Source organism: Salvelinus sp. IW2-2015, linkage group LG37 (genome assembly GCF_002910315.2).
Source record: "Salvelinus sp. IW2-2015 linkage group LG37, ASM291031v2, whole genome shotgun sequence".
In the NCBI taxonomy this organism is placed as follows: domain Eukaryota; kingdom Metazoa; phylum Chordata; class Actinopteri; order Salmoniformes; family Salmonidae; genus Salvelinus; species Salvelinus sp. IW2-2015.
In genome coordinates, this window is record NC_036876.1 from 1,248,426 (window position 1) to 1,302,413 (window position 53,988).

At 39.2% G+C, this 53,988-nt stretch overlaps 1 protein-coding gene across 2 annotated transcripts; it reads right to left on the reverse strand.

The window, feature by feature from the left end:
• Positions 1 to 6,075: 6,075 nt before the first annotated feature.
• LOC111960035 (sterile alpha motif domain-containing protein 9-like) lies at positions 6,076 to 45,061 on the reverse strand. Of its 2 annotated transcripts, XM_024134940.2 has the most exons (10): positions 44,879 to 45,061; positions 39,175 to 42,013; positions 38,613 to 38,650; positions 35,031 to 35,092; positions 34,481 to 34,692; positions 34,115 to 34,365; positions 29,544 to 29,672; positions 29,291 to 29,426; positions 29,149 to 29,184; positions 6,076 to 6,918 (listed from the first exon to the last, which is right to left on the reverse strand). In XM_024134940.2, exons 2-10 carry the CDS (start codon positions 41,939 to 41,941, stop codon positions 6,656 to 6,658), a joined length of 3,894 nt encoding a protein of 1,297 aa, XP_023990708.1. In that variant the 5' UTR covers positions 41,942 to 42,013; positions 44,879 to 45,061; the 3' UTR covers positions 6,076 to 6,655. The 2 variants fall into 2 exon arrangements, with proteins under 2 accessions (XP_023990708.1, XP_070293926.1); XM_070437825.1 differs by lacking the exon at positions 29,149 to 29,184.
• Positions 45,062 to 53,988: the final 8,927 nt, after the last annotated feature.

Consider the following 53,988-nt stretch of genomic DNA (forward strand, 5'->3'; position numbering starts at 1 on the left):
TGAGTCACTCAGCTTTCTGTAGATGCCGAGGCTATATGACTGAGTCACTCAGCTTTATGGAGTGCCGAGGCTATATTGAGTGAGTCACTCAGCTTTATGGAGTGCCGAGGCTATATGAGTGAGTCACTCAGCTTTATGGAGGTGCCGAGGCTATATGAGTGAGTCACTCAGCTTTATGGAGGTGCGAGGCTATATGAGTGAGTCACTCAGCTTTAGGAGGTGCCGAGGCTATATGACTGAGCACTCAGCTTTATGGAGGTGCCGAGGCTATATTGACTGAGTCACTCAGCTTTATGAGGTGCCGAGGCTATATGACTGAGTCACCAGCTTTCTGTAGATGCCGAGGCTATATGACTGAGTCACTCAGCTTTATGTAGGTGCCGAGGCTATATGACTGAGTCACTCAGCTTTCTGTAGATGCCGAGGCTATATGACTGAGTCACTCAGCTTTAGGAGTGCGCGAGGCTATATGAGTGAGTCACTCAGCTTTATGGAGGTGCCGAGGCTATATGAGTGAGTCACTCAGCTTTATGGAGGTGCCGAGGCTATATGAGTGAGTCACTCAGCTTTATGGAGGTGCCGAGGCTATATGATGAGTCACTCAGCTTTATGGAGGTGCCGAGGCTATATGACTGAGTCACTCAGCTTTATGGAGGTGCCGAGCTATATGACTGAGTCACTCAGCTTTATGTAGGTGCCGGCTATATGATTGAGTCACTCAGCTTTATGAGGTGCCGAGGCTATATGACTGAGTCACTCAGCTTTATGGAGGTGCCGAGGCTATATGACTGAGTCACTCAGCTTTATGAGGTGCCGAGCTATATGACTGAGTCACTCAGCTTTATGGAGGTGCGAGGCTATATGACTGAGTCACTCAGCTTTTAGTAGGTGCCGAGGCTATATGACTGAGTCACTCAGCTTTATGGAGGTGCCGAGGCTATATGACTGAGTCACTCAGCTTTATGTAGGTGCCGAGGCTATATGACTGCGCCATCAACTTGATTATTTAGCAGACACCACTTGCTTTTAAATTCAGTCAACACATATATCTTAAGAAATCATGGAATATAATTGAAAATTTTAATTTCTCTTTGAATAAAAACCTTACTGTCACAACAGTTTTAGTAAGTAATACCGATGAGTAGAAACAAAAAAATAAGTGTATATTTCAGGGTGTGCTTGAGCTGAATAGCAATTCTTACACTATTGTTCTAAATTCAATCACCTTCTTCATCCCCATCATTCAGTTAATTGAAATTCATTTTTGAAGTTGTGCACAATTATTTGGTTTATGTTGCACATTCATTGTCAGTTAGAGACACAGTAGCGCCTTGGGACCCAAAAGCATAATCAGTGCTCTAACTCCCCCTTGTGCTGGTCTGGAGTGATGAAGCAGTGACGCAGGGTACCGTACTAAACCACAAATTACCTCCCGCAGCATAATCTCAAAACTTTTAGTTGAGGAACCACTGTATGATGTTGACATGATCAGTCCATGTCATCTGCATACTACAGTAGATATAACATGATTTGATGTCCATTTATCTGTGGTCAATGTCCTTGAGCCTTCTTAGATGGGAACTTCTAATGTAAGTCTAAGGCAGCACCCAAGGGGCTTGCATTTTTGAGCTCTACCTGTAGATTTTGCGGTGACGTAGTGTCCCCATGAGTGACAGAACACTGAGCCAATCACGGCGCAACTAGAGAACATTACCAACACCTACACTCCGTATTTTCTGCTGGCTTAACCACCAACACAGAAAGCACTGAGCTAGGCAGAAACACCTGCATTTTGAAGCTGCCTTAGTCAAGAAATCAAAAAAGAGACCATGTTTGTATGCGGCTTTAAAATATATCTATATATTTTTTTACATTGTTTGCAAACTGATATATGACACATATTAATGCCAAAATAACATGCAAAACAGGCAAAAACAAACAAAAACATAGTTTTTTTTTATACACAGGTTCTGCCCCGCATGCCTTGAATGGCGTGTCGCCAATGCTGGTTTCACATGAACTAAAACAATTTCTATGTGTATTTACAAGTCCTTCTCCAAACGGATTACTCATTTACCTAGCTATTATCAATAGCTCTTATCCATTTATAATTTACAGTTCATGGAGGATGGTGTTATTTCTTTAGTGAAAAAGGGAATAACGTTCCATTTACGCACGTTTAACTTGGGTCGGAATCAGGGGCTTGTTGAATAGCTGCTTAAAGAGTTATGGGATATTAGAATTGTCTTGTCCTAACCTGTATATTTTGAACCAAGTCATGTGGGTAAGAAGGAAACCTGACCTTTGACCTGCATTTGTCGAATGGTTTGTGTTAAAGTAATTTAATTCCTATGTTTATCAACCAATTAAAACACTCTGCCCATACATAAGAATTTGTAAGATACTTATCAGCATAAAATGGACAGAAACCAGTCTTAAAATCAATCAATCAATAGCGTTTATTCTCGAGAGTACTGATCATATTATAATTTACATCAGGTTATATAATAAAGATGATGTCATAGGTTTTAATGTCCATCCTCCTCTCGGATACAATGGCAGTACAGTTCACAGCCTCATTACGTTGTCTGCCACCTGTTAAACAATCTGCAACCAGCCCAAGGTCTCTCCCCTCCCTGGGTAGAGACAGAATGTCCTGTAAGGAACACAGCATTCCAGCCTGTCTGAAGATAACTCCATTCTTTCTAATAAGGAACACATTATATTCAGCATTATGATTATAATAAGATTCATTCATCCATACAGTAACATAGTAGTATTCTGTTTAGTTATAATTCTAAGTCAAATGTATACATATTTTAGTCATTAAACACAAAAATCCCGTAACAGTTTGTTACCATGGAAATGTGTTGTGGTTTACGCAAGGTACCACATGTTGGCAAAATTTTGGACTTTGGACACCTATTATATTGTGGCTCAATAAAGTCAGTCTCAGTCTGGGATATAATATTGAAACAGTATATTCAAAACAGACAGAAAATATATGCAACTTCCATGTGTAGCTGCATTACAAAGCAGTTCAATGCTTATGTGTGGTATACAGTGCCTTCGGAAAGTTTTCAGACCCCTTCACCTTTTCCACATTTTGTTACGTTACAGCCTTATTCTAAAATGGATAAAATAAAATAAAATATTCAGCAATCTACACACAATACCCCATAATGAAAAAGCGAAAACAGGTTTTTAGAAATCTTTGCACATTTATAAAAAATAATATAATTTACTTATTTACATTAAGTATTAAGACCCTTTGCTATGAGACTCGAAATTGAGCTCAGGTGCATCCTGTTTCCATTGATTATTCTTGAGATGTTTCTACAACTTGATTGGAGTCCACCTGTGGTAAATTCAATTGAATGGACATGATTTGGAAAGGCACACACCTGTCTATATAAGGTCCTACAGTTGACAGTGCATATCAGAGCAAAAACCAAGCCATGAGGTCGAAGGAATTGTCCATAGAGCTCCGAGACAGGATTGTGTCGAGGCACAGATCTGGGGAAGGGTACCAAAAAAATTCTGCAATATTGAAGGTCCCCAAGAACACAGTGGCCTCCATTATTCTTAAATGGAAGATGTTTGGAAGCACCAAGACTCCTACTAGAGATGGCCACCGGCCAAACAGAGCAATCAGGGGAGAAGGGTCTTGGTCAGGGAGGTGACCAAGAACCCGATGGTCACTCTGACAGAACTCTAGTGGATATGAGAGAACCTTCCAGAAGGACAACCATCTCTGCAGCACTCCACCAATAGGGCCTTTATGGTAGAGTGGCCAGATGAAAGCCATTCCTCAGTAAAAGGCACATGACAGCCGGCTTGGAGTTTGCCAAAAGCCACCTAAACAGTCTCAGACCATGAGAAACAAGGTTCTCTGGTCTGATGAAACCAAGATTGAACTCTTTGGCCTGAATGACAAGCGTCATGTCTGGAGGAAACCTGGCACAATCCCTACGTGAAGCATGGTGGTGACAGCATCATGCTGTGGGATGTTTTTCAGCGGCAGGGACTGGGAGACTAGTCAGCATCAATGCTAGATGAACGGTGCAAAGTACAGAGAGATCCTTGATGAAAACCTGATCCAGAGTGCTCAGGACCTCAGACTGGGGCGAAGGTCCACCTTCCAACAGGACAACAACCCTAAGCACACAGCCAAGACAACACAGGAGTGGCTTCGGGACAAGTCTCTGAATGTCCTTGAGTGGCTCAGCCAGAGCCCAGACTTGAACCTGATTTAACATCTCTGGAGAGACCTGAAAATACCAGTGTAGCAATGATCCCCATCCAACCTGACAGAGCTTGAGAGGATCTGCAAAGAAGAATGTGAGAAAGTCCCCAAATGCAGGTGTGCCAAGCTTGTAGCATCACACCCAAGAAGACTCAAGGCTGTAATCGCTGCCAAAGGTGCTTCAACAAAGTACTGAGTAAAGGGTCTGAATAGTTATGTAAATGTGATAGCTCAGTTTTTTTTTTCATTACATTTGTAAAAATGTATATAAACCTGTTTTTCTTTGTCATTATGGGGTATTGTGTGTAGATTGATGAGGAGGGGGAAATATTTAATACATTTTAGTGTAAGGCTGTAACGTAAGAAAATGTAGACGTCTGAATACTTTCCAAATGCGCTGTATGTATAAAGGTATGTGGACACCCCTTCAAATTAGGGGATTTTGTTATTTCAGCCACACCCATAGCTGGATTATATAAAATGGAGCACAATGCCGTGCAATCTCCATAGGAAACATTGGCGGTAGAATGGCCTTATTGAAACGCTCAGTGACTTTCAACGTGGCACCGTCAGTTTGTAAAATTTATGTAGTGCTAGCGCTGCCCCGGTCAACTGTAAGTGCTGTTATTGTGAAGTGGAAACATAGGAGCAACAACGGATCAGCCGCGAAGTGGTAGGCCACACAAGCTCACAGAATGGAAAGTCAGCACAAGAACTGTTCTTCGGGAGCTTCATGAAATGGGTTTCCATGGCCGAGCAACAGTACACAAGCCAAAGATCACCATGTGCAATGCCAAGCGTTGGCTGGAGTGGTTTAAAGCTCATCGCCATTGGACTCTGGAGCAGTGGAAACGCATTCTCTGGAGTGAACGCTTCTCCATCTAACCATCTGGCAGTCCGTCGAACGAATCTGGGTTTGACGGATGCCAGGAAAATGCTACCTGCCCCAATGCATAGTGCCAACTGTATAGTTCCGTGGAGGATGAATAATGGTCTAGGGCTGTTTTTCATGGTTCTGGCTAGTTCCCTTAGTACCATTGAAAGGACATCTTAACGCTACAGCATACAATAACATTCTTGATGATTCTGTGCTTACAACTCTGTGGCAACAGTTTGGGGAAGGCCCTTTCCTGGTTCAGTATGACAATTCCCCTGTGCACAAAGTGAAGTCCATACAGAAATAGTTTGTCAAGATCAGTGTGGAAGAACTTGACTGGCCTGCACATAGCCCTGACCTGAACCCCATCGAACACCTTAGGGATAATTTGGGACGCCGACTGCAAGCCAGGCCTAATCACCCAACATCATAGCCGACCTCACTAATGCTCTTGTGGCTGAATGGAAGCAAGTCCCAGCAGTAATGTTCCAACCTCTAGTAGAAAGCCTTCCCAGAAGAGTGGAGGCTGTTATAGCAGCAAAGGGGGGACCAACTCCATATTAATGCCCATGATTTTGGAATGAGATGGTTGACGAGCAGGTGTCCACATACATGTAGTGTATATCTTATTGAGAAGTAACAGGTTTTTATCTGTATTGGATGCTTGACATTTTTGCCGATCACTCAAAACATTGAATACTTTAGCAAATATAAATATTTACATTTTAATCATTAAGCAGACACTCTTATCCAGAGTGACTCACAGTGAGTGCACAACCTTTTTGTACTTAATGCTTTTTTTGTACTGTTCCCCTGTAGGAATTGAACCCACGAGCTTGCTGTTGCAAGCACCATGCTCTACCAACTGAGCCACATGGGCTAGAATTTATATTTATTTTAGCACAATGACAAAATCATTTAAATCAGTACAAAATACACATCTGTTGGTAGGTATTTATTCCAATACATATTCTAATACTCGTGTTGTGAAAATGATGTCACAAATCATTCATCACTAAAATGTTTCATTAGGCAGGTACATTAAGCTTTACGAAGTTTTATCTTCATATATTTATTTACATCACTGGTATTCCTTACCCTCACTAACTTGTCATTTATAAAATAGCCCAAATGAAATAATTTCATTGTTTGCATCATCGTTATATTATATATTTTTCTATGTTCATAATATATTTCCTTAATATATTTTCTTGTCTGTAAGTAATCCAGAGCGTCTAGGTGAACCGGTTGAGCAAATGTTATATTTTCAGAGGAAATTCAATTCCAACCCAACTGTTATCAAATGTTATATCTTTGACAAAGCCTCTAGGCTAAAACACTGCATTACTGTTCTGCTGGCTACTAATATTTACATGTAGAAAAATAAGAATGATAAAAGAATGATGCTATACTCCTCTTATGTTGTGTTTTCTTGTAAACACAAAGTAATAAAACAAAGCATAACTGCCATCATTTATGCCCTTTTCCCCTAAAACAAACTTAAAATGCCCCCCATTCACCATTCTAGCTCCTTATTCACCCTCCAGCTCTTTGATTAGCAGTGGCTCCAGCTCCTTCAGGATCTCATAGAAAATATGTTTTGCTCTGATGCCACTTGCCCTCAGAGGTCCCATGTACAGTTCCCTCATCTGGTCCTGTGTGGTGCGTTTGGCCATTACTGTACTGTAGCCCTCATCAMTGATAACTCTRTTGMCCAGGATTTMATCCAATATGGGCTTCACCAGGCACACTCTCTGGATAAGGTCTGTCCGGTGGAGGTCCACAAAGTGCAGGTCTGAGGCAAAGATTGGTTGCAGGACAATTGCATTTAAACACAATGAAATTCACACATGTAATACACTAAAATCGAAATTAAAACCATGATAAATTGTGCTGAAGCTTGGATGCTACGGAAGATTATTAGAGCCATTTCAAGAGAAAAAAATAAATGGCAAACGGTGGTGGTACTTGTATTTTAGATTTTTCTTGCATGATGGTACTTTAAAAAAGTGGCAATATTTAGAGAATAAACTAGACATTTTATTTCGAGAATAAAGTCAACATTTTGAATATAAAGTCACACTTAGTATTTCAAGATTAAACTAGTGTATCTGGTTAACCGCARGTCTCTCTGGCTCCCTGTTGCTGTCCACGCCACCYTTGAAATGRATGCAGTTTGATGACCTGGTGAAACTATACTTGACAATTGGCTTCAGTAACAAGGAAATACTTTCTCTTTTAGCACATAATAACCAAATGATTATGATTATTAGAACCTGGAAAATGTTGTCCAACAGATTATTTTTMGGGGGTTGGTAGATCAGCTTTTTATGTTGCAGATAGATTGRAGTCAATGTAATTGTCTGCATCATTTTCAATCKCCCACATATATTTTTTGTAAATATATTCWCATACAGTACCGGTCAAAGTTTGGACAAAACTACTCATTACAGGGTTTTTCTTTAGTTTMACTATTTTCTACATTGTAGAATAACAGTGAAGACATTGAAACTATGAAATAACACARATGGAAACATATAGTAACCAAAAAGTGTAAAAACAAATCAAAATATATTTCTTATTGTTCAAAGTAGCRACCCTTTGCCTTGATAACAGCTTTGCACACTTTTGGCATTCTCTCAACCATCTTCATGAGGTACTGTAGTCACCTGGAATGCATATCAATTAACAGGTGTACCTTCAGTTGTGTTGTGACAAGATAGGGGTGGTATACAAAAGATAGCCCTATTTGGTAAAAGACGAAGTCTGTATTATGCAAGAACAGCACAAATAAACAAATAGAAACGACAGTCCATCAATACTTTAAGACATATAGGTCAGTCAATCCGGAAAATTTCAGGAACTTTGAAAGTTTCTTCAAGTGCCGTCGCAAAAACCATCAAGCACTATGATGAAACTGGCTCTCATGAGGACCGCCACAGGAAAGGAAAACCCAGAGTTACCTCTGCTGCACAGGATAAGTTAATMAGAGGTAACTGCACCTCAGATTGCAGCCCAAATAAATGCTTCACAGAGTTCAACAGACACATCTCAACAACAACTGTTCAGAGGAGACTGCMTGAATCAGGCCTTCGTGGTTGAATTGCTGCGAAGAAACCACTACTAAATGACACCAATAAGAAGAGGAGACTTGCTTGGGCCATGAAACACGAGCAATGGACATTAGACCGGTGGAAATCTGTCCTTTGGTCTGATGTCCAAATCTGATGAATGTGTGATGTCTGCATGTGCGGTTCCCACTGTGAAGCATGGAGGAGGTGTGATGGTGTGGGGGTGCTTTGCTGGTGACACTGTCAGTGATTTATTTACGAGAGTGATAGAGTGCTGCATCAGATGACCTGGCCTCCACAATCACCCAACCTCAGCCCAAACTAGATGGTTTGGGAGTTGGACCGCAGAGTGAAAGAAAAGCAGCCAACAAGTGCTCAGCACATGTGGGAACTCCTTCAAGACTGTTGGAAAATTATTCAAGGTGAAGATGGTTGAGAGAATGCCAAGAGTGTGAAAAGCTTTCATCGAGGCAAAGGGTGGCTACTTTGATGAATTTGTTTCACACTTTTTTGTGTACTACATGATTCCATATGTGTTATTTCATAGTTTAGATGTCTTCACTATTATTCTACAGTGTAGCAAATTGTAAAAATCAAGAAAAAAAACTTGAATTAGTAGGTGTGTCCAAACTTTTGACTGGTACTGTATATATTATCTTAATTACCACAATTAACAAATACAATTCCTAATAATGTAGGCAGTTCATGCAAGGGATTGTTACCTCTAACCAGGATTGCCATTTACAAAAATTTAATTTTTGCAAGCAATTATTATTATAGCAAACAATTATTGTGATTCATCCTATATTGTCCCAAACATCTTTAGTCCCTTGCAACAGTTGTGGGATGTATACACACACACAGACAGACAACTCATACACACTCAACCCCTTTCCCCCACAAACAATCATAAACTCAGATGCTCAACAGTTATTCCATCCCAGAGCCCAACTCAAGAAAGGGCTTGATTTTTGAATGCATATACAGTTGCAGCTGTTTGAGAAGGTAAGCAACATTTAGCAAAAACAGGCATCTGATCTCCTAGGTGATGGAGATCATACTCACCCCCTTCCCCTGAAACACAAACATGCTGGTCCCCGTTGTGACCATTTCCCCAAGCATCTCTGTGCAGTCAGARCTTTGATTATTTTGTGCCACCAGGGCCACAATAATATTCCCCCTCTCTGAATGTCAGAGTGTGACCCCCGCCCCATGGGTTACTGCAGCCAGCACTGCCACTGCCTGGGTGGGGGCACCCCTCGGAACCCCACCGGTTAGGTGCACGGTATGGCCCAAGTTCTCATTAAGTAGCTTTAGAATGTCCTTTATATTATGCTCTCCCATTTTGTATTGTATTTATTTATGGATTCCATACTCTTCCTGGGTCCAGCAAATTAAGGCAGTTTATACAATTTTTAAAAACATTACAATACATTCACAACCACTCTGTGTGCCCTCAGGCCCCTACTCCACCACCACATATCTGCAGTACTAAATCCATGTGTATGTATAGTGCTATGTTTATCGTGTGTGTGTGTGTGTGTGTGTGTGTGTGTGTGTGTGTGTGTGTGTGTGTGTGTGTGTGTGTGTGTGTGTGTGTGTGTGTGTGTGTGTGTGTGTGTGTGTTGTGTGTGTGTGTGTGTGTGTGTTGTGTGTGTGTCTGTGCCAATGTTTGTGTTGTGCTTCACAGTCCCCGCTGTTCCATCAGGTGTTTTTTATCTGTTTTTTAAAAACTAACTTTACTGCTGGCGTCAGTTACTTGAATGTGGAATAGAGTTCCATGTAGTCATGGCTCTATGTAGTACTGTGTGCCTCTCATAGTATGTTCTTTACTTGTGGACTGTGAAGACCTCTCTGTGGCATTTCTAGTGGGATATGCATGGGTGTTGAGCTGTGTGCCAGTAGTTTAGAAAAGACAGCTTGGTGAATTGAACATGTCAATACTCTCATAAATAAAAGTAGTGATGAAGTCAATCTCTCCTCCACTTTAGCCAGGGAGATATGACATATTATATATAGCTCCTTGTTACATCCAAGGGCCAGCCTGTGCTGCCCTGTTCTGAGCCAATTGCAATTTTCCTAAAGTCCTTTTGTTGACACCAGCCACACGACTGACTGAACAGTAGTCAAGGTGCGACAAACTAGGGCCTGTAGGACCTGCCTTGCATATATTTCTATCTTCATTAATTAATTTATATTTACTTGTTGTATGGCGCATGTGAACAAATAAAGTTTGATTTGGATATTATGTGAATAGTTTTCTTAAGAAGGCAGAGCGTTGCTTTATTATAAGACAGATCTTCTCCCCATCTTAGCACTACTCTGCATCAATATGTTTTGACCATGACAGTTTACAATCTATGGTTACTCCAAGCAGTTTAGTCATCCAATATCCAACTTGCTCAATCCACCTTCCTTTATTACATTATTTAGATGTTTGAGGTTCTTAGCGTTTAGTGAAATGTTCTTGTTCCAAATACAATGCTTTTAGTTTTTAGAAATATTTAGGGCTAACTTATTCCTTGCCACCTACTCTGAAACTGACTGCAGTGCTTTGTTGAGTGTTGCAGTCATTTCAGTTGCTGTAGTAGCTGACGTGTATAGTGTTGAGTCATCCGCATACATCGACTCTCTGGCTTTACTCAAAGTCAGTGGCATGTTGTTAGTAAAAATGTTAAAACACATACGTTTTTCCAGCAGCAGACTATTATCGATAATGTCAGAAGCTGCACTGAAGTCTAACAAAACAGCCCCCACAATCATTGTATCATCAATTTCTCTCAGCCAATCATCGGTCATTTGTGTAAGTGCTGTGCTTGTTGAGTGTCCTTCCCTATAAGCATGCTGAAATTCTGTTATCAATTTGTTTACTGTGAAATAGCATTTTKTCTGGTCAAACACCATTTTTRCCAGAAGTTTACTAAGGGTTGGTAACAGGCTGATTGGTCAGCTATTTGAGCCAMTYAAGGGGGCTTTACTATTCTTGGGTAGCGGAATGACTTTAGCTMCCCTCCAGGCCTGAGGGCACACGCTCTCTYGTAGGCTTAAATTGAAGATGTGGCAYATAGGAGTGGCAATATCGTCGGCTATTYTACTGATAAAGGAATTTATATGTTTAAAGTAATGATTAAAGTATTCCACCCTGAAATCATATAATTGTGTGAAATGTATTAGAATTATAAGACTATAATTCCATAATGTGTGTGTAAGACAAGTTAACCTCTCCCACCTCTTCAACAGCCAGTAAAACTGCTGGGCGKCAAATTCAAATACAGAAATACTCATTATAAAAATTCAGAAAACAAAACATATTTTACATAGGTTTAAAGATTAACTTCTTGTGAATCCAACCACGGTGTCAGATTTAAAAAATGCTTTACGGCGAAAGCATACCTTACAATTATTTGAGAACATAGCCCACTAGACAAATCATTACAAACAATAACCAGCCAAGTAGAACAGAGTCAGAGTCAGAAATAGAGATAAAATGAATCCCTTACCTTTGATGATCTTCATATGGTTGCACTCAGCAGACATTCATTTACTCAATAAATGTTCCTTTTGTTCGATAAAGTCTCTTTATATACAAAAACCTCCATTTTGTTTGCGCGTTTTCTTCAGTAATCCCAAAAAATCCAAATTGTATCCGTAAAGTTCATAGAAACATGTCAAACGATGTTTATATTCAATCCTCAGGTCGTTTTTAGCCTAAATAATCGATAATATTTCAACCGAACAATAACGTCGTCAATTTAAAAGGTAAACAAGAATTGCTATCTCTCTGTTGTGCGCATGAAAAAGCTCTGCGACACTTTAGGGTCCAGTCATTCCGAAAGCTCTTATTCCCTCATTTTTCAGAATACAAGCCTGAAACTATTTCTAAAGACTGTTGACATCTAGTGGAAGGCATAGGAACTGCAATTTGAGTCCTAAGTCAATGGATACTGTAATGGCATTGAATAGAAAACTACAAAACCAACAAAAAAACTACTTCCTGAATGGATTTCCCCAGGTTTTCGCCTGCCAAATCAGTTCTGTTATACTCACAGACACTATTTTAACAGTTTTGGAAACTTTAGAGTGTTTTCTATCCAAACCTACCAGTTATATTGCATATCATGTTCTTCTGGGCCCGAGAAGCAGGCAGTTTAATTTGGGCATGCATTTCATCCAAAATTCAGAATGCTGCCCCCTACCCTAGTGAAGTTAAGACTAGATCATTGTGTTAATATTTCGCAACATGAGCTGGGTAGAGTTGAGACTTTCAAGGCCAACTGAACTGTCGACATGTGATAACTCCGAAACAAAATAACAGGAAAGAGGACTCCCCAACTCAGGTAGGGGGAGTAACTGTTAGGAATGGCTAGGCTTGTAGAAGATAATGAGAGATTATGTGTTAGTATTGTGGAAAATACAGCCCACCTAAAGAGAGGTGGAGTTTCTACTGGTGTGTGTGGTGTGTGTGTGTGTGTGTGTGTGTGTGTGTGTGTTTGTGTGTGTGTTGTGTGTGTGTGTGTGTGTGGTGGTGTTGTGTGTGTGTGTGTGTGTGTGTGTGTTGTGTGTGGTGTGTGTGTGTGTGTGTGTGTGTGTGTGTGTGTGTGTGTGTGTGTGTGTGTGTGTGTGGTGTGGGAATTATAAAATGGGAATTATAAAATGTTCTCATTTTTGACTTCAGAACGTTCTCTGAATAAAGTATTGATCTATTGCAGACTAGACTTTGTCTAAATTCTTCTATTAACTCGAGCTTTACAACCTCGGGGGAATTGGTCAAAGCTTAAGTGATGTGTTGAGTTGACATCATTGGGATTGAAAATTCTCTTGACATATACTCAGTAATTTTCCATCCAGATTGTCAGACCCCAGTGGCTTGTCATTGTTGATAGACAACAATAATTTTATCACCTTTTCCACACTGACTTTACGGAATTCAAAACTACAATTCTTGTCTTTCATAATTTGGTCCGATATACTTGGATGTGTAGTGTCAGAGTTTGTTGCAGTTATGTCATCCCTAGGTTTTCTTATCTTATCAATGAAAAGTCATTAACTTCACTAGGGTAGGGGGCAGCATTCGGATTTTTGGATAAAAGCGTGCCCAAATTAAACTTCTTGCTACTCAGCCATAAAAGCTAGAATATGTGTCAGATTTTAAAAAAACTTTACGGAAAAAGCACACCATGCATAATCTGAGTACAGCGCTCGAACACAAAACCAAGCCATACAGATATCCTCCATGTTTTGGAGTCAACAGAAGTCAGAAATAGCATTGTAAATATTCACTTACCTTTGATGATCTTCATCAGAATGCACTCCCAGGAACCCAGTTCCACAATAAATGTTTGATTTGTTCGATAAAGTTCATAATTTATGTCCAAACACCTCCTTTTTGTTAGCGCTTTAGCCCAGTATTCCAAATTCATGACGCGGGTCACAGGAGCAGACGAAAAGTCAAAAAGTTACGTTACAGTCCTTGGAAACATGTCAAACAAAGTATAGAATCACTTTAGGATGTTTTTAACATAAATCTTCAATAATGTTCCAACCGGAGAATTCCTTTGTCTTCAGAAATGCAATGGAACTCAAGCTAACTCTCACATGAACGCGCATGGTCAGCTCGTGGCACTCTGGGAGAGACCTTACTCAACTCCTCTCATTTGCCCCCACTTCACAGTAGAAGCATCAAACAAGGTTCTAAAGACTGTTGACGTTAGTGAAGCCTTAGGAAATGCAATATGAACCCATAACAACTGTGTATTCGATAGGCCAAGAGTTGAAAAACACAAACCTCAGATTTCCCACTTCCTGGTGCATTTTTCTCAGGTTTTGCCTGCCATATGAGTTATGTTATATCTGAGACATCATTCAAACAGTTTTAGAAACTTCGAGTGTTTTCTATCCAAATCTACTAATAATATGCATTATTTTAGCAACTGGCCTGAGTAGCAGGCAGTTTATATCTGGGCAGCTTTCATCCAAATCGAATGCTGCCCCCTACCCAGAAGTTAAGAACTAGATCATTGTGTTAATATTTCGCAACATGAGCTGGGTAGAGTTTGAGACTTTCAAGGCCAACTGAACTGTCGACATGTGATAACTCTCGAAACAAAAATAATAGGAAAAGAGGACTCCCCAACTCAGGTATGGGAGTAAACTGTTAGGAATGGCTAGGCTTGTAGAAAGATAATGAGAGATTATGTGTTAGTATTGTGGAAAAATACAGCCCACCTAAAGAGAGTGGAGTGTCTACGGTGTTGGTGTGTGTGTGTGTGTGTGTGTGTGGGTTTTGTGTGTGTGTGTGTGTGTGTGTGTGGTGTGTGTGTGTTGTGTGTGTGTGGTGTGTGTGTGTGTGGGTGTGTGTGTGTGTGTGTGTGTGGGTGTGTGTGTGTGTGTGTGTGGGTGGATGTGGGAATTATTAAAATGGGAATTATAAAATGTTCTCATTTTTGACTTCAGAACGTTTCTCTGAATAAAGTATTGATCTATTGCAGACTAAGACTTTGTCTAAATTTTCTATTAACTCGAGCTTTACAACCTTGGGGAATTGGTCAAGCTTAAGTGCTGGTTGAGTTGACATTCATTGGATTGAAAATTCTCTTGACATATACTCAGTAATTTTCCATCCAGATTGTCAGACCCAGTGGCTTGTCATTGTTGATAAGACAACAATAATTTGAATCACCTTTTCCACACTGACTTTTACGGAATCAAAACTACAATTCTTGTCTTTCATAAATTTGGTCCGATATACTCTGATGTGTAGTGTCAGGTTTGTTGCAGTTATGTCATCCCTAGGTTTTCTTATCTTACAATGAAAGTCATTAACTTCACTAGGGTAGGGGGCAGCATTCAGATTTTTGGATGAAAAGCTGCCCAAATTAAACTTCTTGCTACTCAGCATAAAGCTAGAATATGTGTCAGATTTTTTTTTAACTTTCCGGGAAAAAGCACACCAATGCAAATAAATCTGAGTACAGCGCTCAGACCCAAAACCAAGCCATACAGATATTCCTCCACATGTTTGAGTCAACAGAAGTCAGAAATAGCATTGTAATATTCACTACCTTTGATGTCTTCATTCAGAATGCACTCCCAGGAAGCCCAGTTCCACCAATAATGGTTTGATTTGTGTTCGATAAAGTTAATAATTTATGTCCAAACCACCTCCTTTTTGTTAGCGCGTTTAGCCCCAGTATCCTAAATTCATGACGCGTGGTCACTAGGAGAGACGAAAAGTCAAAAAGTTACGTTACAGTTCCTTTGGAAACATGTTCAACACGAAGTATAGAATCCTTCTTTAGGATGTTTTTAACATAAATCTTCAATAATGTTCCAACCGAGGAATTCCTTTGTCTTCAGAAATGCAATGGGAACTTCAAGCTAACTCTCCATGAACGCACATGGTCAAGCTTGTGGCAACCTCCTTGGAGAGACCTTACTCAATCCCCTCTTCATTTGCCCCCAGCTTCACGTAGAAGCATCAAACAGGTCTTAAAGACTGTTGTACGTTAGTGGGAGCCTTTATGGGAAGTGCAATATGACCCCATAGACACTGTGTATTTCGCATAGGCCAAGAGTATGAAAAAACGACACCTCACCGATTCCCACTTCCTGGTGCATTTTTCTTCAGGTTTCGCCTGCCACATGAGTTTGTTATACTCACAGACGACTATATTAACAGTTTTGAAAACTTGAGTGTTTCTATCAAATCTACTAATATATGCATACTTTTTAGCAACTGGGCCGAGAGCAGGCAGTTTTAATTTGGGCATGCATTTCATCCAAAATCCGAATGCTGCCCCCTACCCTAGTGAAGTTAAGACTAGATCATTGTGTTATATTCCAACATGAGCTGGGTAGAGTTGAGACTTTCAAGGCCAACTGAACTGTCGACATGTGATAACTCCGAAACAAAATAAAGGAAAGAGGACTCCCCAACTCAGTAGGGAGTAACTGTTAGGAATGGCTAGGCTTGTAGAAGATAAGAGAGAGATTATGTGTTAGTATTGTGGAAAAATACAGCCCACCTAAAGAGAGGTGGAGTTTCTTACGGTGTGTGTGTGTGTGTGTGTGTGTGTGTGTGTGTGTGTGTGTGTGTGTGTGTGTGTGTGTGGTGTGTGTGTGTGTGTGTTGTGTGTGTGTGTGTGTGTGTGTGTGTGTGTGGGGTGTGTTGTGTGTGTGTGTGTGGTGTGTGTGTGTGTGTGTGGTGTGGGTGGGTGGTGTGGGAATTATAAAATGGGAATTATAAAATGTTCTCATTTTTGACTTCAGAACGTTCTCTGGAATAAAGTATTGATCTATTGCAGACTAAGACTTTGTCTAAATTCTTCTATTAACTCGGAGCTTTACAACCTTGGGGAATTGGTCAAAGCTTAATGATTGTTGAGTTGACATCATTGGGATTGAAAATTCTTTGACATATACTCAGTAATTTTCCATCCAGATTGTCAGACCCAGTGGCTTGTCATTGTTGAAGACAACAATAATTTATCACCTTTTCCACACTGACTTTACGGAATTCAAAACTACAATTCTTGGTCTTTCATAATTTGGTCCGATATACTTGGATGTGTAGTGTCAGAGTTTGTTGCAGTTATGTCATCCCTAGGTTTTCTTATCTTATCAATGAAAAGTCATTAACTTCACTAGGGTAGGGGGCAGCATTCGGATTTTTGGATAAAAAGCGTGCCCAAATTAAACTTCTTGCTACTCAGCCATAAAGCTAGAATATGTGTCAGATTTTTTTAAACTTTTACCGAAAAAGCACACCATGCAATAATCTGAGTACAGCGCTCGACAAACAAAACCAAGCCATACAGATATCCTCCATGTTTGGAGTCAACAGAAGTCAGAAATAGCATTGTAAATATTCACTTACCTTTATGATCTTCATCAGAATGCACTCCAGGAACCCAGTTCCACAATAAATGTTTGATTTGTTCGATAAAGTTATAATTTATGTCCAAAACACCTCCTTTTTGTTAGCGCGTTTTAGCCCATATTCCAAATTCATGACGCGGGTCACGAGGAGCAGACGAAAAAGTCAAAAAGTTACGTTACAGTCCTTGGAAACATGTTCAAAACGAATATAGAATCACTCTTGTAGATGTTTTTAACATAAATCTTCAATAATGTTCCAACCGGAGAATCCTTTGTCTTCAGAAATGCAATGGAACTCCAAGCTAAACTCTCACATGAACGCGACCATGGTCAGCTTGTGGCACTCTGGGAGAGACCTTACTCAATCATCTCATTTGCCCCCACTTCACAGTAGAAGCATCAAACAAGGTTCTAAAGACTGTTGACGTCTAGTGGAAGCCTTAGGAAGTGCAATATGACCCCATAAACACTGTGTATTCGATAGGCAAGAGTTGAAAAAAACACAAACCTCAGATTTCCCACTTCCTGGTGCATTTTTCTCAGGTTTTGCCTGCCATATGAGTTAGTTATATCTGAGACATCATTCAAACAGTTTTAGAAACTTCGAGTGTTTTGCTATCCAAATCTACTAATAATATGCATATATTAGCAACTGGGCCTGAGTAGCAGGCAGTTTAATTTGGGCAGCATTTCATCCAAAATGAAAATGCTGCCCCCTTCCCAAAGTTAAGACTAGATTCATGTGTGTTAATATTTCGCAACATTGAGCTGGCTAGAGTTTGAGACTTTCAAGGCCAACTTGAACTGTCGACATGTTGATAACTCCGAAACAAAATAAAGGAAAGAGGACTCCCAACTCAGTAGTGGTGGCAGTAACTTGTTAGGAATGGCTAGGCTATGTAGAAGTTAATTGAGAGATTAAATGTGTTAGTATTGTTGGAAAAATTACAGCCCACCTAAAGAGAGGTGGAGTTTCTCGTGTTGTGGTGTGTGTACCGCTTCGTGTGTGTGTGTGTGTGTGGTGTGTGCGTGGCTTGTGTGGTGTGTGTCGTGTGTGTGCACTCGTGTGTGTTGGTGTGTGTGTGGTGTTGTGTGTGTGTGTGTGTGTGTGTGTCGTGTGTGTGGTGTGTGTGTGTGTGTGTGTGTGTGTGTGTTGTGTGTGTGTGTGTGTGTGTGTGTGGGTGGGTGGGTGGGTGTGGAATTATAAAATGGGGAATTATAAAATGTTCTCATTTTTGACTTAGAACGTTCTCTGAATAAGTATTGATCTATTGCAGACTAAGACTTTGTCTAAATTCTTCTATTAACTCGAGCTTTACAACCTGGGGTAATGGTCAAAGCTTAAGTGCTGGGTTGAGTTGACATCATTGGGATTGAAATCTCTTGACATATACTCAGTATTTCAGCCAGATTTCAGACCCCAGTGGTTGTCATTGTTGATAGACAACAATAATTTGATCACCTTTTCCACACTGACTTTACGGAATTCAAAACTACAATTCTTGTCTTTCTATAATTTGGTCCTGGTTATACTTGGTGCTGTGTGTCAGAGTTTGTTGCAGTGTGTTGTCATCCCTAGGTTGTTTATTATCTTATCAATGAAAGTCATTAACTTCACTAGGGTAGGGGCAGCATTCGATTTTTGGATTGAAAAGCGTGCCCAAATTAAACTTCTTGCTACTTCAGCCATAAAAGCTAGAAATATGTGTCAGATTTTTTTTAAACTTTACGGAAAAAGCACACCATGTCAATAATCTGAGTACAAGCGCTCAGACACAAAACCCAAGCCATACAGATATCCTCCATGTTTGGAGTCAACAGAAGTTCAGAAATAGCATTGTAAATTATTCACCCTTTGATGATCTTCATCAGAAATGCACTCCCAGGAATCCCAGTTCCCACCAATAAATGTTTGATTTGTTCGATAAGTTATAATTTATGTCCAACACCTCCATTTTTGTTAGCGCGTTTAGCCCAGTATTCCCAAATTCATGACGCGTGTCACTAGGAGCAGACGAAAAGTCAAAAAGTTACGTTACAGTCCTTGGAAACATGTCAAACGAAGTATAGATCACTCTTTAGGATGTTTTAACATAATCTTCAAATTAATGTTCCAACCGGAGAATTCCTTTGTCTTCAGAACATGCAATGGAACTCAAGCTAACTCTCACATGAACGCCACATGGTCAGTTGTGGCACTTGGGGAGAGACCTACTCAATCCCCTTCATTTGCCCACCTTACTAGTAGAGCATCAAAACAAGGTTCTTAAAGCTGTTGACGTCTAGTGGAAGCCTTGGGAAGTGCGATATGCCCCATGACTGTGATTTCGTTATAGGCAAGAGTATTGAAAAGACTAACTCAGATTTCCATTCTGGTGCATTTTCTCAGGATTTTTCGCTGCCAATGGAGTTATTTTAGGTACTCTAGAGATCATTTCAAAAGTTTTTGAAAACGGTCCGGTGTTTTCTAGTCCAATTAGCTAATAATATTGATTATTTTCAGCAATGGGGCCTGGAGTAGCAGGCAGTTAATTTGGGCATGCATTTCGATCCCAAAATCCCGAATGCTTGCCCCCTACCCTAGTGAAGTTAAACTAGATTCATTCTGTGTTAATATTTCGCCAACATGATGCTGGGTAGATTGAGACTTCAAGGCCCCAACTGAACTGTCGACATGTGTAACTCGAAACAAAATAATAGGAAAGAGGACTCCCCAACTCAGGATGGGAGTAACTGTTCGGAATGGCTAGGGCTTGTAGAAGATAATGAGAGATTATGTAGTATGGTGGAAAAATACAGCCACCTAAAGAGAGGTGGAGTTTATACGTGTGTGTGATTGTGTGTGGTTGTGTGATGTAGTGTGTGTGTGTGTGTCGTGTTGTGTGTGGGTGTGTGTGTGTGTGTGTGTGTGTGTGTGTGTGTGTGTGTGTGTGTGTGTGATGTGTGTGTGTGTGTGTGGGTGTGGGAATTATAAAATGGGAATTATAAAATGTTCTCATTTTTGACTTCAGAACGTTCTCTGAATAAAGTATTGATCTATTGCAGACTAAGACTTTRTCTAAATTCTTCTATTAACTCGAGCTTTACAACCTTGGGGGAATTGGTCAAAGCTTAAGTGCTGGTTGAGTTGACATCATTGGGATTGAAAATTCTCTTGACATATACTCAGTAATTTTCCATCCAGATTGTCAGACCCCAGTGGCTTGTCATTGTTGATAGACAACAATAATTTGATCACCTTTTCCACACTGACTTTACGGAATTCAAAACTACAATTCTTGTCTTTCATAATTTGGTCCGATATACTYGGATGTGTAGTGTCAGAGTTTGTTGCAGTTATGTCATCCCTAGGTTTTCTTATCTTATCAATGAAAGTCATTAACTTCACTAGGGTAGGGGGCAGCATTCAGATTTTTGGATGAAAAGCGTGCCCAAATTAAACTTCTTGCTACTCAGCCATAAAAGCTAGAATATGTGTCAGATTTTTTTTWAACTTTACGGAAAAAGCACACCATGCAATAATCTGAGTACAGCGCTCAGACACAAAACCAAGCCATACAGATATCCTCCATGTTTGGAGTCAACAGAAGTCAGAAATAGCATTGTAAATATTCACTTACCTTTGATGATCTTCATCAGAATGCACTCCCAGGAAGCCCAGTTCCACAATAAATGTTTGATTTGTTCGATAAAGTTAATAATTTATGTCCAAACACCTCCTTTTTGTTAGCGCGTTTAGCCCAGTATTCCAAATTCATGACGCGTGGTCACTAGGAGCAGACGAAAAGTCAAAAAGTTACGTTACAGTCCTTGGAAACATGTCAAACGAAGTATAGAATCACTCTTTAGGATGTTTTTAACATAAATCTTCAATAATGTTCCAACCGGAGAATTCCTTTGTCTTCAGAAATGCAATGGAACTCAAGCTAACTCTCACATGAACGCACATGGTCAGCTTGTGGCACTCTGGGAGAGACCTTACTCAATCCCCTCTCATTTGCCCCCACTTCACAGTAGAAGCATCAAACAAGGTTCTAAAGACTGTTGACGTCTAGTGGAAGCCTTAGGAAGTGCAATATGACCCCATAGACACTGTGTATTCGATAGGCCAAGAGTTGAAAAACNAGGTTCTAAAGACTGTTGACGTCTAGTGGAAGCCTTAGGAAGTGCAATATGACCCCATAGACACTGTGTATTCGATAGGCCAAGAGTTGAAAAACKACAAACCTCAGATTTCCCACTTCCTGGTGCATTTTTCTCAGGTTTTTGCCTGCCATATGAGTTATTTTATACTCTGAGACATCATTCAAACAGTTTTAGAAACTTCCGAGTGTTTTCTATCCAAATCTACTAATAATATGCATATTTTAGCAACTGGGCCTGAGTAGCAGGCAGTTTACTCTGGGCACGCTTTTCATCCAAACGTGAAAATGCTGCCCCCTATCCCAAACAAGTTAAGGAGAAGTSGATCTAAAATTCCATGCWTCACAGTTGTATCTTTTAGCAATGTTTATTATGAGTATTTCTGTAAATTGATGTGGCTCTCTTCAAAATCACCGGATGTTTTGGAACTACTGAACATAACGCGCCAATGTAAACTGAGATTTTAGGATATAATTATGAACTTTAACGAACAAAACATACATGTATTGTGTAACATGAAGTCRTMTGWGTGTCATCTGAYGAAGATCATCAAAGGTTAGTGATTAATTTTATCTCTATTTCTGCTTTTATTGTGACTCCTCTCTTTGGCTGRAAAAATGGCTGTGTTTTTCTGTGACTTGGCTCTGACCTAACATAATCGTTTGGTGTGCTTTCGTTGTAAAGCCTTTTTGAAATCGGACACTGTGGCTGGATTTACAACAAGWGTATCTTTAAAATGGTGTAAAATACTTGTATGTTTGAGGATTTTTAATTATGGGATTTCTGTTGCTTTGAATTTGGCGCCCWGCAGTTTCACTGGCTGTTGACGCTAGCGTCACACATACCCTAGTGAAGTTAAAGTAGTTTGCAATATCAGTGGGCTTTGTGATGAATGAGCCATCTGATTCAATGAAWGAAGGAGCTAAGTTGTTTTTTYCCCCCACAATTTAATTGAAGGTGCCMCAAWGSTTTTTACTATAATTTTTATATAATTTATCTTTGTTTCATAGTGTAGTTTATTTTTATTTTGTTTAGTCACATGATTTCTTAATTTACAGTACATTTGCCAATCAGTTGGKCTGMCAGACTTAATTGCCATACCTTTTGCCTCATCCCTCTCAACCATACAATTTTTCAATTYCTCATCAATCCAAGGGGATTTAACAGTTTTTCCAGTCATTTTCTTAATGGGTGCGTGCTTATTAATAACTGGAATAAGTAGTTTCATAAATGCATCAAGTGCAGCGTCTGGTTGCTCCTCATTACACATCACAGACCAGCAAATATTATTTTCATCATCAACATATAAAACACTACAAAACTTATTGTATGACCTATTATACACTATATTAGACCCAGCCTTTAGAACGTTGGTTTTCCTAGATATTTAACATTTACATTTAAGTCATTTAGCAGACGCTCTTATCCAGAGCGACTTACAAATTGGAAAGTTCATACATATTCATCCTGGTCCCCCCGTGGGGAATGAACCCACAACCCTGGCGTTGCAAGCGCCATGCTCTACCAACTGAGCCACACGGGACCTTATGGTTTCTATATTGTGAACACTACATCCTATGGATCTGGATACTGCTTTAAAGCAAACATCTGCAGCATTAGTAAAGATGTGATCAATACATGTTGATGACTTAATTCCTGTGCTGTTTGTAACTACCCTGGYAGGTTGACTGACAACCTGATCCAGGTTGCAGGCACTGGTTACAGTTTGAAGTTATCTCCTGAGTGGACAACTTGATGATAGCCATTCAATATTTAAATCACCCATAAAATGTACTTCTCTGTTGATATCACATACATTATCAAGCATTTCACACATGTTATCCAGATACTGACTGTTAGCACTTGGTGGTCTATAGCAGCTTCCCACAATATTGGGCTTTAGGTGAGGCAGATGAACCTGTAACCATATTATTTCAACAGTATTTAACATTAGATCGTCTCTAAGCTTTACAGGAATGTGGTTCTGAATATGGACCGCAAAACCACCTCCGTTGGCATTTCTGTCTTTTCGGTAGATGTTATAACCATGTGTTGCTACCACTGTATCATCAAAGGTTTTATCTAAGTGAGTTTCAGAGATAGTCAGAATATGAATGKCATCTGTTACAAGCAAGTTATTGACTTCATGGACCTTGTTTCTTAGGCTACATATGTTAATATGGGCTATTTTTAGCACTTTCCTGGATTGCTTGATTGTTTTTYATGTTTTACTGRGAAGCTTATCAGAGGAAGACTTACTCATGTTATTTACATTGGAGCTGATAGTGCAGGGTGAGCTGCATAAAGTGGTCTTCCTACAATTGCACACCGCCTCAGTGCTAACATTGTAACTCTGGTTTACAGGCTCATGAGTTACTGCTTACATTAGCTGTAGGATAAACAGATGTATTCGGTGCAATGGGGTACATCAATTAACTCTTGCAACTATAGTTCCGCATTAGCATTTTTTGGTCTCCAAATTAAACTGCCTCGTGCTCAATTCTTGATCGTACAATATGCATATTATTGTTATATTGGATAGAAAACACTTTCTAGTTTCTATAGCCGTTGGAAATTTTGTCTCTGAGTGGTACAGAACTACTTCTACATCACTTTTCCTGACAGGGAGTCAGATTTCAGAAATTTTTACCCCTGATCTGGGATCGGTTTAAGGTGCCAGTAGATGCTATGGAGAAACCGACACTGCCTACGTCTTCCTCTGGGGTCAGTACCGTCATCACGTTTTGAATGGAGTCGATTGGCGCAATCAGAGCCACTATAAAACACGAAAACGTAGAAGTACCGCTCTCTTCCTGCATGCGTCTTGCGCAAAATGGACATCAGACCTGCGCTCCTTCCAAATGGTTGTTTAGAGAGTGATATTTCTCCGGTCATGTTTAGTCGTTATAGTTGTAAAACATCATAATGTAGTTAATTTGAACCGTTTTATAGCAATTTATATCCGTTTAGTGCGATTTTGAGGAATTTCTTTGTCGTGCACTCTGAAACTTTGGGCACGTTTCGGGGTCCCGTTCGATCGTTAGTGGATATTTCGAAGGACAAGGACATCTATCGACCAAAAGAAGATTAGACCCAAGAAAGGATACATTGCCCAAGAATCTGATGGAAAAAATCCCCATGTAGGAATATTTAATATGATAAATCGTTGTTCTGTCGAAATATTTTTAAACGCATATTACGCCATTTGTTTGTTATAGCTTCTCTTGGCGAACGCTGTATAAGAAAGTAAGGATAATTTTAGAAATGTAAATCAGCGATTGCATTAAGAACTAATTTGTCTTTCGATTCCTGTCAACCCTGTATTTTAGTCAAGTATATGATTAGCTTTCATTAAACTAGATCACTCTGAAAGATGACGTCAGACATTTTGAGGCTTGATTTCCTAGTATTTTCATTGTGTAACCACGGTTTTGTATGGCTAAAATATGCACATTTTCGAACAAACTGTATATGTATGTTGTAAAATGATGTACAGGAGTGTCATCGGAAAATTCTTGAGAAGGTTAGTGAAAAAATTAATATATTTTGCGATGATTACGTTATAGCTCTCTTTGGCTTGAATCGATGCTCTGGTAACGTTTTCACATGTGGTTATGCTAACTTATCGATTTATTGTGTTTTCGCTGTAAAAACGCTTAGAAAATCTGAAATATTGTCTGGAATCACAAGATCTGGGTCTTTCCATTGCTATGCTTTGTCTATTCTTATGAAATGTTTTATTAGAGTAAATTGGTCATACACGTTGCTCTCTATAGTAATTCTAGTCGTCTTGGTGATGGTCGGTGCAATTGTAAACTGTGATTTCTACCTGAAATATGCACTTTTTTCTAACAAAACCTATCCTATACCATAAATATGTTATCAGACTGTCATCTGATGAGTGTTTTTATAGGTTATTGGCTATCAATATCTTAGTTTAGCCGAATTGGTGATAGCTACTGGTGAGAGAAAAAAATGGTGGACAAAGAAATTGTGTATTTTGCTAACGTGTTTAGCTAATAGCATATAACATATTTTGTCTTCCCTGTAAAACATTTTAAAAATCTGAAATGGTGGCTTTATTCACAAGATCTGTATCTTTCATCTGGTGTCTTGGACTTGTGATTTAATGATATTTAGATTGCTACTATCTACTTGTGAAGCTATGCTAGCTATGCTAATCAGTGTGTGGGGGGTGGGGGGTGATCCCGGACCCGGGGTAGAGGCCGTTAGAGGTAAATTACATATATTGTGTTTGCCAATGCCCTTAAGATCAAGTACATTTGATGCAGCATTATGATGATCATTGTCACAATGGTAGGGATTAACTGAGCTGTCTTGGAAATCATTAAATGCATGGACAGAGTCCAGGAGCCAAGATGATTTGGATGGACTTCCTCATTCCTGTAGAGTATCTTCTGTTTCCAGAAGGTGTAAAATGTATCAATAAAAGTGACTCCAGCAGAGCATCAGTAGTCTTTTAGCCAGATGTGTAATGCCAGCAGTCTGCTGAATCTTTCACAACAGCGGCCCAACGATGGTCCTGGACCTGAAATTGTTGGCCATTTTTTGGAGTCTTTTAATGCTAAAATCAGTTCTTTAAAATCTACTTTCAAATGTTCCGAGCTAGCCCTCCGGTTCTGGTGAGGCTGGGAGCTCCGAGGATCTGAACTTGAGGTAGAAGCCACCGGAGTGGGAGACAGAACCGAGGACGAAGACGGAGGTACCTCCAGATCCGATCTTGATTAGGAAGCCACCAAGGATGAAGGAGCCGGAACCTCTGGATCCAGGGCGACAAAGCTGTTTCTGGTCTATGTCAGTTCCGGGCTCAACATCTCCATGGAGACCCCCGTTGCCAGAGGRCGCCTTCTTCGACTTCCATGGCGAGTGACATACCTCCATGGCTGGTTGGTTGGGTTGAGAACAGCTCCTTTCTCCAGGGAAGGGGGAGACCTCTTCGGGGATGGGACCCTGCCKAACACCGKCCAGTCGGCTGTGGAGGGCCRAYACGGCAGCGAAAYTTCCACCAGACCAGAGTGGCGTCCGGCTACTGGAGTGGAAGAAAAAGACGTGGGTTCCCCAGCAGCGTATGCAGGTTTGCTACTTGCTTGCTTAGAGTAGCTACTTCGCTCCTGTAGTCCTCCGCAAGCAATTCAGTTGCTACATTGAAAGTCAACACGGTCCACATTGTCCCGGAACAAAGCAAAGTAAACACAGCTCCTGCAACTCTAGAAACGTTCAATAGCGGCCTCCATTTGAGACCGCCGAGCCAGCAAAGCTAGCTGTGCTTTAGCATCACTCCCCCTATACGGAATCTGGCAGGATCCCGGGACAGATAGCAGCGCTCACAGCAATAGCCCAACAGAGCCGCAGGATTCAAAATAAAATAAAAGTATATAAAAACACTGTCGGCTTTTAAACCGAGGGCTTTAGTTCAGGTTTCGGCGTTTGACAGCGTTTAACAACAACAAACATATGTCGCGCTCTGATGACGTTGATTAGGGCTTTGGCTTGTTTTTAAAATTGTTAAATGTAATGTTAAGTAGTTAAATCAGTTAAGAACAAATTCTTATTTACAATGACGGCCTACACCGGCCAAACCCTAATTAGGACAACGCTGGGCCAACATTAGGACAGCGCTGGGTTGTGATACAGCCCGAGATCGAACCACGGTCTGTGGTGACGCCTCTAGCACTGCGATGCAGTGCCTTTGGCCGCTGCGCCACTCAAGAGCCCCCTGGCAGGGTAGGACCAACCCGGCCAGACAGGCTCAGAATCTTGAGGGGTTGGTGCTTCTTTAGTACGTCTCTGACCGCATTCATCTTTCTGATTTGGCTGCTTACAGACTACTTACATTAGCCCCATTAAACAGATCACTCAGGTCACTCAGGTGGGTGTCTAGGGTATAGGTTTGGGGACAATTCCATCATGATAGGACAATAAATAAATAAACTATATTTATAATTCATTTAAAATGTATATCCCATATCTGCACAAAATTGAAAGCTCTCTCACAACCCCTTCTCACAAACACACATTGGCTCTGGGATTTGCAACCCTTATCCTTTTTCACTCACACTTTTCGAAACACAAAAACACACACCCCACCTTCCATCACAACACATCCGTACATACCCACATACAGTGCCTTCTATGTCCTCTGTGTTTTATCTCTACCATGTTGATTGAATACTTTTGTGTTCCAGTTCCTTATATTTGAAGATGTATTATTTAGCTAATTATCTTTTCTTCTAATTTATGAAATACTATAAATGGAAAGTCTAATACTAATTATTTTCCAACATGGTAAAATCTATCCCTTTTTATATTTAGTGGTTTGTGTCTCATTCCATGTTTTTAATTTATTTGTAGATCACTCATTCACTTAACACTTATAGTGTAGTTGTAATATATATTTTTTAACAATTGTTGTATTTTATAGCTTTTTTATATGGTTAGTATTGAGTGTTCCATTATTTGACTGCTCTATGGGAACTTTGTAATATTTAAAGTAACCATCGAGTAGTCTTTGTGTCTCTGAACATTTGGTTATCAATATACAGTTTATCGACTACGAGAGCTACACGTTTCACTTTTAATCTATTCTCCTTAAAGATTGGGTACAGAACTTTGCGCAGTTCTTCAATTTCCTTCGGGAACTGATCATTCATGCCTATTTTAGTGTCTGCAAGTCCTTTACCCAGGCTTTTAAAAATGATTTTATCTTTAAAGAAAGCAAATTTGGCAACGATTGGGTGCTTATATCTCTGTACTCTCTGTCCAAAATGGTGTACACGTTTGAGTTGGATTTTGTGCGCGCTGTAAGGAGGAACTCCCTCACTACACCCTCAGGAACTTCTCCTTCTTTCTCTTGGATACCAGTAAGTACCAGATTTACTCTCGTATATCTAGTCTCTAGGCTTTTCTCCGAAAGATGTTCTCCTTTTTAAGTTCAATAACGTCGGTTTCAATCCGTTTCAAAGTCCCTTTTAGCTTGTTTGTTTCTTTCTCCATTGTCGCAGGTTTTTCATCACTCATCTCGAGACTCGCCTTCAGCTCCTTTATATCTTTATTGACTAATTCAAGTATGCCCAGTTTGTCATTTATCGATTTTAACAGATCGGTTTCCACCCTTGCCATTCCCAGTGGTGAAAAGCTTTAATCGTCTGTGTCCGTCGAGGAGTCGCGTTTTCTTTTGGAGATTGGTTCTCCTTGTTTTACTCTCCATCATGTTTGGGCGTTACTTGTTTTCATAATGTTTGTTGATACATTTCTCTAGCCTTATGATTTGTTTTGTGTTGTTATCCAGATGGAAGTTTTTTACCCACCAGTATGTGAAGTGTTAATATTTAGTCTAACTTACATATATTGAATATTATGTTTTGATTTTGAGGTGATCTGCACTGCTGTGTTCAGTCCACCATCTTCTTTCCTTGGACCATTTCAGGAGGAGGAACTGTGGTTACATACATAGGGTTGTATGTGTATGCAGATGTGTATGCAGCCAAATGGCCATCAATCTAATGATCTAATACATTTGTTCAAACAGGCATCACTGCACACTCACGCTTATCAATCTAATGATCTAATAAATCGCACGCACACACACACCAAGTGTGTCGAAATATTGCCACTTTATTTCCGAAATATTGCCTTTTGTATTCTCTAAATATTGCCACTTTATTCACAAAATGTAATTTTGACTATATTATTCTGGATATCTTGCCACTTTCTTCTCCAGATATTTCCACTTATTTTTTAAGGAGTATTATGCAAAAAACAATCATCCAAGTACCACCCATCACTGTTTATTTTTTTATTGTCTTCACTTGTCCCTAATAGGCATCCATAGAATGCAGATGGGAATCCAAGCTGAATGAAAAATCATTTAGTTTAGGATCTTCTAATGTTTACAGGAATGTTACAGCACTTACTTTGTGAATTCTGAGTGGTTTTGTGTCTGTAGTCAGCTGGGGGAAAAACACACACAAAATTAAATTATTATTATAATCTTTGACTTTAACTGACATGGTGCCTGTTGAGACACTGATCTTTTTTGCATAATCTTTTTCTGACCTTTTCGTATTGTGTGATCCCAGACGATTTCCCCCTCCACATCACTGATTAGCTTCATACCGAAGTCAACATCTGCATCTTCCATGAACACCTCAAAGAAGTTTGGTGTAGTGTTGTCATATCTCAGCTTCATTTTCTGTGGAGGCAGTAGGTGAGAGAGGTTGTTTTTTGTGTGTTTTTGTTTTATTTAGGATATTAAAATTGCTATTGCTTTTTGRATTAGATTGATATTCTGTGGGAGCTCAAACCATACAGGAGGTTTAACTTCAGCAGAGGGAGACGACGTTGTGAGGCTGAACCAATCCTTCATCCGAAGGGACTTCACTGGTTGTGGTTTTCTGATACTCCTGTATCCATAAGACTGCTCCTTTTTCTTCATTGCCTGAAGAAGCATAAGCCAACATGTCCTTATCAAAACCATTCACACATGACATTTTGTTGGATTGTGTGGTGTGAAACTGATTTCAATGAATGAACTATATAATATATTCTAAACCGGAAACCCTGAGAAAACTGCCACGAGATGTTTTGACAGAGTAACACCATATCTGACTTTTCTTTACGGCCCGTCCCTCTTTGGAGGACAAAAATAAACTTTGTTTTATAGCTTTTTCTTTTGTTGTTACATGTACTTTCTACACACATTTGACATATATGTCACATATTTTTACTTTTTACTTTTTCTTCAGTAGTTACATAGCAAGAATAAATTAATTTGATATACATTACGTCTAGATATACATGTCAATTAGTTTATTTGAATTTAACCATATTATATTAGTATTTTTATTTTAGTGAGAGGTTTAATGCTTTAATATTTAATAATTTTAGCCCCCGAACTCATATTCATTATATAAATAAGCATGTTTGTGTCACGTTCCTGACCTGTTTTCCTTTGTTTTGTATTTATTTTAGTTGGTCAGGGCGTGAGTTGGGTGGGTTGTCTATGGTGGATTTTCTATGTTGGGATTTTGTGTTCGGCCTGGTATGATTCTCAATCAGAGACAGCTGTCAATCGTTGTCCCTGATTGAGAATCATACTTAGGCAGCCAGGGTTTCACGTGTGTGTTGTGGGTGTTTGTTCCTGTGTCTGTGTTTGGGCCACACAGGACTGTTTCGGGTTTGTCACGTTTGTTTGTTCATTTGTAGTTTGAAGTGTTTTGTTGACTTTCATTAAATATGGAAATTAACTACTCCGCATCTTGGTCCGATCCATGCTCCTCCTCGTCTGAGGACGAGAACGACTACGACAGCCGTTACAGTTTGTCTGGCTTGCCATTACAAATAAAGTGAAATATGTTCTGCTCAAATCATTTAAAAGACAAATATTTTGGTCTAAGCAGGGCCATAAGTAAAGAGGTAAACTGGGATATGACTAAATAATTAATCAGGGTGATTTTTTTCACAGATAGACAGGTATTTACCTTTCCATGGTAGCAAGATCTTATATATTTTTGTAGTAAAAATTTGTTGTAGTAAGTTCCTTTATTTCTTTAGGGTTATGAATACTACCGGTCCACTTCACCATCGGACCATTTTATTGGAAAATTAGACCTTAATGTAAAAGTTTAAAAAAAATGTTTTATCCAATATACCTCATTATGGTACACTTCTCATAGTTTGGTTGTAACCCAGAGAGGTTAGAAAAATTATCTAGATACTCTATGAGGCTGTGCAGGGACCCAGATTGCGGATTTAAGAGAAAATTTGAATCGTCAGAGTACAATGACACCTTTGTTTTTAAGGATTTCTAGCCCCTCTATATTATTGTTGGATCTAATTTTATTCCTTAAAATTTTGATTGTCATAATAAATAGATATACCGACAGTGGATAACCTTGTTTTACTCCTCTTGACAGTTTACAGTAATACTTTCTGAGAAGGTAACATTATTTACTATTTTACACTTAGGGTTACTATACATAACTTTTACCCATTGTATAAGAGATTCTCCAAAATTAAAATAGTCCAGGCATCTATATGTAAATTCCAGTTGTACTTTATGAAAAGCATTTTCAAAATCTGCTATGAATAACATAGATTCCTAGATTTTTCATAGTGTTCTATTGTTTCAAGTACTTGTCTTATGTTATCTCCAATGTATCTTCCATGTAAAAAAAACTGTCTCATCAAGATGAATTATATCTGACAACACCTTTTTAATTCTATGTGCTATTAATTTTGCTAGGATTTTTACATCACAACACAGGTGTAATGGGCTTCCTATTTGTTTCAATGAACTGGATCTTTATACTTACCACCTGTATCCTGTTTCAGTAAAAGTGACATCAGACTTTCTTGCTGAGTACCTGATAGTTTACAATTTTTATTGGAGTGGTTAAAACATACTAATAGCAGATCTTTAGTAGATCAAAAAAGGTTTCATATGGACTGCATTCGGGAAAGTTTTCAAAATTGATCAATTTTTCTCCACCTCATCAATCTACACACAGTACCCCATAATGACAAAGCAAAACAAGTTTTTAGAAATTTTGCAAATGTGTATATATATATATATATACTTATGTAAATATAATATTTCATTTTTATATATATATATATATATATATATATATATATAAAAATGAAATATTATATTTACATAAGTATTCAGACCCTTTACTCAGTATTTTGTTGAAGCAGCTTTGGCAGTGATTACATTCTCGAGTCTTCTTGGGTATGATGCTACAAGCTTGGCACATCAGTATTTGGGGAGTTTCTCCCATTCTTCTCTACAGATCCTCTTAGCTCTGTCAGGTTGGATGGGGAGCGTAGCTGCCCAGCTATTTTCAGGTCTCTCCAGAGATGTTTGATTTGGTTCAAGTCCGGGCTCTGGCTGGGCCACACAAGGACATTCATAGAGTTGTCCCAAAGCCACTCCTGTGTTGTCTTGGCTGTGTGCTTAGGGTCATTGTCCTTAAACCCATTCATAGGTCCTGAGCACTCTGGAGCAGGTTGTCATCAAAGATCTCTCTGTACTTTGGTCAATTCATTTTCCCTCGATCCTGACTAGTCTCCCAGTCCCTGTCGCTGAAAATCATCCCCACAGAATGATGCTACCACCACTATGCTTCACCGTAGGGATGGTGTCAGGTTTCTTCCAGATGGGATGCTTGACATTCAGGCCAATCTTGGTTTCCTCAGACCAGATAATCTTGTTCCTCGTGGTCAGAGTCGTTTAGCTGCCTTTTGGCAAACTCCAAGCAGGCTGTCAAGTACCTTTTACTGAGGAGTGGCTTCCATCTGGCCACTACCATAACAGCCCGATTGGTAGAGTGCTGCAGTTGTCAAGTTGTAGAAACATCTCAAGGATGATCAATGGAAACAGGATGCACCTGAGCTCAATTTTGAGTCTCATAGTAAAGGGTCTGAAAACTTATGTAAATAAGGTATTTCTGTTTTCATTTTTAACACATTTGCTAAAATTGCTTTGTCAATATGGGGTATTGTGTGTAGATTGATGAGGATTTTTTTTATTTAATCCATTTTAGAATAAGGCTTTAACGTAACAAAATGTGGAGAAAGGGAAGGGGTCTGAATACTTTCCAAATGCACTGTACCAGTTTGTGTCAAGAACTGCAACGCTGCTGGGTTCCCTGACCTAAAGGTTTTAATTGCATCAAGAATTTCATCCTCTGCAATTTGACCCTCACACAAGTCTTTATGTACAGCTGTTAATTCTTTTATTTTTTATCTCTTTCAAAATATAATTTGGTGAATCCTGGATTTCTATGTTGAAGATTCCAAAAGAATTTGGTGTATTTTTCAAAATGTTCCATACAATTCATTAAATTTTTTATAATACATTATAGTTGATGATTCTCAAATAAGTTCCTCCATGTATTTGTGTTTTTCCTCTAACTTATTCTGTGCCTCTATGGTACAGTTTTAATTGTTATCCATCTGTACTGCTATTCCTTCTATTTCCTTTGTTAATGTGAACTCTTTTGACAGAAATTGTTTTTGTTATAAAGATGAGTATTGAATTGCATGACCTCTGAAGACACATTTAAAAGTGTCCCGTACAATAAGTGGATCTGCTGTACCTATGCTATGTAGGAAAAAGTCATTTACAAAATCCTTTGTCTTGGTTAAAAACAGATTGTCATACAATAGGCTTTTATTCAATTTCCAATATCCTCGCCCACTTGGACATTCTGTAAGAGTAATGTGGATGCCAATTATTTGATGGTCTGACTGCATTCTGCCCCCTATCAACACCATTTGGTTTCAGCACAAAGGGTACATGAAAATAATCATGACGGCTAGCTTGATTAAACCTCCTTCATGTATAACTCACTGAGTCTGGATTTTTAAGCCTCGTATATCCTCTAGTTCTAATGTGTCCATGATATTTGTAATTTCCCTCAGTGCATGAGGGTGATAGTTTGTAGTGTGATTTCCTTTCTGATTTATGGTCCATTGAGGTACTTAAAACTGTATTATATTCTCCCACCATAATAATCAGACTCTTCCCCCACAGTTTCCCAACAACAGAAGTCCACCAAATTCCCCTGGTTTTGGATGGAAAACAAACAGCTGTTTTTCAGTCTGTAGGAACCGTATTTACTCATTTTGGGTACCGGTACTGTTTATATTTAGGTGCAGGAGCTCCACAATACTTTTGAGCTAATATTCTATATGAGGAACAGGATCTCAAGCAGTGAGCTCCTGCCCAAGTCAAGCACTGAATTGGAGCATGGCAATGTCTAGACAATTATATACTGTATATTAAATGTCTTATTTTTTACCCACTGGTATTATCTGCATTGATAACATTGAGAGATGATTTAACCACAGAGGAGAACAATAAGTGGAAATAACCTGTTCTACAGAAGAATCACAGGGCACCAGATATGCATGTAGCGTGAGGAATGCTGYCTTGGCCTKGTASAGCWGCAAGTCACAGTGGGCTTTCAGCGGAAAGCCAGATCTCACGAGAACTCCTTTTGGAGAGAAGGWTGGATGGASGATCTTGACGTGGAAGCGGGTGACTTCATCCACTTGTTCTAYGGACACACCACAGTCTTCTACATGTAGAACTCTCACTTTCTCTTTAAAGGAGGGATCATCGCCTGCAGAGRYAAAAACAGGTACATTTGCATAAACATCAGGTTGACATCAACAACAAGGCTTTTTAAAAGTAGTTTGCATCAGTTATATTTTAATTATAAACATATACGCCCATACCAAAACAGGCAAAATGTGGCAGCTGCACTTCTTCCAGTTCTCCTGAAATGACTGTGACATCCAATAGGGGGCCACCTTGCTTGTACCCCAAGCTTTTCATCATTGCCCTGTGAGGCTCCCAGGAGCTGAATTGATACTGTAGACTGACATGGTCTTTACACACCCACCGGAGCCCTGATACTCTGCACTCGTAGCGCCCTGGGGGAGAAGTGCTACGGATGGCATGAAAAGAAGAAGGAATGGGTTTAGAGTAAGTAAGTCATGTATTTAATCAGCAGTTGACCAACATAATAATGGTTACTTTACTTTGTTAAACCTTTCTTTAAATCCTCACATAGACTCTATTTCTTCTTATTATTCTTTTTTTTATTTTTACAATTAATTAAACACAGGCTATGAAGTCAGACTGTCTTCTTTAAATACGTTTTAGCAGGTATATTCAATCTAGTCATTATTATTAGTATCTTAAAACAGAATTGTTGGATAACAAAACTTAAAGTTTTTAATCGTCTGTATTATGGCGAGGGACTAATACATTCCAGAACTGTACCTGAACATTGGGGCTTCTTTAGTGATGGCCACAGGTTCAACCTGAACCCAGTTGGTAGACTCCTGAAGAAGAGAACATTGATCTCTGATTTTCACAGATACACTAAATTTATTAGATAAATATAGCCACCTGGCTAACGTTAGCCACAACAATTTGGAATTCCTAATATATCATATGGAATGCAAATTCATAACATATCATACAAATTGCAATTCATAACATATCATGCACATTTTCATTCGTAACATATCATTTGAAATGGATGATGGACATCAACAAATGAATAGACATCATACGAAACGTAACATATCATACTAAATGGAGGGACTGAGATTTACGTACAAAATAATACAAAATGTTCTGAGACCAGGTTGGTAAAGGTTGTACTTTGTACTTTAAAGGCTAACTTGCCTTTGAATGTTGTCAAACCTGCTTATTCTATACCTTTATTTACAAATTACTGAAGAATGGTATCTGTGATTCTTAGAAAAAAAGGTGTTATGTAGAATCATATAGGGATTTTTGTTTTGTCCCCATAGGGGAACCCTTTTTGGTGCTAGGTAGAATACTTTCTAGAGGGTTCTGCCTAGAACTCTCTATATATGGTTCTTCATAGAATCATTTTATATTTGAAGGGTTCATCCTAGAACCCCCTATGAATGGTTCTACTAAGAACTCTTTGATTTTTGAGGAGTTTTCCCTAGAGCCCTCTATGAATGGTTCCACCAGCCTTATTAGCCTTTAAAATTAAACTCTTTATGACAATAGATGACATACTGTACATCATAAGCCATTTCTTTAAAGGCTTAGTTATACCCTAAAACGGTGGTTTTAGGAAACTCCTGCTTTACCGGCCACATCAGGTCTGCAAGTCACATTCTGCTCGCCTGCACTTAAAATCGTGATGTTAAAGTTTAAACACTGAGGTAAACACAAAAGCCCAAGCACTATGTAAAATAATGAAATTACAATAAATAAACTTATTCAGATTCTGAAGGGTTCTTCCCCCCAAAATTCTTAGCATGTTAAAGGTTCTAGGGAGAACCATTTGCCTTACAAAGAACCATTGTCTCCCAAAGAGGGTTCTTCAGATGAAAACGGTTCTTGGTAGAACCCTATCCCTCTGCTAAGAACCCTTTTATAATATTTTTTTCCAGTGCTTAATTTCAGCCGGATCCTGCCGGAACAGGATCCTGCAACTTTCAGTTTTGCACTGTTTCGTTCTGTAACCTATTTGCCAGGATCCGGTACCTCTGGTGGCATGAACACTTATTTTCACTGTTTGCAATGTAAACATAATAATAAAATCTGAGTCAATACAAGTTGCCTCCTCTGTAATACTCCTGCCCCTTAAAAAATAAATGTAAAAACGTGCCTGATATTCTAAGAATTGATTTGTGTTGGGCCGGCCTGGGTTCATGGTTTGCGTAACATTGAAGCCTATAGACCAACGCGTGGCCATTGCTGTGGTGAGACAGAGAAGGGCGCTTGTATCTCTCTCACAGAACTAGATTGAGATTAACTTTCTATTATCTGCCATCCTCTCTCTGCTCTGATAGACATGAGCCTGCAACTAATCTCTCCAACGTTGCATTTCATAATTTATTTCCTTACAGAGTCATAGGGTGCTGGAGGTGTCGCAGCACCCCTGATAAATTGAAATACAGTTGCCAAAGTTATAGAATTACTGCTGTCTATTCAGAAATAAATGTAATAATTCAGAATACTACACCAGGAGTAGGCCTATAATTCAGCCACAAAGGATCAATAATAAATACATAGCCTCGCTGGGATTGTGTGTAGCCCAATCACAAGGCATGTCTACAGTCGGGAAGTGCGGCAAATCTGTCAGTGAACAGCATGTAGCCAAAACAGGCATGTCGCTATATTTCTAATAAACTTAACAAAAATATAAACTATATGTAAAGTGTTGGTCCCATGTTTCATGAGCAGAAATTGAAGATCCCAGACATTTAGCAGTAAGCCCAATCAGCTTCACAACCGCAGTCCACCTGTAAGGCGAGCGGTTTGCTGATGTCAACTTTGTGAACAGAGTGCCGCATGGTGGCGGTGGGGTTATGGTAGGGGCACACGCAATCTACAGAAAACGAACACAATTGCATTTTGTTGATGGCAATTTGAATGCACAGAGATACTGTGAAGAGATCCTGAGGCCCATTGTCATGCCAGTCATCCGCCTCCATCACCTCATGTTTCAGCATTATAATGCACTACCCGATGTTGCAAGGATCTGTACACAATTCCTGGAAGCTGAAAATGTCCCAGTTCTTCCAATGGACTGCATACTCACCAGATATGACACCCATTGAGCATGTTTGGGATGCTCTGGATCGATGTGTATGAAACCATGTACCAGTTCAATATCTAGCAAATTTGAACAGCCATTGAAAAGAAGTGGGACAAAATTCCACAGGCCACAATCAACAGGCTGATCAACTCTATGCGAAGGAGATGTGTTGGCTGCATGAGGGAAATGGTGGTCACACCAGATACTGACTGGTTTTCAGATCCACACCCCTACCTTTTTTTTAAGGTCTCTGTGACCACAGATGCATATCTGTATACCCAGTTATGTGAAATCCATAGATTAGGGTGAAATTATTGTATTTAAATTGACTGATTTCCTTACACGTACGAACTGTAACTCAGTTAAACCTTTGAAGTTGTTGCATGTTTCATTTATATTTTCGTTCAGTATACAATCGGGGGAAAGCACCGGTTGGAAAGCAAATGATTCTACTGAAAAGAGAAGACTAATCTACCAAAGACTTCCAAATAGGCCTATTGAGCAAACAGCATTGTTTTACAAGGTAAAACAAGAAAGAGATCTTTAACAACGGGCGCATCGGCCTTCGCAGGTGAGTGAACTGAGCATCATTGGGTGAGTGACTGAAACTGGAAAGCTTTTTTAGGACTATAATTTCCTCCTTATATTGTACAATATGTGTGTGTCCACACACCTAGGCCTAATCTATTGCTGGATTCAGGACAGGGTCGTTTTAATTGATCTCAGATTCTGAGTTTGTCATGGTCAAAGTAGCCTGTCATTTCGATCATTTGTGAGTTACTAAAAAAGATTCTGCTCAAGTCTCCAGTCATCTAAAATGATGTGAAATTGCATGAAATGCGTTTATAAAAGGCCTCATTTTTCCTGAACCCGTTTTTGTTTCTCCCTTCTTCAAGAATCTCTACTCTACTGCTGTATGCCAGAATGCAAATACGATGATAATGCATGCAATGGTTTATTATGAAGGGGATTTTTTAAATGCGTTCTGGTACCTGAGAGCAACCCAAGTCACCCCCATCTCACGCTCTCACTTTTTGTTCCGGCACCTCCGAATTTACAAATGAAGCACTGTTTTCTTCTAAGAGTGCATCTGCCAGCTGTGTGAAACTGGAGCAAAATGTAGGATTTCCACAACATATTTTAGATTTTCATGAAAATAAAAAGATATTCATGAATACAGAGCACAGTCAACATAGGTGGTGGTCAAACATTTGACAAAAATGTTTCGACTACTACTGTACACTCCATGAATACAGTAACAAACATTAACTCACCATCACATTAGCACAGGTTGTGCAACTTCTCACAGGCCCTGGGGAAAGACACATCAATGAGAAAATCAACCACACCAAACATTAACCTCAGTGATAATACAGTGGTCTTAATTTCCTGGTACACAAAGCATTTTAAAATCACAAATACAATAACAATGATATTTAGTGCTAACAATGATCTCTATGAGATGAGTCACAAATGCTCCCAGCGTCACTGTCTCCCCTGTGTAGATTGGTGGGTTTGGACGTCCCGTGTCATTATATTGTGTATTAGCACATTAAAATATCAAGAACTTGAACATGAGTGAGAGAATATAGAGATACAAATGAGAAAATTAGGATTAGAATGGTTTTACCGTTTTTTATCGATTTGATGTCAGTTACTTCCAAAAATGTACGACATATGTATCATCATACCTGAATAGAAGACATATGTATCATCATACCTGAATAGAAGACATATGTATCATCATACCTGAATAGAAGACATATGTATCATCATACCTGAATAGAAGACATATGTATCATCATACCTGAATAGAAGACATATGTATCATCATACCTGAATAGAAGACATATCTGTGATGGGATGGGTACTGTATGCCATAGGCCACAGGACCTCTAATGGTGAAGCCAAGGTAGAAGCAGACGTCTTCGGACTTCCAAACTTTTCTTCGTTGTTCAGCACAAACTTCAATCTCCTTGCCATCAACGCGCGCAAACACCCTGCGCTGTCTAACCACTCCATTGACTGGAAGAAGAAGATCCTGGACACTTGGTTCACTCCACACCTCACCACTGCTCCACTTTTGATCTATAAAGTCTGGCCCTGCCATTGGATTCTCCCTTGCCAATAGTTTCTCTATTTTTGATCTATGAACCAATCTGCTCAAACCCTCACCCTTTCCCAGGAAAATAAGGGGGCGAAGGTACCTTGAGCGAAGATGCTTCTTGTATGTGTTTTTGTAGGACTCTTGCATCTCTTGAACACATTTGTTGAGGTCAACATTGAATCCCATTTTCTTATACTCCTCGGGCCAGAACAGCAAAAGGACTAAGAAGTAAAACTCTGGGGTTTGGTTACCGAAATTGGCCAATAGGTGTCTTTCCAGAATGCTTCTTAGGATTGGCAAAGGGGTAAGCATTGGAGATGCTGCTTCCACTTTGCTTAAGATGATGTTGGCAAGGATGAAGTTTTGGGCAGCTTTGTTCTCACCACCACCATCTTTCTTTTTTTCCCATTCTTTTTTTATTTCCTCCCACAAAATTGTTATTCGGCGCAAGTGAGTTTTATCATAGCCCTTATCAAGACAGGAAAGCAGTCCAGGGAAAGCAATGGCCATTTCCTCTTTGAGCTTCTGGAGTGGTACACCTATTGAAGACTCTGAGTGTATAGGTGTGCATGTCCCCACATATTTGCAGTAGCAGTTCTTGACATCAGTCTGAAAGTAATGTGGTTCATCTTTCTCTATGCTGGGCTTGGAGTACGTCAGGTAACCATCAAAAAACTCACATTTCCTCTCCACCTCATCCCTGAGGCTGATGATGAGTGGCTTGTACTTGAAGAGCTTTTTTTGTCTGATTGATACGAAGAAGGTGTCAGCTGATATTTCCATGGTAAGGACCTTTTGCCAGTTATTGTCAAGAGAGACAAGCGAGTCAAAAACAATGTTGGCAACCTGTAGATATCCAAATAGTCCTCTGTTGTTAAAGATCTGTGAGACTTTGGTCATACCATCGTCTTGCATGTCTGCTCCCTGCTCATTTTCAGCAGCCCTTTCCTCATCTCTGAAAGCATCAAAGGCCTTTTTTGACAGTTGCAAAATTTCTTGTGCAAAGATGGAAGGATCATGGACCCTGCTCTTCAATTGGTTCTTGTATACTTGCCCCAGTGTATCAGCAACAAATGAACTGTTAGGATCTCTGTCTTTTGCTATTTTTGCCCACTTCTCCGCTTTAAAATAGGCCCTTCTCTCAATGTAAAGAAAACGAGCAAGATTTTGAGGAAGAAATGGGTTTTGCTTGAATATCTCTGAAGCTAATTGTAAAACAGATACAACATTGCTTTTGGATTCTTCGCCTTCAATGTCTTGAATCAACCTGGAAAACGTGTCTTTTCTCTCTTCTCCCATTTCCCTTTTCGTTAACATGTCTTGAACTAAAAATTGTTGTACCTCTTCTCTACAAAATTCAGTCAGAAAGTTTCTTGCTGTATCACTCCTGGTCACACCTGCCGTAGCCAGTACCTTAACACACTGCTGTGCAATCAGTGAGTGAGCCATGCAGACATGTTTGTCTTGTCCCTGTCGTGCAGGGAATGTCACTATCAGATGAGTGAAAGGCTCCATTCGCTGCTCAAAGGAAGGACCTCCATAAATGGGATCTGGAGGACCAAGGAATGCCTGACATTGAGACTGCAGAAGGTGGGATCCAKGGACGTAGGCATTCACCAGTGATAAGAATGCAAGAAGCTGGGAATTTTTAGGTCTTCCTTTTTTCCTGACATTTAAAAAGGCACACGTTTCTTTAACATAATCTCCACTGAAATTWTCTCGCATTATGTTAAAGCCATGAAACTGTTTGTGTTCATTGCTGTAGCTTCGACTGATCTCAATCTGTTTCTCCTCAAACTGTTGTTTCTCTGCTTCAGAAAGTTCCGTCCTGAGAAAAACATTTCTTGAGTTGTTATGGTCCTCTTGTTTGATAACTGGCTTTCGCACACAGTTTAAAATGATGACCACAGGCATGTGGGTCGTGATGTTTCTCTCTGCAATCTCTTTGATGATGGCATCCTGCAGATTCTCCAGAATACGCTCATCTTCCAGCATTAAGAGCACAGTGTTCTGCTGGCCTTGACCGCCTGCAGTGAAAAGGTGAATCACCTGCTTGGCGATAGCGGTGATGTCTGAGGTAGCACCTGTTAGAACAGCACATCTCAGTGTTTTCCTCATATCCCAGAGCACCTGCTTGGCCAGAGTGGTTCCCCCACTGCCTGGCTGATGCAGCAGATTCATGGTAGAAGTCAGGTCACCCTTACACTGTTTCTTAATATTTTGTATCAGCTCAGTGTACCCGTCTCTTTTGATAAAGGGGGTTGTTTTATCAGCTGAAGTTGCCCTTTCAGTCCAGTAGAAGTTAAGCCATTGAGGTGGGGCTCCTCTGTAAAAATCTACCTCGGTCTTCTTAGCTACTGCGGAGTCTATGTCCTCTTCTTCAAATGCATTTGAGTACAAAACATCCAGAAGTGAAATGGAATCCCTGATTTGACTTCCAACAAAACTTTCACGACCACGGGCATTGGACAGGGATGACCCCTTGTTGTGTGCCATCTTTGTTGTCTCCGGTCCCAAGCTTAACCAGTGTTCTGAATATTAGTTGTACTTCATGTGGTGGTATGGACTCTGAAAAAGGAGACAATAATGTTTAAGTAAGAATGTCGAAGGGCATTAATGGTTATAAACAAAAGGCTGTATACAGTAAAAGTCTGTATCTTTGACTTAGTTGGATTTATGTACTGACATTGCATGCCGCTGATCATTTAAGACTGTGTGTGTTTTGCTTCTTGTTGCTACCAACTCTTATACGTTTTTTCAATAACTTTGGTGCAATTTTTACAAGTACCGTGCCATCAGAAAGTATTCATACCCCTTGACTTATTCCACATGTTACAGCCTGAATTCAAAATGGATTAAATATATATTTTTCTCCTCAACCATATACACACAATAGCCCATAATGACAAAGTGAAAACATGTTTTTAGAAATGTTTGCAAATGTATTGAAAATGAAAAACAGAAATATCTAATTCACGTAAGTATGCACACCCCTGAATCCAAACTTTGTAGAAGCACCTTTGGCAGTGACTACAGCTGTGAGTCTCTAAGAGCTTTCCACACCTGGATTGTGCAACATTTGCCCATTATTCTTTGAAATATTCTTTAAGCTCTGTCAAATTGCTTGTTGGTCATTGCTAGACAGTCATTTTCAGGTGTTGCCATAGATTTTCATGTAGATTTAAGTCAAAACTGTAACTCGGCCACTCAGGAACATTCACTGTCTTCTTGGTAAGCAACTCCAGTGTAGATTTGGCCTTGTTTTTTAGTTTATTGTCCTGCTCAAAGGCGAATTCTTCTCCCAGCCTCTGGTGGAAAGCAGACTGAAGTAGGTTTTTAGCTTTTCCTCTAGGATTTTGTCTGTGCTTAGCTGCCTTTCGTAAATTTTTTATGCTGAAATACTCCCCAGTCCTTAACGATTACAAGCATACCCATAACATGATCCAACCCCCACTATGCTTGAAAATATGGAGAGTGGTACTGCGTTGTATTGTATTTGCCCCAAACATAACACTTTGTATTCAGGACAAAAAAGTTATTTGCTTTGCCACATTTTTTGCAGTATTACTTTAGTGCCTTGTTGCAAACAAGATGCATGTTTTGGAATATTTAATTTTCACTCTGTCAATTGGGTTAGTATTGTGAAGTAACGACAATGTTGTTGATCCATCCTCAGATTTGTCCTATCACAGCCATTGAACTGTAACTGTTTTAAAGCCACCATTGAAATCCCTGAGCAGTTTCCTTCCTCTCCGGCAACTAAGTTAGGAAGGACGCCTGTTTCTTTTTAGTGATTGAGTGTATTGATACACCATTATACGTGTAATTAATAACTTCACCTTGGCTCACAGAGATTTTAAATGTATGCTTTTTCCCCCCCCCATCTGCTAATAGGTGCCCTTCTTTGCGAGGCATTGGAAACCCTCCCTGGTTTTTGTAGTTGAATCTGTGTTTGAAATTCACTGCTCAACTGGGTGACCTTACAGATAATTGTATGTGTGGGGTACAGAGATGAGGTAGTCATTCAAAAATCTGGTTAAACTCTATCATTGCACACAGAGTTAGTCCATGCAACTTATGTGACTTGTTAAGCAAAGTTTTACTCTTGAACGTATTTAGGCTTGCCATAACAAAGGGGTTGAATTATTGACTCAAGACTTTTCAGCTTTTCAAATGTAATACATTTGCTTTTCAAATGTAATTAATATGTTCAAATTTCTAAAAACATATTTCCACTCTGACGTCATGGAGTATTTTGTGTAGGCCAGTGGCAAAAATCTACATTTAATCAAAATGTGGAAAAAGTTAAGGTTTGTGAATACTTTGAAAAAATGTCCAACGCTCTAACCACTATTTCACACTGTTTGCCTGCCTACTTTAAATCTAACAGTCCGCTTGATCAATAGTTATTGCACTAGTATCTATTGTGCTTCTGATGTCAATGACAGTGCCTTGTAAAAGTACTCATACCCCGTGGATTTCTTCACATTTCATTACATGTTAGAAACACCTTTGGGAGGGTTTAAGGCTGTGAGTCTTCATGGGAAAGTCTCTACGAGCTTTACACACCTGGATTGTGCAATATTAGCCCGTTATTCTTTTCATAATTACTCAAACTCTGTCAAGATGTTGGGGATAATGGCTAGACAAAAATATGCAAGTCTTGCTATAGATTTTCAAGCAGATTTAAGTCAAAACTAACTTGGCTACTATGGTTGACAAAAAACTGTAAATGGGAATACATCCTTGACTGACAATATCTGAGTTTGCATGAAATCCAGACCTGTTTTGTGCTGGTATTCTACTCCTTGTAGTTTGTGACATATGCCAAACTTGTCATGACAAGGAGCAGCAGAGTGGAATGTTAGCACAAACATACTGGTACCTGTTTTTTTAACCTTTATTTAACTAGGTAAGTCAGTTAAGAACACATTCTTATTTTCAATGACAGCCTTGGAACAGATGGTTAACTGCCTTGTTCAGGGGCATAACAACAGATTTTTACCTTGTTGGCTCAGGGATTCAATCTTGCAACCTTTCAGTTACTAGTCCAACTCTCTAACCACTAGGCTACCTGCCACCCTGTTAGTGATAAGAGGGGAATCCAGTGTGAGGAATATTTTAACCCTGGGCTCGTTTATTTGCATTCTGTCTCGTAGGCTAATTTTACATGGTATTTCCTGTTTCTCTCGCCCTTAGCCAATAACTCTTGTGTACTCTTAAAGGGACAAACACCTATTTAACATGAACATAACAGTAACCAGCCTAGAAAACTTACACAGTTTAAAATTAATAATGTAGGCGTCATGTGTAAACAAAACAAAAAAAACTACTACTGACACATTTAAATACGTTTAACATGATTGATGTTAGCCTACTCACTGCAGGGAACAGAGACATTGTTTTCACAAAATATTAGGTTACAGTACTCACAGTGTCTTCATCCTACTTCCCTCCATGGTGTCTCCCCATATCCATAATGTATTGCTAATATGATGTACAGACCAGATAATCAAGCAAATAATCTAGACCATCAAAAGACATATTGTCGAGTGTAGACAAGCAAACTGGAAAGTTTTAGCTCAGCTCAGTCTCCTCCCAGAAGGGCACGGCCGTATTGTATTATGGGTGTTTGTGGGAGTTACTCAATCTCATATTTCCTGACCACCTTTGATATATACAGTACCGTAAGTTTGGATTGAGTGGGTATGTCCAAACCTTTGACTGGTACTGTGTATATATATATATATATATATATATATATATATATATATATATATATATATATATATATATACTAGCTCAACACTGGGAAAAAATAGAATTTGTTCTGTCAAACAGTAGTTACCTTGCCAGCTAGATCAGTAGCCAGTTTCTGCTCTCCTTGCTGGCCCTATACACCAGCCTTTCAGAAGCTTTGCCTTCACACAGCCAAACCGGAAAACAGCTTACCCAAATGCTGTGAGGTGTCCACATGGTCTTAACGTACACCAGAGCCTTGTTTTGCATCTCAGTGCAACGATAAAACAGGGGGACGACGACAAAAAAGCAACTTCAGATTGTGCGGGGGTCATGTCCCCCTGTCCCCAGTGAAGGTTGCGCCCCTGCAGTGCACTCCTTTTGACCAGAGCCCTATGCTCTATATGAGGAATAGGACACATACTGGATGTTAATGTGGCAGGACAAAGATCATCTTTACTCACATCAGTGTTTACTTGTACCTGTATCCCTGGTGTGGATGATAGTAATGGTGAATGATGAAACCATATTCTGCCTCCAAAATGGCTCCCTGTTCCCTATATAGTACACTAATTTTGACCAGAGCCCAGGGAATTAGGGTTAAATGATCACATGATACAGCTCTCAGTAGGTTAGCAAATATATTTTAATATATAATATAATATTTATATTCATTTTAGCACAATGACAAAATGGCATCATTTCAGTTTAGTCTCATTTAAATCAGGACAAAAAGCCACATCTATAGGTATGTACTTATTTAAATACATATTCTAATACCTTGTCTTTTATTTATTTATTTGTTGCTGTCGTTGGAAAATAAATAATTTGAATTTTCATTTGGTCCTGTAAAAGAAAAATCCTAATCCAATCTAACAGCATATAGCCTACGGCATCCAGTGGGCGATATGATAACAATAAAACATGTTGTAGTGGTTGTGGTAGTTTTCCAGGCTGACTACATTGCAGACGCATGCCAGATCGCACAATGCATGGATAAGTGTTTAACATTTAAGCTAACCCCATCAAATGATATAGCAATCTGATGCCCAACTTCACAGTCCATGACGTGGCACGCAACCATTGGTAAATGCAGCGCAACGTCTGCAATGTGGTTAGCCTGGAACATGACCAATCTTTTATCACATGGTTAAAACAGAGTTTCAAGACGAGCAACACAGGAGATGCTATACGGACACGCCTGACGCCCAAATTGATTACGTATGTCGCAAATTGAGAGTCAAGTGGAGATGAACGTATTCGGTTAAGTCAGTTCATTTAGTCAGTCGTCCTGATGAGCCCTTCCCAGCTAGCTTACCGTATAGCCTCTCCCAAGCAACATCTCTCATTCAGATTGATGCAACATCCTGTCATGTGGGTAAGAATGAGACCGTTTCATTGGCTAATCAGAGAAAACCTGACCTTTGACCTGTATTTACCAAATGGTTTGTTACCACAGATATGTTGTGGTTGAGATATGATTTGATATGATGCAAGATACAGCATGATGACTGATGCTTTTAGACTTTGGACACCTATTATATTGTGGCTCAATAAAGTCAGTCTCAGTCTGCGATATCATATTGAAACAGGATCATAAACCGAACAATTTCCAACCACATTTAAAACAGCCAGATAAAATGCAGTGATCCATAAGGAAAACATTATCTTACTTGTATTCACTTTGGATACCTCCTGCCTGCTTTATACCACACTGCCTGTGTTCCCCCGGAAATCTAAAGTTCCTACATGGTAAAATCAAACAGTTCGATGCCTCTATCTAGGGTACGTCCCAATTATCTTTCCCTCCTCCTGTGTGGACTTGTTCACCTCCCTTTGCTGATTTAAAGAAAATGACTGCCCCTTTTCTCCACCAATACAGTGTTTTTAAATATGTGGGAAGAAGTGAACAAGTGTACACTTCAGGAGGAAGGAGATATTATTGGGACGCAGACCCTAGTCTATCCAACCCAAGCACAGGAATGTTGTGACTCATGACCTTACGATGACTTCTACTTACGTTGACGGATCACACCACACCACTGCAGTTCCAATTATTACATTTTAAAAGATGAACGGAAACATTTTAGTAAGTAAAGGTGATTTTGAAAACCAAATGTGATCAATATGCATGTTCCTACCCTTAAAACTGCTGAAAAACTCATATTTATGTTAAAACGTTTAGAAAACTGCCGCCATCTTAATGACGTCATCAGTCGAGTGGTTCCTCTGATAGGCAGCCCAGATTACAATGCATGTTAGTAGCCTCATTGTTTTCATTTTGATAACAATAAAAAATATGAAAATAAGTGCCTTTTTTTAAAGGATATCCTGTTAGAGACTAGCCAGGTAACATGGCATGAATGATAATTTGAACAACAACAAAAATGTACTGTGCAAAGGGGGTTACCATCGCTGGCGAGCTAGTCCAAAACCACGGCAAGCTCAGTTGACATTGATGGATATTTTGCTAGCTAGTGATGTTAGCAGACCAGCTTGCTACAGTGCAGGATTTTACTATGGATTTTGGATTTCACTATGGACATTGGCAACATTATTAGGTAACGTGCTGCAATTGATTTAATAGGAGTGGACAATGTTAACAACCCTACTGTCTGTAGCTAACTCTTTCAGAAAAGACACCTAGTTAGCTAGCTATCTTGCATTGACTGAATATTCATTTTTCTAGCCAGATGTTTCTAGCCCAGCTAGCTAGCTAGCCTCTCATATGTTTGGCACATCTGAAGTCCCTCACCGCAAATCATATTGATTACCGATGTATGGTTATTATACACAATATTTTTCCTTCTCAAATTGGTATTTTTTTGTATTTTATTTTATTCACTTCTTGATCAGAGTCTTGATCAGTGCCATACATTTAGAGAGTTCGGCCAACTTTTAGAATGGATAGCACATCCGAGCATTCTAATTATCCATTCATCACAAATGTTTGGATTGTAATTGTAATCCTAGATGTTCAGTTATAGCATTGGTGAAATGTAGACAATTCAATGACCTGCTATTTGAAGGGATTACTGTGGCAGTTTAGCAACAATATTCAATCAGATTTTTTTTTGCTATTTTTACTACATGTATTAGAACGTCTACATCACCACATGATTATTTTGAAGTGGAAGTTTAGACCCGCAACAGACTTTATTATGCTATTATGTTTCCCGCACACTACCTGTTGGCTGTTAGCTAGCTAATACCTGTTAGCAAGCTAATGTTAGTGAATATTTGCAGCTAACACAAACCAAAAGGGAATGTGTTAGCTTCTGTTAGCTAACAATCGCAAACGGTTCACCTTGTTGAACTCACCTCTCACTGAGCACCTCAAAAAACGACACACAAATGCCGCTAGCTAGTCTCTAATGCAAAAGCACACACTTTTAAAATGGCTTCTTACAGCCACCAAAAAATTCTGTCTTCAACTTCCGTCTAAAATAAAGATGTTCCGTACCAATATTCACACTAACATACTCCACATACATTGGAGCAATGTATGTGGCCTATTTGGAATGCAATCTAGATAGTATGCTAGTGTGGATTTTTGGAGTGTAGCCTCTGAGAGATTGTTCAGTACACGTACCATTTTTGGATTCATTCATGTCAACAGCACATATAAGCAACTAAACTAAAGTTGGCACTTTTTTCTCTGGTGTGAAAGCTTGCTTAATGTAAACATTTATTTATCCATTTTCACATTTTACATTTTGCTATTTAGTCCTAGAGGGTTGAATATGGATGGTTTAAAAAGCATGTGCACAATTTAAAATCATTTTTGCTCTCTCACTCTTTTTATAACTCTTTCTCTCATGGTTTAAAGATGAACAGTGGTAATTGCAAAATCAAACATGTTTGTCATTGCTGTTTCTCCTTAACAAATCTTTCAGAAATTCAACATCCTCAACTTCACTAACTTCTCTCTAACAACACAGAACTCCACACAAACATACCCAACACAACCTGCCTAGCCTATTGTATAGCATCATGGGTAAGTTCTGAACATTCAACACCTTAGTTCTTTATTTCAGTACCTAATGTCAGATGGTTCCTTCCATAGTATTCCTTGGAAACAGAAACTGTAATCCATGTTTCGGGTTGGTTTCATGGTGAGGAACCATCTAACCTTAAGTTGTAAAATATTGAACTTATCCTAAGACCTTTGTAATCTATAGTTCACCAGCCACTTCAAATCCAACTCAGACCCTGGGTTCAATCTATTGCAGATAAAGGAAAACCACAATGTGGGGTCATGCACATTATTATTATGCTCGAAAGTGTAAACCGCTAACCTGTAAAAAACAATTAAAACCGATAAACCCAGTAAGTTGTTCCTCTCGCAGACCTTATTGTCATTGAATATTGAGACGAAACCACACCTGTTCTTAAAAAAACAACACAAACATTTAGAATAAACCCATAGTCCGGTTTTCACAGTTATCTGTGATTGATTGAATTTTGGGTTTTCATCTATTAGTTCACTGCACTGACCCCAAATGCCCCCTCCTCTGTCTCTATCTCTCTATCCATGTGGTCACAACTGCAGATCAACACTTTATTCTACAGCAAAAAATCATAATAAAGGAACAAATTTCTGAGTGAGTATACATATTTAGAGTTCTTTTGATTTTCGCTTTGCTATCCAGTGGCCTGCCTATTGATCATTACATTTCACGACACAACAAAGAAAAGCATTTCTATCAAAAACAATGACAATAATCCGATAAAAACAACGAAGCCACAACAATGATGTGAAGGGATTATCACAATGGATCTTCTGTTGTAAATTAGCAACTGTCTGGATAATCTTGGGTGTATTTTGGGTGTGTAGTCCACCCCAAAAAAAGGAAGATGTTTTTATTGTCACATACACCCGATAAGTGCAGTGAAATGTGCTGTTTAACAGGGTCAGTCAACCATAGTAGTTTGATGCCCCTGGAGCAAAATAGGGCCTTGCTCAAGGGCACATCGACAGGTTTTTCACCTTTTCGGTTACTGGCCCAATGCTCTAACCACTAGCCTACCTGCTGCCCTTAAATACATCAAATGATAAGAATAAAAATAAATGTAAAATAAAATACCGGAATATAATCTGTTTCTTGTTTTTTAAGAAAGGTGGTCATATCTCCTAATTATTAAAAGCAATGCAACCCCTAAATCCATATATAAAGATTAAAAGATGGATAGAGAGCTAAATTGAAGTGTGGTCTGTGTAATATAAATTCTTACTCAACATCAGCTAAGTGACACGTTTCTATCCCATGATTTGTCTCCAGTTAGTTAACATATCAGGATACTTCAAAAAATACAAAAACAAACAATATATTGGCATTAAATACATTAATCCATTACAAAACAAGCACATGGATATAAATTCACAATATATATGTACAACCTAATTTAAAAAAAAGAAGATAAAACTAAGGAAAATTAACTACTTTAAAATTCCTTCATTCATCATTTAAGTGTATTGAATGCAAACTAAGGGAAAAGGGCAAGGTAAAACTCTTGTAGATTGAAAAGTTTGACTTTAAATTGTAGTTTGATGAGCTTTGTTGTACATCTTAAAATTAGCATTCTAATTTATGTATGCCTTGGTTATATTCTTAGATATTTGTCATATATGCTATATTTATTATTATTGTTATTATTATCATTATTATATTTTTTGTTGCATTTTTTAAAATATATATTTCTCAGCATTTCTTTGTAACTTGATATGTAATAGGTACACAGAATTCCAAATTGACATCATTTGTGAGTGATATGTAGTTATTGTATGTGCCAATGGCCACATAAAAAGCTAAACGATGTCATACACATAATTTCTAACAAATCAGAAAGATACGAAATCCACACAGAGCCTTATGGGTTTGAGATTTTACCATAGGTATAGAACATTAGGCTGATGTCATAAAGCCCCAATGAATCAGAATGAATCTTGGCCATCTCAGCTACGAACAGTTCTATCGATTTTACTGTACTTGGCATATGTAAGCTTGGATTAAAAAGAAACCATGAAATTAAAACGTCACCTAAGAACCTATGGTTGTATCTCACACAGTGTGAGTCCTTCCTTGTTGTCTTTGCATTGTAGCCAATGGGGAAAGGACTATATCAGAGTTGCCATTGGGAGGGAGGAAGGGAGCGGAAGAGGATGTGTGGAAGAGGGGGTGAGAAAGAAGGAGAGGTGATTTCAGTGTTTTCTCTGAGAACAGGAATGAAAGGGGGGGGGTTGCATTCTTAGTAAAACATAAGGCAACTTCCTCATTGCTTGAATTCCTTTTCTGGGCTGAAATATAAAATATGCATAGGCTACAGTAGCTACAACAACACGTAAACAATCCCAAATACAAATGTGTTTAGATATGAGGAGAATCGTGAATGCTGTAAAGTGAAGGTTGGTCCTTATTGGTATAGGGCAATTGATTTGTATTATTATTGAGTTTATCGGTGCGTTGTTTTTGTGTATGTGTGTGTGTTTGCATTGTGTGTGTGTGTGTGAGGTTCACCCATCCCTCTATCTACTGATATCCTACAACACAATCGCTAACATGGCACAGTCCACTAACCACAGTGGAATTCTGACATGAAAAAAATACCTAAGCAGCATGGCCACAAACACAGATTCAAACATCCCTACTTACTTTTTAAGTATTTTTTTTAACACAAAACAAAAACAAGACAAAAAACTAACAAGAAACAAACACCTCCCTTGCGATCCTCATAAGAATCTACATTTTTTTTGTATTTAAAAATATGTATTTTTGTTTTTGGACACACTTTGTTTATAACTCCTTATTACTGTTATGACAATTTCTCTGCTTTTCTTCAGAGATCTGTTAGTGGTAAGTGAAATAGTAAGCCTAAGAGGATCTGTAATGGTCATCCGACACAAACTCTTCCTCCAGCAAGATAAGCACATAGCTACCCTGTCTACCAGCACCCACAGATCATAGCGGTAAGTACAACTGATTTCCCTTGCCTGCAATACGAACTGCTGCTCCCTAGCAACAGGTAATCCTAACCATAACCCATTCAGCACAAATTACAGTAGATTAGAAGTCGCACCAAACAACAGATCTAGGATCAGATTACACATTTTGGCACAGGGTTCATTAACAGCAGCCACCGCTTCACCATAAAGGGGTTCTGGCTTCCTAAGGGGGGCTTGCTCGGCAGTCAACCTTACAAACAATTGGCCCTGAATATATTTACAATACTATTTTTGACTCAGTTCAGTAGTTAGTCTCAGAGTAGGAGTGCTGATCTAGGATCAGTTTGCCTTTCAGATTATAATGCGTAATGAGTATATAGACAGGGGGGACCTGATCCTAGATCAGGAATCCTATTCTAAAGCACTTCATGATTACAGTCCCTGGTTTACTTGATGAGGATAATACATGTGGAGGTGTATATATCAAAGATAAGTGCATAGGATACTAATAAGTTCCAACACTATACGTTTAACAGCGAGCAATACAAAACCAGATCACAGAAACTGCGATGGAAATAAAAGTCTTGGTCATTGGCACTGGGGGTAGGGAAAGAGGGCGTGTGGGGAGAGGTGAGAGTAGAGGCTATAGGAGAGAAAAGGCTGTTTTTCCCCCCAAAGAAAGTGGTGGCCGTGACTGTGCAATTATAGAGTTTGTTGTATAGGTGTTTTTGAGATCTTAGGACCTCTGTGAAGGTTTCATCAGGATCAGGAGCCCTCGGCTCACACACTTATAATCAGTATCCCTGCCTAGACCCTTTAGTTTGGCAGACATCTACACAGACCAGTCGTGAGTCGTGAAGCCCTCAGCAAACCCGCAAAATAGTCCCCCTTCTTTACGAGTGAGATTGAACGTGATGTGTACTGACTGTACAAGTGTGTGGGTGCAACCACACATGCTCACACACATTTCCACATGTGACACATTAGTTGTCATGGAGTGTATACCCCGAATTCTGCTGTGACTTCTTCTTAGGGAGGAAACACAGTGTAATATATATGACTCATTTGTTTATTTGAATCAACAATCTTGCTTTGTTTTATGTATGGTGACTGAGACCCAAATGGTGTTAAGGATTAGGTGATTTGGATATTTAGAGCACAGTTGTCAATCTCATTCCACAGAGGGCCGAGTGTCTGCGGGTTTTCGCTCCTCCCTTGTAGCTGATTGATGAATTAAGGTCACTAATTAGTAAGGAACTCCCCTCACCTGGTTGTCTAGGTCTTCATTGAAAGGAAAAAGCAATAAACTGCAGACACTAGGCCTCCATGGAATGAGTTCAACACACCTGATTTAAAGTATAGTGCACTGTCGTGTGTGTATTGATGATTAATGCAGTACTTGGGCTTTTCACAAAACAGATTATGAACTATGTATGTATATCATTGGTTTATATATTGTACTTTTTTTTCATGATATTGCGGCAGTTTTTCTTTTTCTGCTTCTATCTTCCGTTTTGCTATTCCCTTACATTTCTTTCAGAGACTGTAGTCCCTCCCCCTGATTGGTCAGTTGTTTTATGTCCTGAAAAACTTTGGGCTTGGAATTTGAGTGGCACAAAGACGTTGATTCTTATTCAAACACAGTAAATATAATACATATTTTATATCCTTATAAAATATATATATTTTAGTTTTTCTAATATCAGATAGTGTTTCATATAGAGTTTTTAAATTGATCAATATAAGAATTTTGTATATGTTTTTACAATAAGGTTTACAATAAGGTGTCTTTTTAAAATACGATGTCACATTATTAAAGGAGCATTGAATCTTTGTGTAAAATCACTGTTTAAAAACAATA